At 32.8% G+C, this 72,089-nt stretch overlaps 2 long non-coding RNA genes across 2 annotated transcripts; one reads left to right on the top strand and one right to left on the bottom strand.

Moving 5' to 3' along the window:
• Positions 1-37,300: 37,300 nt before the first annotated feature.
• On the top strand, positions 37,301-41,019 carry LOC145322894 (uncharacterized). Its single transcript, XR_013880833.1, has 4 exons — positions 37,301-37,572; positions 38,294-38,353; positions 39,114-39,200; positions 40,932-41,019. It is a non-coding gene; the product is annotated as an uncharacterized LOC145322894 (long non-coding RNA).
• A 5,643-nt stretch (positions 41,020-46,662) lies between these two features.
• LOC145323414 (uncharacterized) lies at positions 46,663-50,197 on the bottom strand. Its single transcript, XR_013880962.1, has 5 exons — positions 50,144-50,197; positions 48,420-48,479; positions 47,918-48,005; positions 47,244-47,286; positions 46,663-46,849 (listed from the first exon to the last, which is right to left on the bottom strand). It is a non-coding gene; the product is annotated as an uncharacterized LOC145323414 (long non-coding RNA).
• Positions 50,198-72,089: the final 21,892 nt, after the last annotated feature.

The raw sequence follows: 72,089 nt of genomic DNA, 5'->3' as shown, positions 1-72,089 counted from the left end.
AATGCCGCGTTTTTTCGACATTTTTTATACATTGATTGATTGAACGAAGACGATAGAATTTCAACAGAGTATACAACTTAAGAATTCAAAATTTTAAAATCATTATATTAGCCATTTGTATAATGTCTAAGACAGCTCTAAAAAGATGCATTAATTAATATGCAGCAAAAATGGATTTAAGATAATTTGTTTTTCTTCTACAAAGGCCGTACCAAAAAAAGCGAAATAATTAAATAAATAGTTGTATACTCTGTTTAGATTTCGCGAATTAAAAAAACGCGGCATTCATCTTTCAAAAACATATCTCTGATTCTACAGATATGGATACACACAGTTGGGAATTAGTACTCATTTATGTAATTAAAGGTTGGTTGTATGTTGAGTGTTGACTCAAAAACATCCTTAACCCTTACAGATCGGGGGGGGGGGCTCAAAGAGCCCCCCCCTCTAGTTTTTTCAATCTCATTTTTTTTGTAGGTAAGATGGAGAGCTGTAACTTCATGACTTTTTAAGTTTAGTAATTATACGTCGGCAAGAGTTGATTTTATTAGGATATCTGGTCTGTGTCGGTCGTGGTGTCCGGTCAAAGTCGGTTGGGTAGCAAAAAAAATTAGAAAAAATTCTAAATAAATCTTAATTTCTACATTATGACTTTTGTGTATAAGGTAAAAACCTAAAATTTTTTTGGTGAATACTTAGATAGCAATGACCATCTGAGAAAAGTGGTGTTATGACCGTTTGACCGCTCCCTGACCGACTTTATGACCGATTTTTGTCCGGCTTTTACTACAGACATATATCATGAATATCGTGGCTTCTATTACAGCTAGAGACCTATAATTTTTTTTGGTAAATCCTTGAGCAATAATAAACAGATAAAAATATTAATTTGCGCCGCCAACCGCCGTTTTACCGCCGTAACCGCCGAAAATGGCGGTTTCCGTTATTTGCCGTTTTTCGGCGATGATCAGAAAAAGTAATTTTTTGTTATGAAAAATAAAAGTTCGTCCTAAAATTTGGTCATCCTAGCTGCAAAATTGGCCGCTCTACAGCTGTTTTAAAATTTAGCGGCTGGCCGCTAAAAAGCGGCTAAGGAGCGGTCTGACTGCTATGACTAGAAAAAGTAATTTTCTCTTTATCTGTACCAGGAGCCGAGATAGAGGGGGGGGCTCAAAGAGCCCCCCCCCCGATCTATTAAGGTGGGAATTGGGGCCCGATCTGTAAGGGTTAAAAAGGGCCTGAAGTTATAGGTTTTAAGAAAGGGGAGGGAACTTGGACTCTAAATTACACTGGTACCCAAAGTTTTATGAAAAAAATAATATCTTATTTGTTGGCTGAATAGCTTTAAGTACTTTTGATGAATTTAAATTGGTCGGTTACAAATAAGTATTGTCCAAACTTTTCAACCAATTATTTAGATTTAAAGAAGAAGTGATTTTCTTTATCATTATCGAGGAATATATCAATTTATCGCCCATTGTCTTATCCCTTAATATCCCTGCAAGGTTACAATTTTTACATTTGTTTTCAAGACTATTTATCCCTTTCTAAATCGGTAGAGCTCAACATATACATAACATATTTAGAAACAAATTTTATTTTTATTTTATTTTACAGTATAGTCTTGAGTTATAATAGAATTTAAAATTCCTTTTTTTGTTAACAAAGACAATGGTATTCAAAAGAAGCACAGCAATGAAAATGGTTAGAAATTATAAGGAAAGAACAACAAACTGGTATTCAGTAATTCTATTCTTAAGGCATATTTATTCAGTAAATTTTATGCTACAACCAGTACTAGCAGACTGTACGTGGGACATTCAAAAAGTGTGACGTCATAGAATAGGTCTATAATTCATCTCTTTTTGCAGGGGTTTTCTTTCCCGATCCTTCTCTTGTCATTCCACTTTACACGTATTTTTATGACGTCACACTAGAAATTTTCCGCATATCCATTTTTGTATAAAAAAATTTAATGGTTCCTAACTTGCAAGTTAATTAATATTTACAGATGCATTTACAGAGTGATATACAAACAAGAACAAATTATTCATTAAACGCACAATTAATCATTACCTTTAGGCAAAAGTCATGCGATCAAATGGTTAGTTAGCAGTGGGTTTTAAAAGGAAAGGACCTAAAATTATATGTTATCCAAATTTGTTGACAAGCCACAACGACTAAAGTAACGAAGCTACATTATAGCTCAGGTAAATACTGAATCATTACGTCACCAAGTCATCACATAGACTTAAATACAAGGAGGGAGGGGACATTGGGCTGTTTATTACACTAGTCCCCAAAGTATTCTAATAAAGTTTTCTTATTGAATGCATTGGCGTTAGATCCCTGACTTGAATATGATTAGTTTTTGTGGATTCAAAAAATCTATAAAATGAAAACTTCTTCAAACTAATTGATTTCTAACGAAAAATTAAGTAATAATGACTAAGAATGCTGTTAAAGACTTTACTGTTCTTTGTTATTACTTTGTAATTGGAAAATTAAAAAAAAAGTTTGAGTCGTCAAATAGAAGACGAGAAAAATATTGAAATTGATATGTTAACCCTTAACGGTCGGGGGGGGGGGCGTTGAATGCCCCTCCCTCCGGTTTTTTCTATCTCATTTTCTGTGTGTGAAAGATAAAGAGCCCAAACTGCTTGACTTTTTAAGTATGGGTATGACACATAACTGAGAGTTGGAATTTTTTGAATATCTCCATCCTGGCGGGCACAGGATGCCAGCAAACCTGGCAGGGTCATTCAGAGAGAGCAAAAATATTTTTTTTGACTAAAACAAAGCATTTTACCATACCAAAATACTAAAAAATCCTCTAGTAGTACATCCTTATATAAAATACAGGTGTTCAAGTCACTTTCAGGTTCCAGGTATGATCCTGCAGGTCCTGATCCTCCAGGTCTCCATAAATCTTTAAATGGCTCCTGTGGCCGCAATTTTTGACTTAGAGACTTCAAATTTTAAACTTAAGCTTTTCTTACATGTCTACATAACGTAATAAAATTTCATGAAGATCCGCCGCCGTTTTCCCGCCGACCGCCGACTGCGGCGGCTGGCAGCTGCCAAGTACAGCTGCGGCCGCTGAAATTTATATTTTGATATTTCTAATGTAAAATTTACATAAAGATAAACATTTTCTGGAAAAAAATTTTTCTTCTAGCCTCAAAAATAAGAAAAATACAGCCGTTTGAAATTTTTAAGTAAAAAAAGACCTAAAAACAAAGGTTGTTAAATAAAAGGGTGAAGGAAGCGAAAATTGACTTAGACTTATAAAAGGTCGAAAATTCATTATCAAACAGGGGACTTGCACAAAAAAATTTAGCCCTCTAGCTCTAATAGGAACTGAGATAATTAGGGGGGGCGTTGAACGCCCCCCCCCCCCGACCGATTAAGGTGCGGCAAGGGGCCCGACTGTAAAGGGTTAAAGATTGAATTTTGTTGAAGAAAAAATTCCAATAACTCAATACTAGATACTTTACAGATACAGATATCCCATCCTTCAGGTATCGGTAACCGAAGCCGCTTTAACATTGCTGAAAACACATTATTTTAACCCTTACAGCTCGGGCCCCAATTCCCACCTTAACCCTTACAGATCGGGGGGGGGGGGGGGCTCCAAGAGCCCCCCCCTCTAGTTTTTTCAATCTCATTTTTTTTGTAGGTAAGATGGAGTGCTGTGACTTCATGACTTTTTAAGTTTAGTAATTATACGTCGGCAAGAGTTGATTTTATTAGGATATCTGGTCTGTGTCGGTCGTGGTGTCCGGTCAAAGTCGGTTGGGTAGCACCAAAATTAGAAAAAAATTCTAAAAAAAATCTTAATTTCTACATTATGACTTTTGTGTATAAGGAGAAACCTAAAATTTTTTGGTGAATACTTAGATATCAATGACCTGCTGAGAAAAAATGTGTTATGACCGTTTGACCGCTCCCTGACCGACTTTATGACCGATTTTTGTCCGGCTTTTACTACAGACATATATCATGAATATCGTGGCTTCTATTACAGCTAGTGTCCTATAAATTTTTTTGGTAAATCCTTGAGCAACATGAAACAGATAAAAATATTAATCGGCGCCGCCAACCGCCGTTTTACCGCCGTAACCGCCGAAAATGGCGGTTTCCGTTATTTGCCGTTTTTTGGCGATGATCAGAAAAAGTAATTTTTTTGTTATGAAAAATAAAAGTTCGTCCTAAAATTTGGTCATCCTAGCTGCAAAATTGGCCGCTCTACAGCTGTTTTAAAATTTAGCGGCTGGCCGCTAAAAAGCGGCTAAGGAGCGGCCTGGCTGCTATGACTAGAAAAAGTAATTTTCTCTAAAAATACACATGAACCACCATTTTACGTTTTTATCTGTAACAGGAGCCGAGATAGAGGGGGGGGGCTCTTGGAGCCCCCCTCCCGATCTATTAAGGTGGGAATTGGGGCCCGAGCTGTAAGGGTTAATAGATCGGGGGGGGGGGGGGGGGGCTCAAAGAGCCCCCTCTCTATCTCGGCTCCTGTTACAGATAAAGACGTAAAATTTTTTTCTGGTGGTTCATGTGTATTTTTAGAGAAAATTACTTTTTCTAGTCATAGCGGCCAGGACGCTACTTAGCCGCTTTTTAGCGGCCAGCCGCTAAATTTTGTAGAGCGGCCAATTTTGCAGCTAGGATGACCAAATTTTAGGACGAACTTTAATTTTTCATAACAAAAAAATTACTTTTTCTGATCATCGCCGAAAAACGGCAAATAACGATAACCGCCATTTTCGGCGGTTACGGCGGTAAAACGGCGGTTGGCGGCGCCAATTAATATTTTTATCTGTTTGATGTTGCTCAAGGATTTACCAAAAAAATTTATAGGTCTCCAGCTCTAATAGAAGCCACGATATTCATGATATATGTCTGTAGTAAAAGCCGGACAAAAATCGGTCATAAAGTCGGTCAGGGAGCGGTCAAACGTTCATAACACAACTTTTCTCAGAAGGTCATTGATATCTAAGTATTCGCCAAAAAAATTTTAGGTTTCTCCTTATACACAAAAGTCATAATGTAGAAATTAAGATTTATTTAGAATTTTTTTCTAATTTTGGTGCTACCCAACCGACTTTGACCGGACACCACGACCGACAAAGACCAGATATCCTAATAAAATCAACACTTGCCGACGTATAATTACTAAACTTAAAAAGTCATGAAGTCACAGCACTCCATCTTACCTACAAAAAAAATGAGATTGAAAAAACTAGAGGGGGGGCTCTTGGAGCCCCCCCCCCCCCCGATCTGTAAGGGTTAAGCTTTTTTAATCAACAGAATATCGTTATAAGAGAAAGCCTAAAATGTCAAGTGTGACGTCATAAAAATACGTCTAAAAAGGAAGAATGAGAGGAGATGTGGTAAAGGAAAGCCCCAAAAAAGAGATGGATTTTTATCATTTATGACGTCACCTATGACATTTTAAGCTTTCTCACAATTAATAATAAATCTATTTGAAAAATTGCAAGTCTAAAACATATCAGCAAGTCGTCATAAACAACTAAAATTACATTTTGATAGAATTTTAACAATTTGACATTAAAGACACACCTTTTCATTCAAATTCCTAGCTGAAAACGCAGCCAGCAGCCACAGCTACCAGTATATTTACAATTAGAAGCCGTCCAATTTTTTTATAAATTTTCATATGTTCTTTGTCAAATCGCAATCTAGCCGCCTCTGATATTGGCGGCTGCATGCCCAGCTATCTAGAGTCCTAGACATTGTCGAAATCATATTTAAATCAAATATATTTCTCAAAATATTTAAATCACATTTGCCTTGAAACCAAAGTATGTAAATGGAAGTAAAATATAAACACAAAAGTTGTTTGTTTGTCTGAATTTTTAATTGATTCAAAAGATCCCAGTAATTACTAATTTTGTTTCCTAAACAGTTAAGCTTTAGATAGGTCCAGGGAAGGTTTTTCAACTTTAATTTTAGGCAGAATCTATAGTAGTTACTTAGTATCCCAAATTATCAATAATATTTTTTTTTTGGACGTATAATTAATATTATGCGCTTATTTATGCCACTATGACTTTAGAAAAGCCTTAGATAACGATATATAGAAGAATGATAATACCTTACCATAAAAATTTTAGTATTACTAAACAGATTAAATTCTACTCTAGGGAAGCTTAACACATGTATCAGGAAGATTTGTAGTCCATATATTTTTTTTATCTTATGATGGTTTAGCCTATTCTTTTATCCTTCTTTACCCCTTTATATAATGAGCCCCCAGACGCTAAGGGTACAGCCGCTAGTTACTTATAAATTATCAAAAAATGCTTATTTAAAATGAATGATTTCTTTTAACGCAAATTTTATAGGGATAATTGCAATTGTTGATTGTTGAAAGTGCTTCAATTTTCATTGGTAAAAATTAAATTGTTGACTTTCTGACACTTGTTTTGGCGGCAGCGCAGCTTATATTTTACAACAATATTAAGGCTTTAGATTCCCTAATTAATACGGTCGGCTGCGTTTGCTGCTAACGCTTACAAGCCCTATTTCAAATAACCTACCTTGTATAAATAAACTTCGAAAAATTGTGATTTCTTTGTTGGATATTCTATATAAACCTATTGAGGATAGACTAAACTTATCTTCAGATTTGTACAGAAGCTTTATAAAGTGTCTCAAAAAATCAGCTATGTGACGTCATAAATGAGGGATGAGAAGAGAAGTGTGAAAGAAAACTTCTGTTCCCTTATTTTTATGAAGTCACATGGCGTCAAAAAATCAGCCATTTGATGTCATAAATGAGGGATGAGAGGAGAATTGGGAAAGAAAACCCATAAAAAAGAGATGGATAATCCCTCATTTTTATGACGTCACATGGCTGATTTTTTGTGACACTTTGTAAAGCTTCTTTGTATAGCAATGTTTTGTTTGTTATATTTTCTTTATATACCTATTAATACTAAATCAAAAAGACGAAGAAAGTCTCTCAAAATATAAGCATGTGACGTCATAAAAATGTGAAATTATCCATCCCTTTTTTTAGTGGTTTTCTTTCCCACTCCTCCTCTCCTCATCCCTCATTTTTATGACATCAGAATTTTTTTGAGAGACTTTCTTCGTCTTCTTAAATTAACCTTTAGTTTGAATCGATATATATACAAGAGATTTTGCACCCGACAAAAAACTGTTTTAAAAGTAGATAATAAAAGTTAGATTTTTTCTTGGTAGTTATGATAAATATTCCATTTTTTCACATGTTATAATATATTTACCGTCATTTTTAGAATAACATTTTTATGATGGTTTTATTATTAATGTATCAGAAATTATATTTTAAAAAAATGGCAATAATATAACAACTATGACTATTTTTATTTAATGACATATTGTCGATAAAGGCCATTGAAATGTTTAAAATGATACATTAACAAACAAGCATTGCAAGTTTTGGAACTAAATCTTTGCGACCAAACCTTATCTAAAATTCAAGTACGATGATAAATTGAAAATTTAGATCAAATGATTTTATAATAGGGTTTTAGTCTACATATGCCCCACAGAATAATGAAATAGAATTTAAATTGATAGGGATTCAGTATACATATGCCCACAGAATAAAAATATAGAATTCAAATTATTTTATAATTTTAATATATACAACAGAATAATAAGTTAGATTTCATACAAAAAGTTTATTTTGGTTTAAAATAATCTTCAAAAATCACTTGGTCCGTATGTACATCTTAAAAGTGTGTTTGTTAGTCTATGCTTTAGAAAAAAGTGTCTTTCTTTATCAGTATTGGTTATTGATTCATCGGCTTTTTATATGAGGTAAGTTAATTTTTTATGAAGATTTTAGATAATTAAGCATTTATCTAAATAAATTAAACCGATACAATTATACATATAATGATGATTTAATTACAGCAAAAATTATCTTAACGCTATTCTAATTTGTATTTTCTTTGCAATGTATATAACAACAGTGTGGAGCTTGATCTAACTGCCGTGTAATTATATGACTGCTATTTCTTTATGCTAGTGGCGTGCACCATTAGGATGTGAAAAATAGGGGAAAGAAGGCCGCCACAAGTTCAATTCAAAGTGGGGTGTTGGCACTTTCCTACTCCACGGCACTGCTCTTATCTTATCTTTGTTAAGTAATTTCTTACTTACTTCATATGAGACACCGTAAAAGGGCACCAAAAAAATTACGTCATACAATAAAGTTGACCAATGAGAGGCCAGTATGCATCTTTAATTGACCAATAGCAAAATTTATACTGGCCATTTATTGGTTATTTTATCGTATGACGTCATAATTTTGGTGCCACTTACGCTGTTTAATTTCTTATTTTTGTAGAATCCCTAGTAACCAGGGTATGACCGTATTTCTTTCCGTACATATGTTCGTCCGCAAAAAACGTGCAAGTACTTTTGATTTCAATTTCGTTAGTTTTCCTTATTTGTTCTCATAGAATATAAGTTTTAAAATAAACTTTACTTAATTAGTAATTCTCGGTTTCAGTTTTAATGGGCATGTATAATGTATATGAATCTGAGGGTAACTTTACAAAGTGTCAAAAAAATCAGCTATGTGACGTCATAAAAATGAGGGATTAACCATCTCTTTTTTAAGGGTTTTCTTTCCAACTTCTCCTCTAATATTCCTCATTTTTATGACGTCACTTGGCTGTTTTTTGAGAACTTAGTTAGTAGAGTTACAATCTGAGGTCAACAAGCTATAGTATAAATTGGCCTTTTTAATCTACAGCAGTCAAGTCACATCCCCAACTGTATAAAGTTTTCTGGGATTAGAAACCATACCGGGAAATAGAATTGGAATTTTATCAGGAAAAAAGTTTTACTTTGAAGTTGTCTGGACCTCCTGGACAGATTCAATCAACCCTGTCAACTTGGGGGACTAATACTATATCAACAAAACTTATACCAACACGAAACCACGAAACCTACACTTGAATTAAAGCTGTTTCAGGGGGCAACTCTTCGTAAAATTTACGACCTTTTCTCTGCACCCAAAATAATTATTTCGCTAAGAAAGCTCAAAGTGTCATGTGTGACGTCATAAAAATACGCCTATAAAGGAGATATGAGAGGAAAAGTGGGAAAGGAAAAAGAGATGGATTTTTATGACGTTACACATGACACTTTGAGCTTTCTCACATTAACAAACTTAAACGGTAAATTTGAAAATATTTCTATTAATTAATTAATAGTATTTTGTATCCTTAATTTTATCGTTAAAGAAGGTAAAGCTATAAAACCTAGGATTAAAAGTATTGAGAATTTTAGAAATTAAAAAAAATCTTTAATAGTTATTTCTCGTATCGTATTATAAACGGCTTTCCGCGGATATAGAATGTACAATTATAAGATTAAAACTAGTTTTAATCTTATGATTGTACATTTCTATATTCGTAGAAAACTGGATATAATACGATGCTAGACATAGTTTTTTAGTATGGATGAGAACCGGTTCCTAACCACCGGATTCGAATATATACGAGATAAGATTTTAGTAGTAAACGAAAGAGGTCATTGAAAAAGGTAGGGAGGTAGTAATCTGTATATACATCTATACTATACACTGTTATAGAATGTCAATTGTTCTTTCATTTCATTACAATTACTCCGGCGCCTCGGGGCTAAAAAAACTGGTTTTAATCTTATGATTGTACATTTCTATATTCGTAGAAAACTGGATATAATACGATGCTAGACATAGTTTTTTCGTATGGATGAGAACCGGTTCCTATCCACCGGATTCGAATGAATACGAGAAATTATATTAATGTTAACTACTAATACAATGATGTTAGTCCGTCTGTCTATTTATTCTACTGAATCCTATAGATCTATGATTCATTGAAAAATCCTTCGTCTTTCTTTAATAACAGCTGAGAAAATTATGTTTCACACAAAAATTTTTGAACAAGTAGTCAGACAGATATATGGAATTGTAAAGTATTTTTGATTGTAATAAAAAACTACTTTTTCCCACGAATAAAAATCCCCTTCATTCGTGAAGTAAAACCCTTAATAATCAGGGATTCCTAGATAGGTCAACGGACACAAAACAATAGTTGTCTATTTATTCTATGTGTCAAAATATGCTTATGGTTGCTAAAAAATCTTAGAACGTAGCAATGTTTTTAAATAAAATATCCAATTCTATTGTCCCGTCCCTCCCTGGCACGACCCAACCCTTTCTAATCGGTGTCACTTTTAATTAGAACTATCTCCTATGCCTGTATGAAAACAATGTGTGAATACACATTACTGCATACATTGTCCCCTTCCTCCCTGGCAAGACCCAACCCTTTCTAATCGGTGTCACTTTTAATTAGAACTATCTCCTATGCATCTTATCTTTTATGGTCCCCAATCTGGGATACAGGGATATGGCTATAGCTTTGGAAAAAAATTACACTGAATTAATTAGAGTAAAAAACTAGAGGGAGAAAGGGTTAAATAACTGTATCTACCCATCGCAATGATCTTGTGCCCTCGCTCAATTGTGTCAATTAAAATCAACCAATGGTGTCGCTTTTATTAACACAGCCAAGTAGCAGGAAACATTTTAGTAGCAGACGAAAGAGGTCATTGAAAAAGGTGGGGAGGAAGTAATATATACTAAAGATCTGTTCTTAATTAAGATTAAGATCTTATGTAAATTGTTCTTTTTTTTCATTACAGTTAAAAAATAGGGATATTGGGAAGATCAATGGCAGAATAACTAAATTTTTTTGATAATCTTTTCTGTTATTGGCTAAGCAAAGGACTACTTTATTACAATAGTAGATCTTTAGAAACTTAAGATGTTAAATAGATTTTTTTATTCTGGTAGAGTTTTTTTTTGTATAAGTATTTTAGGATAAAATCCTTTCATGAAGGACACATTTCTGAAATGTTGAAAAGGGTGGGAGAGGGATCGTTTCAAGACCATACACTTTATAATCTACTAACGGCTTCGCCCCTAGCCTCTAAATGCTTTGCCCCAAGAGGTAATTTAAAAAAAAATGTAGTGCATGTGATGGATCTTCATCATCTGCATCATCAAAAAAATAAAAAATTGAGGATCTTCATCATTTGCATTGAGGGGAAATTTTTTATTTTTGGGGTTTTGGGGGGTGTCCCACACCCCAAGAAAATAGCCTAAAACCATCACAGGACCAGTAGGTATATTCCCTGAAGAGCAAAATCCGATCGGTTTAGTGGTTACCGAGATCTTAAGAAACAGACGGACGGACGGACGGACAGACAGACAGACATAATTCTAGTTTGTATTATAGATTAACGTAGCGTGAAAATATGGGGTGAAATTTAATTACCTTTCATTTACTAATCCATTTATTCCTGAGACACGTTATCTACCTAATTACTGATTAATACCAATAAACTTTATACATTGGATAAGGAATAAAAATTTTAAGAGATAAGACAATGGAAGATTAGTTGATGTACAATTAAGATATAATAAAAGTGTTCCAATTTTTCAGCCAAATTTACAGTCAAATGTTATTTATCGCATCGCATTATAGACAGCTTTCCACGAATACGATAGAGGATTTTTTGGTATTTCTCAGAACCGGTTATAATCCAGCGGATATTAACAGGTCTTAATAGTTGTTGCTGCGCTGTTTATGCTTTAAATTATCCTTTTTTCTCCTCCAAAGATTTTTTGGTGAGTACTGATTGGATGATAAAATGATAAGACCTACTTTTCAGTTCATTAATTAGATAAAAATTAACACTTTTCGTGCACCCACATAATTCTTTTAAAAAGTAATAGGATGTTTATATATCTCTCCTTTTGGCGGTTTATTTGTTCGTATGAACAACATATGTATCAATTGAAGAAAAATAAGTAAATTTGTGTTGTTTGTTTTATGTAAGTTTCTGCAGATAAGAAAAAACAAAAACACAAAAAATGTATCTACGTTTTGGTTGACAATTTCGCTATTTTTATCTGAACTTTTATTTTCAATAAGTACTTTGCTTAGGTAGTTTAGTTTTCCTCTTTAGAGAGACTTACATAGGTCCTAGGTTAGTTTTAGGCTATTTTAATTTTAGATTCAAGAGTGTTTAAGTATATTTTTTGTCATTTTCCTACCCCTTTAAATACAAACCCCCTAGATGTTAGGGGCGCATACACTAGTCTTTTAAAACGGTATTATTTGATGGAGAATGTTGTTGAATATGTTAAACATTATCTTGCAAGTTGAATTTGGAGCAAACATGAATAATGGATAAGAAAGTATTACAGTTTACTGTCCGATTATATCCGCATAAAAAAAAAACTGTTTCTTAGACATCAACAGTAAAGATATAAATATGCTAAAACTTCATAAATATACAATTTTTCTTTATTAGAGCATATTAGGCCAGATTAACCTTTGAGGGATCAGTGATTCTATGGGTACAAGTTCTCTCCAACGCCACCTTGAACATACTCTGCTTTAAAATTGTAGTGTAACACTCTCAATCTCTCAGAATATTAAGTAAGTACGATTTTTGATTGCACGACCTTTGTCTATAAGTCCTAACTGTGCATGGTAATGAGATGTGCCTGTTTTGGTTCAAGGCATTACCCTACTCTAACGATTTTTGTCATGAACCAATTTTAACGTCTTTAGTTATAACACGGTGTCGGGACGAGTTTCGAACCTAGCACCTTCCCGACAACAAGCGGATGCGCTACGTGTCACGCCACAGTAGCGGGTTAAAGCACATTAGGTATTATACAACCCAATAAAAGATAAAATTTTCAAATGTCAAGGATTTAAAGAGATAAGACAATGAATGATAAATTAATTTTTATCTCCAATATGATTATAAAAACACCATCTCCCCTCTGTAGATAAAATCTATTAGCTACTTAGGTACCCAAAAAATTTTCTGGCGGAAACAATTACACACCGAATATTGGCCGGGCGAACAAAAAAACAAAATTGATTGCACAATAGAACTGTTCAATTTGATTTATTTTTCAGAGCCAATCCTACAGACATTGTATGTACTAAATTGGGATGTTATTCACTTTACAGTGTGTGTTCAATTAAGAACTCACGAACGGCATTTTTCATGTGGCATTGGTTGTGTTACCTGAGAGAAAAATAGCCTATTTTATTCACTAGGATTTACTCAAGTATGTATTTGAGATTTGTGAATTTTCACACCTGTAGCAAAAAAACTTACCTCCAACTTTCAAATATTAAAAAATAACTTTTCTAACGGCACTACACTAGCCCAAAATTCAATGTAAACCCTAAGTGATCACAAAAATTGATTTATTGATTAATAAACAGAAGAGCTTAAAATTTGTACTGGATATTTCTAAAGAGCATCAGCTAAATAGAAAAGTGCTTTTAGCTAAATTGCATCTAGTCATGTGTTTTTAAGATGGATAGATAGATATATAGTGTAAAAATGCCATTAAGAAAATGCATGTTTTTTTTCTTCAATTCTACCATCACTCTCTCTCTCTTCTTTATATCTACTATCAGGAATAAAGTCATTCAATGTTGGGGAAAAAATTTGAATTAAGAAGATGTGTTCATTGATAGGTTAACTAGCGGCTATGAGTTTTAATGGTTCCAGGACAAATTCAGAAGTGGACAAACACAGGAGTGTTAAAAAATTAGTTTAATTAAGTATTTCCATACAGATTAGGTTAGGTTAAGATATGAATGTGCAAATAAGACCCCCCCGCAGGGGTTAGTCATTAAAGGTTCAATTTCAGCAACACTTTTTATAAACTAGTGGCTACACCATTAGATGATTCTAGAGGCATTTGAGGGAAGGGGGGGGGGGTGAAAATGGACTAGCCCATCAACCTTACATTTTAATTTCAAAAGAAAAATTAAAATTGGGGAAATTTTTTCCAGGGTCGATTTCCCCATAATAGTTATAAACTTTCCCTGGACCTATGTGAAGCTTCACTGCAAAGAAGAACCATATATTGGTCTAGCTATAAGCGGGTACACAGGCGGACAAACACCCTGTTACTTTTAGATTAGGATTGGCCTACCTTTCCATTCTTGATATGAAACTTAACATAAAGTTTGTGTGAATGCATTGTATCTGAACAGTTTTCTCTTAAAGTGAATAAAGTTAAAAAATAGAGGGGGAAAGAGTTAAACAAATGAATGCCCTATGATCAAATATACTAATACTAAATACTAAAATATTTATTACATGAGATCAAATTGACAATATGTTTACAAATAAAATATTTTATTAATTATTACTATTGTTGTATATTGTAAATCATGATGATTATGGTCGGGTTCATAAAAGGTATAATCCATGTGATCCAGATTCCAAGAAGGCATGTAAGCTATCCACTGTTACAAGGAAAGCTTGCCTGTAAAGCTGGTTCCGGAATGGAGTAATTAATATTAATAGTAAAATGGTGATGTTGTTGTCAGGAGTGGTGGCTCGGTGGTGGCCCAAGCAGGACAAGGTGGGTTGGTTCAGGTATAGAAGTATTAAACTATAGTAGTCACGTATGATGTCAATATTAATATTAATACAAAAAAAGTATAATGTTCAAACAATATACAGGGTGGGGCAAATAAGACCGGACAAATTCTAACTTCTAAACAAATGAACATAAAATCGTCAATTTTAAAGATTTTATTGAATTTTAAAAACTAGCAAGCAAAATAGGTATATGAATATTAGATTATTCAATAAAATCGCCGCCAGCCTTAATTACTGCCTCTACCCGCCTCCTCAACCGCCGGCAGGTCCAGGTCAAAATGTACCTGTCCAAGCTGGTGTATTTCTCCTTGATAGTGGCAATGAGGGAGGTCTTTGTGGTATGGGCACGTTTATTGGTGCATGCTTCAAAGTAGCCCTAGGCCAAAAAGTCCATTGAATTAAGATCGGGCTGCTGGGAGGCCACATTTCCTTAGGAACGTGAGTAACCGCAGGATCCAAATTCGCCCAACTTTCAAGCTACCCTTATACACGGAGGCTCTTATTTGGACCACAGTTGAGCTAGAACGACGTTCTTTACCTTTTTAGAAATTGCATGAAGTTTAAGCTAGGGTTGTCAGCGCAACCTATAGTCTAAAATGAGTTTTAAAGTTCAATATGGGTTCCTAAAGTCAAGAACAGAGAAATTTTTACGGTTTTTGATGTTTTTACATCTCAAAATCTGCCCCGTTTCACTTTGCTGGAGTACTACGGCCAAGACATTTCAGATAGAGAGCTCTAGTCTTTTATAGTGTCTTACTTGTGTATCTAAAAGTATCCCCAGCAATTTGCATAACTCTACCTCACCTACAGATGGGCTGAGGTCATATTTAGTAGGCCCTAGTCGAGAATCCAGATTAAACCACCGGCGCATTTAGAATCTGCCTTGTTGAACATATACGCGGCTAGCTCGATGTACACGTCCATCTACGTCCAAAGATTTTTTTGCTAAAAGGTCATTTACCTAAGCTTTTTATAGTGTGGTCAAACGTCCTGATTGGTCAAGTAGTTTTGGCGCTATGGCCGTTTAAAGTTTGTCCGGTCTTATTTGCCCCACCCTGTATACAATAGATACTACAATAAAAATAGTGATACTTACATAACATGTAAAGAATGAAAAATTATGAACAAGTATGCTTTAGTCTGTTAACAATAACTTCAAAACAATGCAGTTAAAAATGCATTATTGTTTCTTGTGTTTAAAAAATATTTGTTACAGTGTATGTACATTTGTTTAGGTCTTGTTCAGGTTTTGTTCAAGTGAACCCTTTAAAGCCGAAAATTATGATTCTTAAAATAAACTTATTTTTTTTTATTATAGTTTTATAAAACTTTTTCAATTTTGCTTAGAATAGATTTGTAATATTTTTCTGATTCTAAAGGTATATATGAACCCATATTTTTTTATGTCTGTTTGAAAAAATATTAAGGTTTAAAGTTTTTATTAAACCGAGGTTAAAAAAATAGATCTTTTCAATAATTACTCAACAGAATTTTAAAAGTAAGGTGTCAAATTAAAGATCTTACTATTTTTGTTCATACTGGCCATTTTCTTCTTTTATTTTGTAGCGTTTTAGTACCTTAAAACCGACTTAATTATTTTAAAAAAAAACTTAAATTACTTAAAAAATAAGAGGTCTACAAAAAAAACCGATTGCATATCTGAATTCTATGAAAAATTTTACATCTACTACTTACTAAAAGCACCGGCTAGCTATCTTAAATAAAAAGCAAAAAAGTTAATGCACCTTCTTTGAACCAAACCATTAATCTTAGTTAACAGAAGGGGTAATATTGTTTATCGTCATTATGAATGTGCATAAATTTATAATCCATTATCTTATCCCGTAAGTTCCCTAATTTGTTTTCTCTAAAAAAATTATAAAGTTTTGAAGATTATTGAGTGGAAAATAAAATGACACTAAAAAGGGGAATTTGTAAGACAAAGTGATCAATAAAAAAATGAAAAATGGCAAAATTCTTCATTTTCATTAAAAGATCTAAAAGAATTAAGCCATCCGTGATAAGCCTGTGAAGCAACATGGTGAGCTCAATCGGTTCAGTGGTTAGCGAGGGAGGGGATATTGGACTGTGAACTATACTGGTACTCAAAGTTTTGTTAAATTTTTGGTACTTTTATTATATCTTGACTAAATAGTACCCCTTTCAACGTACCTTTTACACTTTTTGGGGATCATTTGAACTTGTAAAGTAGCTTCCTTACTTAAAAGTAAAAAAACTAAAGGATTTGATTTTCTTTATATAAAAATATGTAGCTTGAAAAGAAAATCAAGGAAGAAGTTTTTGATTACTTATTGGAAATACTAAACTTTTATAATAATTCTGTAGATAGATTTTTAGTAGCGCAGCTACTTTTATTACTCCGTCCGTTTGTATTACTTAAGAAGTTAACTGAAAGCGCTGGAAAGGTTTATTAAAATCCGGGAAAAGGGAATGTGATTCTGTCAAACAATACCAAGTGAAAATTTCCTCTCAACCCCCTTCCCTTTTTCCTCCACTTTTCTTTCAGTTACACCAAAAAACATGTTTTATTCCAACAAAATATTTGATTTTCGGTCATTTCAACTGGAATAAAATGGCTACATAGGAGCCCCTGATAAAAATACGTCTAAAATGAGGGACGAGAGGAGTAGTGGGAAAGGAAACCCCTAAAAAAGGGATGGATTTAGATGCATATTTATGACGTCACACATGACACCTCCAGCGCTTCGTTAAGTGTCTGTTTGTGCTTGTTTGTTTATTGAAATCACATAATTAAAACATGTGTTGTTCTATTTTTCTTACATTATGTTTTGTTTTGCCGCGAAACTTATGAACCTAATTGTTCTCGTTTATTTTAACATTCTTATAAAGAAATGATTTTACCTTTTCATTCTGCAAATTGTTCTCTTAACCTGACTTGAATTTCCAATCCAGGATGGAGATATGGCTTCTGAAGAAAATATATTCTGTCCCCAACATTCAAGCCTAGATGACAATTAAATATTAGGGTATAGTACCTTTCGTGGCAACGCTCCTTAAGGGACGATTCTTCATTTTTTAACAGAAGCTTTTCTCTATTTCTATCCCCTGCGGATGACAATGCCTAGATGACAATTAAATATTGGGGTATAGTCAGGGGTGTCCAAGCTTTTTATTTTTGGGGGGGGTAAAATTTTTTTAAGGGGGGGGTAAATCGTTTTTGGGGGGGGTAAAATGGCGCGCGAAGCGCGTCACAAATTTTTTTTACCCCTCCGAAAATTTTACCCCGGGGGTAAAATTTGCTACGGCACCCCCAGGGTAGGGGTAAATTTTAAATGGGGGGAGTAAAATGAAAAAAATATTGGGGAGGGGGGGGGGGGTAATCGCCCCATTACCCCCCCCTTGGACGCCTATGGGTATAGTACCTTTTGTGGCAACGCTCCTTAAGGGACGATTCTTCATTTTTTAACAGAAGCTTTTCTCTATTTCTATCCCCTGCGGATATTTTTCAAAACTCTATGTTTTTGTATTCTATGAAAACAAAATTGATGTACATAACCAATGATGATACACAATATTACCCCTTCGATAGTTTACAATTAGTGGTTGAACTTAATGAACCAACCAATCGAAATTCAATAAGAGCCACCAAAATATGTTAAACCAACGAATAAGTAAACGGTATATAAAACTAGTGTGTACTAGTGTAATAAACAGCCCAAAGTCCCCTACTTTCCTGTATATATTTACTTATATAAACATTTTTCTATTTACAAATCTCTATCTCTGCAAATACAAAACTTTTATTCTATAAATTTTTCGCTTTTGTGCAAAATATCTAATTTGCTATTCTCATGTTTTTATCTTTCTTTTCGTTTTTTAGGCATAAAAAAAAAGAAAACGATTATTTAATCCAATTTTTATCAATCAATGTTTTAAAAACATATAGACCATTTGAGTAAGTTTGTTTTCAAAGTATACTATATTGTCACAAGAATCTTAAATACAGGATGCTAAGATCGGATATACTTGTTTATAGACATTTTCGCCCATAATATATTGTCTATTCGTCCTAGTAATCAGTATTCCATAAATCAGACGAATGGGATGATTTTATCATAAAAACATTGCTTTTAAAAAAACTAAAGGCATCATATCTCAAATAGACATACGGACTTTAAATATAAAATCGATAGAACAAGTATATCATCCCTAAATTATGAGAATCCTTTACGGACTGACGTAAGGACCCATACTAATTATAGAAAAGCTTCACTTTAAACAAAAAATTAAATCAATCATTATTTATTGTGTGTTATAGAGAGAAGATAATAAAAAAATTTGTTTTCCATCTTATTTTGTAAGTTAGAGGTGTAAATGTTTGTTTGTATGGATTTTATGGGCTTTTATTGCCAGTTTTTCTTTACTTTCTTTTTACAAAATTACACAAGTAGAAATTCTTTATACATATTTTATCATTTTTATTTATCTCAACTGAATAGAGGAATTGTTTAACCCAGTACTATTTAAGGAGTTTATAAAATTTCGTATTTTAAGTGGTGGGACTTGAAGCTTTTTATAGTGCCTATAAAAATGACATCATACTGCCATGCCTTTGGTGAAATAAAATGTATACTAAATATCATTAGAATCTTTTAAAATGTTGATCGACATTTAAAGGGACAGAGCAAATTTTGAAAAAGTTTTATCATAATGTTTTTTCTCGTATTCATTCGAATCCGGTGGATAGGAACCGGTTCACATCCATACGAAAAAACTATGTCTAGCATCGTATTATATCCAGCTTTCTACGAATATAAAAATGTACAATCATAAGATTAAAACCAGTTTTTTTAGCCCGTGCCTACGGCACCTAGGGGCTAAAAACTGGTTTTAATCTTATAATTGTACATTCTTTATCCGCGGAAAGCCGTTTATAATGCGATGCAGAAATTGAACAGAAAAGGTTATAGGGGGGGAATGAATAATAGTATGTAATAAATGGTTTGAATGTTCAATGGGATGGAACAAATTTTGAACAACTTGAAGAATCTAAATTGAAAGGAATGTAAAGAAAGTTTGGGTAGCTTGTGGGTGCTTATAGCTTATGTTAGACAGGTTTTTAAATTCATTTTCTTATTGCTTGTCTTTTAAATAGGTTGATCTATCTTTGTAGCTAGATATACCTATAATTTTGTGTGTTTGGATGTTTGGTGACTGAAATAACCTTAACTTTACTAATGAGGAAAAGGTCCTCTTAGACTTAAAGAGATCGTCCTAGGAATGTTTATTTTAACTGAACATGCTACCCGAGGTTATAAGGTTAGGTAATATCCAACAGACAACTACACCTTTCATGAGACGACCTTTGCTTTGAAGTCCTAGCTGAGTGAAGTATGGCGTTGTGCCTGTTTATGGGCCAATTAATAACTATTTGAACGTCTCTAGTATGACACGGTGTGGCCATACTCGAATCTGACAACTCCAAAATAGCAATAGAGCAAATAATTAACAAACCAAGTGAGGACCATAGACAAAGAGTACTCTACATTTTTAAACATTAGATGTTAAAGCAGACTAAGATGAAATATTTTTTAAAAAATGAAATATATTGCTTGTTGGTTATTTCATTAGCCATTTTCTTTAAAACCAGTGAATAACTAATTCATATAATTCAGCAAGAAAATATATTTATTAAAAACTGTTCTGTAGGTGACAGGAAATGGACAAGTTTTAATTGCCTTCAGAATATTGGAATATACACACAGAATCTAAACTATCTAAACTGTACTCCACGATATAGGGGATAACTTTAAAATTGCTTATAATATTTTGTGCTACAGCCTACAAAATACCTGAAATGTGTTGCTTCGGTATATCCTATTATATAAAATAGAAGATAAAGTTCTGAAGTTTTTGAGTTTTCCTTTAAAGATACTTCAAAAAGTTCACAGAGTGGATTTAGGCTATTTCATTTTTAGATTTAACCCCTGTGATGGTTTTAGGTTTTTTTTTATGCCCCAGTACCCCTTGAAAACAAAGCCAACTGATGAAGCAGCAAGTTGTAATTAAACTATCTTACCCACGATCGTGGCACAACACGTAACGCATCCCTTTGTTGCTGGGGAGGTAATAGGTTCGAATCTCAGGACGACACCGTGTCATAACTAAAGACGTTAAAAATGTTTCCTACTGCTGCTATGTCAGGTGTGCAACATAAATAGAAAGAGAAGGCGGAATGCCTTGGCTCATAAACCTACTTTTATTGTTTCTTCTAATGAAAGAAATTTTTGCTTAATTATTAGCAAGTTTTTTTAAAGCAATTTTTGAGTTTTTATTATTTATGATGTCCCCAGCAGCCAAGCAATACATTGGCATCAAGTGGTATTCCCTATTTTATCAGGGATACAGGGATAGAACAATGGAAGCATTATATGAAAAGTATTCTTTATTTTATGTAGGAATGGACAAAAGAATTCTCTATATATACACCTTATAGAATAGAAACCTGTATTGCCTTTAACTTTTATGCATGTTAGTCTATCTGCTATGAACTTTCATGATCGTCTGTTCTTTTTATCTTCTTTTGCTAAAGCTTTTTTCACAAGAAAAATGTATTTACTGTTTGTTTGATATAAATTGGATCAATAAGCTCATAGGCATATTTTGGTGTGTACCTGTACTTAATTATCTTTAAAATTACCAAAAAATAGTTTCTGATTTAAAGTTTTTAGAGGCTGGTAGCGATGCCACTAATTTCAATCATAGAATGACAATTATACATACAATATTTGTCTATCAAAATTGGTGTTAATGCCTTTCCACGTATTTCACATCCGAAGGGGAAGTTTGCACAGTTGTAATAAAGGATCTAAATGAACAAGACAATGGCCATTAAATGGATGTACTTCCCAATTTTGAAAACCAAAATTACCTCTTCAGTTTAATACAATTGAAACAGTCTGGACACTCAACTTACTGAACCAATCAAATTTAAGAAAATTCCCCAAAGTTATTAAGCCAACAAATAAAAATATTATTATGAAACTTTGTGGACTAGTGTAATACACAGCCAAATGTCTCATCCCTCTCTGATTTGATAATGTAATAAATTTGCGGAATGGAATGACCATCACCAAAATTATGTAAGTAAAGCTATTCAAATCAATATACACACAATTTTGAGGGGGTAATTCAAACTTAAGTTTCTGTGTAATGTGTATTTAGGTGTATGTGTGTGTGTGCGTTTGTATGTGTGTGTGTGAGTGTGAGATGTGTATGACCTATAAATGGTGATATAAGAGGGTGAATATTATTAATATTATTTGGAGCGAAGCTACCTTATTGGGGACAGATGTTATTCTGTTGGTCTATCACAATCTTACATTGTTTTATATATATCTATATCCCAGAGGCCTCTAGATGCAATAAAGGTGGTAGGGGAGTTGAATCCCCACCCCCAATTTCAATTAAAAAAAAAATAAAAAGATAAAGGGTAATTTATCTTGGGGGAGTGTTGGTTCTCTCTCCAAAAATAGTTATAAATTTCCCTTAGACCAATCAGAAGCTACATTGTAGAGAAGAACCATATCGATCTAATGGTTAGACAGATATCCCCTTATTCTTATTAAACGATGTATAATTAAATCAAACTGCTTATTTTAGATGTAATCTATTTTATGTAGGTTATTGTGAAAATTCTTATTATTTATGTCTTTCATACTTTACACTCTTCAAAAAGTTTTGCTAAATATGAACATAGGCATCCTTGTTGATATTAAATTAATCACAAGAGTATGTATTGGCTTGATTGGAGCAAAACTTTTCTTTAAATTGAGTCAACTACGCGTTATATAAGAGATATATCTATTGCTGATTGTTTGTGATATTAATAGAAGTATAGGGGGAATGTCGAGTCCAATAATCAGGGGCTACCATTCAAGATATTGTAATCAAGTGGTTGTTTGGTCAAAGCTCAAATTGTATCAAAAATGATCCATGTGACATAATAAAATGAGGGAGATTAGAGGAGAAGTGAGAAAGAAAACCCCTAAAAAAAAGAGATGAATAATCCCTCATTTTTATTACGTCACAAGGATCATTTTTGACATAATTTGGGCTTTGTCGTTGTTTGTTAATACACCTTACCTTGCGTTTCTGGACAAACAATGAGAAATTGCTATCCTTAAAGATATCCAAAACTGTTATATAAGGATAAAACGTTACAATGCCTTGCGCGCAGTGGTAAAAATTGATAAATCATTAAATGACCAACAATTTGATTGCATAAACTTTGTCTTAAAACCTTAACTGAGAATGTTTATAAGATATGTGTGTCTAACGGCAAAGGCTCTAATTTTATTCTGATTACTTTATAAAAAAAAACTTTTTCAACTTGAATATTATATTCAGGGATTTAAATAGATAATGGCCAATGATTTTATAAACATACCTTTTTAAGAGAAACAAAATTACCCCTTCTTTAGATTTAAATTATTCGTTAAAAGTTCGGTCACTACTAGTTTACAACCAACCGATCCAAATTCAATAAAAACACCCAAAGATTTTGAGCCAACGAAAAAGATAACTTTGTTTTAAAACTTTGGGTACCAATGCAATTTAGAGTCCAATGTCCCCTCCCTCCCATTTATTGCTATGGAAAGAAAACTGCAAAGATAATAGAAAATGGATAGCAAGGATAGGACAATGGACGCAAAATTCATCCAGTACCCAATTCAAATGAATATAATAATGAAATACTAGTTTAAAACATTGAGGGGATATATAAAGTGCAATTCTATTTTAGCGCCATTGTCGTTACCCTCCCTGAAAATGCATAATTTTACATTTATCTTGAGCACAAATCATTTTTATGACACTTTTTAGGGAAGATTACCTGTAAAAACTGTAAAATTATATTCACATTAAATTACAGCAGGGGCTCTAAGGCGAATACAGTTTAGTTTTTCATATCGGTTCAGGGCAGGTTTTAGACTATTAACCCCATTCCTTTTAACACAGTTTGGGGTATAGTCACTAATATTTTTTTTATATTCAGAAATTTTTCTCTTCCTATTAGATTACAAGTAAAATACTATAAGTTTCTTCAGGAAACTTTTATATCCCATTATATAAAGTAGTTAGCTTTTTTGTCTGTAGCGAAGGATCTTGCTTATTGCTAAACAATATGGTCTTCCTTTACAGTGAAGCTACTTATAGGTATCGTGATTGTAATAGGCTATTTTATTTTATTTTTATAGTTTATGTAGGTTTGGTTTTAGGCTATTTTTCTGCCCTTCAATACCCTTTCGATTATCGAATATAGAGCCCTAGATGCTAAGGCGCAGTTTGTATGAAATAAAACATCGGATTAGACGCTTAAATATAACAAAATCTCCTCATAAACCACTTTCTAAAAGTCGTAATTTTATACCATGTCACTTTTTAATATATTTCAACTTTAAGTTAATAAAAGGATGATTTTTAAATGGATTGAAAAGGCAGAAAATAGTCGCCCTCAAATTTTACCTTTATAAATGAAAGCATATTTTTTTTTTGGGGGGGGGGGAAGTTATTCTTCTACAATGATTTCTACTTGAGGAGGGGATGGTGTAGGTACCTTACCTGGACCAGAAAAAACCGATACCTATAGTAAGCTCACCTGTAGAAAGCTAAATAATACAGACAGACACACATCCTAAAATTTTCTATTTAAAGATTGCACATAACAGTTTACTATCTATGTAAAAACTTGCTGTGCTGCTTAAAAACATAGTTGTCTTTGTTTCTAAATATTCAATGAAATCTTTTCATTGAAATGAAATGAAATAAATAGATTTGAATATTAACACTTGCGTATTCATAAAATGACATCAATATTAATTGAATTTTTAGGGGAAGGAATATTTCATCGGAAGAACTCCCCCAACTACCAAATAGTTATACACTTTTCCAGGACACATGAGAAGCTACACTATAAAGAAGAACCATATCGGTTCATACTGTTACTTTTATAAAAGAATTACAGCATAATAAAAAATACATTTTACTCAATTGTAATTATTTAAGTTTGAGCCAAAAAAATAATTGTTCTCTAGATGAAATATCCTTCTCTTATTAATATCAAGTGTTTTTTTAAACATAAAAAAACTAATTAATATTCATAAGCTTTATTATATCAAAAAAATGTGTAATCATTAAGTATTGAGAAGCGCAGATTCTCAATATACATTATCATTCTATCAAAGACTGAATGTTTAAACAGAGCCGTAATTTGTTGTGGCTTGTTAAGAAAATTGCAGCTTTAAAACCCCACAGTGTCTACACAGTTTTCAGTCTTTGTTTACACAAATTACAATAAACACACACACACACACACGCCACGCACACTTTGCTGGAATAACTTTTTTATTGCTGCGATACTTATTAGTAAAGTGGCCATGTTTTTAAAAACTTTTTTGATTCAAAATTTTTTTATTCCGAAATCCATTAAAAATTTAACATTTTTACAAAAACAAAATTAGCAAGATTTATAAAATTTGTTCAGATTTAATTCCACCTAATCTATTAGTCAGATTTGTAGTTTTAACATGGATAAAGAAATACATAAACTCATCTCTCATATATAAATTCTACAATTTTTTTACTTTTAATTATATCCTAATAGAACGAAAATAAGAATTTTAATTTGAAATCAGAGCTGGATCTTTAAATCATTTTAATAGAGGGCCAGATCGGGGTGAGCCAACTATCCACCAATGAGAGCACAGCATTTTATGAAATGCCGCGCTGTGATTGGCTGAAATTCGGCTCACCCCGATCTGGCTCACCACTAAAATGATTTAAAGATCCAGCTCAGAATCTTAAAATATCTAAAATTTTCTTTTAACTTTGACTAGCGGCTTTGCTTCAACCTCTAGGTGGTTCTTTTTAATAGAAGTAAAAAAAGATGAAATAGCTTCCTTGAAAGTGTAAACTCAGTTAATTACGTAGTTTGTGAGACATTAAATAAACAATATAAAACTTAACAACTTTTAACCGTAGATATCTTGATACGAAGTAATTGTAAAGATTCACTTTAAAAGTATTCTATAAATCATCTAACGAGATCTTTGAGTACAGAGTCCCAAATTGAGATATAGACATGCATCATACTTCTTTTATTTAAGGATCCCTTGCAGCCTGAATAAAAATGATGCTCCCTGATCTGTGTAAATGATCCAACACTTCCAAATTCAAATATGTTTTTTGTATTACCGTCAAATTAAATAACAACAGCGAAGCTACTCTACTTGTACACCTTTCAGACATTTGGTCCTGTGAAATGAAACTAGCGGATACGCCGTTTCTTGACAAGGGGGGGGGGGAGAGAGAGTTTAAGATTTATTTTTTTTTATTGGGAGGGGGGGGGGGGTAGTGGCGTTGAGATATATCTCTAATGGGATACCTATAAACAGCTTAGCTGTATAAGAACCTTATCGGTTCAGCGATTAGCAAAATCCTTTGCAGTCTGCTATGATGCACTCAAAGACAAACAGAAATCCTGATACTTTTGTTGGAATTTTTGTTGTTTTATGTGAGTGACAATTCCTAATGAGCCCAATTTGACTGTTTTATCTCTGTTTCAACCCCCATCTAATCTCCCCTCTTCATTTTGCTAATTTTCATATATTCCCTTTTTTAGAATTTATATCAAATTTCTTTTGGTATAACTTTTTTTTGCCTATTGACAATAAAGAAGAAAAATCTAGAAAATTTTCTTTTGATGGAAAACTTGCAAAACGCAATTTTTGGCCAAATAATTTTGTTTCTTTGATTATAGAGATAATAAGACATCCAGAAACGTTTTGTATGCAACTTTAATCATAGGAACGACTCAAAAGAAATTGGGTGGTACAAAAAAAGGGTTAAGTTTGTCGAATTTGACATCGTATATTTTGGATAGTTACCTAAGATTTAAGATTATGTCACATTGTTACGGGATTTTTCCTACAATAATCATATTATAACACACTTATCTTCCTAATCATAGATAGCTTTCATTGACATAACAACGCTAAACATAGAATAGGTATGCTTTTAGCACTCTACTATTGTCAAATTTGTTAAAGATATTCTGAGAAAAGTTTTAAAGCATTTCCCAGGGAGGGAAAGGACATTAGCGGATATTTCAATTTTCTACCATTTCTTCTAACATATATGACGTATGAGGGGATGTACAGACAGACCGGAATACGAGTATAGAGTAGCTTCGATACAATTATATATCAATAATATAACAAAGGTATTTCTAAAAAATACAATATTTATTAAGCAATTAAACTGGTTAGAATAGGCAGATTAATGGGATTATTATTATAGGATATATTTAATATGATATCAATTAAAGGCTTGGACGTCTCGTTTTCTGTATAGGACAGAAAACCACGTGCACGGGAATATGGGACTAAGACTGTCGACAACCTAGCATATAGGTATACAGTCTACCAAGTGCAAGCTAATGGAGAGATGTTCTCACAAGGCCTGCATAAAATCAACTAGCCCTCAACACAGCAGGATGGAGTAAAGTGGCGGTTACAAGTGGAGGTCTGACTCAGCCAGAGAAGTATAGGAATGTGGACAGGGATGGAGATACATAAACTTGGATGGTGAATACCACACTCGCCCCCTTCTGAGGGAATATGAAATATTCCCTCACAGTTGACCTGCACGCCTGCTTCTGCGGGTTGCTGTTGTACTCGCAGGTTCTTCGATTGCGGCCATAGCCCTCTTTACGATATCAACAGGATTGGGTTCTGAGGAAGTAGGATCTTCTGGAGCTGCTGGAAGCTCTGGAGCAACAGCATTCTGGAGGGCCAACACGCCCTCACAGGGAGCCGTGGCCACTGGATCTTCAGAGGCAGCGCCAGCCTGCGGATTAACAGGCAGATCAATTCCAGATGGAAAGAGCTCACTGATTTGAGCATCGAGCTCTGTGTCACTGTTTTCCTCTGCAGGATCCAGGACCTCGGGATTGCCTTCTCTATCGGTGGGCCTGTACTCATCAGAGCACTCAGAACCGCCATAGTGGGAAACCAGCTCAACTCCATCATCATCTGGCCGGGATACGTCCTCAGCGGGAAGGGATGCCTCTATGGTCGCCACATTCTGCCCAGGTACATTCATAATATTACAACGAGTATTAATATATTTAATTACCCTGTCAGAGTTTTGGTCCAACAATCGACTAGTGGCCTCAATAACCGTGGTCATTCGTGATTTTAACTCAACGGTCGAGTCCTCAGAGACAGTGCGAATTTTTTCGCGCAAAGTTTTGCGGTTCCGCAGTAATTCTGCGGAAATTTCAATAAGGCGCTTGCCATGTTGTATATATGCTTTCTCAACGAATGAAGCATTGCTAGCAATTTTAGATTCCAGGCTTCTCTGGAAGGGGAGAAGAGCTTCCTCCATTGCTTCTTTTACAGTGGAGGATAGGACTTTTTTCCATTCCTCAGCAGTCACCCAAAAAGCCTTAGGCTCAGTTTTGCTTTCTGCTAATGTCTCTTTCTTTTTAGGGGGTAATGGAGGCGGTTGAGTTTCCACCTTAGCCTTCTTGGCTGCTGGGCCGCCGCTGCCTGTTGGTGTTGGCGGACGTTTTTCTACCGCTTTTGGGGCTGATTTTATGGCGACTACCTCCAGTTCAGGTGAGGCACTACGTTTTGGTGGCGATTCCACCCGATTTTTTTGCGGTTCCCCTCCCCTATTTTGTTCCATTAGAGGCCTGGCCCTAGGCCTGGCTTTATCGGGATATTCGTTGGCCTCTAAATTTTTGGCCTGCCGCAATTTTTCTTGCAATTCAAGGAGTTCCTTTGGAACATCTTTTCTCGCGGTGCGGTAAACGTGGATCGATCTTGAGACGCATTGAAGTTCACTGAGGTTTTCAGGGTTGCGTGGCGGTTTTACTCGCGGCTGATACCTGTTCTCGTCAGGTTCATAGTAGGCTTCCTCAGGGCTGCCCTGGGGATAGCCATGATTGCTGTCGTAATAATAGTCCTCTTCATTGTAGAAGGGTGCCTCTTCATATTCTCGACGGTATGAAGAGTGACCGGCCCCATGGGAGTGGTGGAAACCCCTTGAAAAATTCCGCCTGGGATATCCTAAAATAAAAATAATAAACTTAAAATTAAGGGTCATTAATTCCTTATACCGAATAAGGAAATATTTTTACAAAGACGACCTTTAGGGACGACAATTTTATAGGTATATATGTCTGTTTACAGGTCGTCCGTTTTTTGGAGATTAGTTTTCCCCATTATTTGTAAAATCCCGCAATTCGTGTGTTTCACTCGTACCTCCTTCTTTGTACGCGTGAATTTTGGTGCAGGCTAATATATAAATGATAAAAGCGACGCATAATAACGACCCTATTCCTGTAAGGATGGCTGCTACTACAAGCACTATATGATACCAAGTACTGGATAGAAAATCAACCACCTTATGATACGTTTGAATAAACCAGGAGTCAGTTATTTTTACTTCAAAATTATTGGAGTCTGCGGCAAGTTGGCTGAGGTATAATTCCTCGGCACTTTCTGAGAAATTAGTTTTTTCTAGGCTTTGCCAAGAATGATAAAGAAATAGGCTAATCGGTTTATCCATAAGATATTGGTTTACATTTAATATTTGCATACCCTGCCCTTGATTCCCAAGGAATTTTCCTTGGTGCAAATGTAAGAAAATTGGATTTTCGGAGCATTTAGTCGGAGTTAAGTGGGTGGTGTTAACCAATCTGCGTGAAAATGGTGATATTCCCATAGTCTTATTATTGATTGAAACCGAGAAATGATCCACAAAACAGGGTAAATTTTCTCCCAAAGAAACATTGATTTTAAGACTATCGCACTGTATTACTAAATCCAGTTCACCGAGCGCCCTAACTAGTTTTTTACGATGAGTCTGAATACTACTTTTAGACAGAAAATGGTTCTGTAAGCAGCGAGTTTCGGGGACAATTAATTTACTATATTGTTGGTAGGAATAGAAAATCTCTAGTGGTAACATGTCATCCTTTTCCTTAGCGTTTAAAAGTGGGAAATATGGTTTTACAGAGTTTGTGAACCATACCATTAAGTTATCAATATTAGTTTTGTAATAAGATAATTCGGGAATTAGTTTTTCAAAATGTTTTTTATCTTTAAGTTCTAGCGCTAGCGTAATTTGGGGATCAATCACTAGATATTTTTGGGCACCCTGTTCTCCTTCAAATGTAAACAATGAAATATTAAAGATGTCTACCGTTCGCCAAGGAGAAGTGAATTTTTGTGCATTATCAGATTTATCATCTGAGATAATTCTATCGTAGCCTATTCTAAGATTGTGATCTAAACAATTGTTTCCCACCCAGTGACTGCCCAGGTAACAGCCCGCTTTTGTTTGTAATAATTCAACAGGCTCAGCCTGGACCCCTATTTGTTTTTCCTCAAATGTCCCAGGGATAAAAATGCCGTTAATGGTTACGCCGTTTCCCTCGCAGGCGGGGTCGATGCCGTTAAGGAGGTCGTTGGGGTAAGTAAGCGTCCCGTTTACCAGGAAACGCGTGTATGACATCTGGTGTTCATACACTGAGACTGATTTTCCTTCAAAGTTAAATATTTTAGTTTTGGACATGGTGTAACAGTCTTCATAAGTTACGAGGCTCGGTATCTCCACGAGTGCTGGAGCAGCGAGGTGGATGTGGCTATATCTGCCACAATACCAGTAATGAGTACTGGTTCGGAGGTGGCAACGAATTCCAGGTATAATTTTTCTTTCAACCTTTTGAAGTAGGTGAAATTGTTTTTGTTCAATATTGGTAATATTAAGAAACGCAGCGCATTCAGAGATTTTCAAACGCAGATTTTCGTTTGCTACACATTGAGTCGCATCTATTTGTATTATTTCGGACGCATTTGATTTTGCCAAAATAATAAAAAGCCCCAAGAATCCCAAAATAAATTTACCTCGAGCTCCTGGTGCCTTTGCCAAATGATGCTGCATTTTATTTTTATGCTTCTTGTTTTTCTCTGAAATATGTTAATTAGTCAGTTTTAACATATATTTTTTGTTTATTTTCGTTATTATACATACGTAGATTAAGCTATATACATTTGCCACCTTGGTTTTATATAATTATACATTTTATATACATTTTATTTCTTCCTTTTAATTGGGTTATGCAGTCCGATTTGGACATGTATGCGATTATCCCCCCCTTGTGACCTAGTTTTTCTTTCTTCTTCTAATATATACTTGGGTACTATGCTTTGTTTGTTAACATTAATAACCTTTTCAGGGCTGGATTGTTTGGGTCTTTGTGCGAAGAAAGAAGCCTCGGACGGGACGGTTTCTTCCAAGAAACTATTTTCGACGTGGATGTTAGGACCGGATGACCGATCTGCGCCAGGGGGTTCTTGGTCTTTGGGCTGTGGCTCAAATGGTGAGTTTTTTTCCATTATATCCCCTCCCCCATCACAATCCACCTCCCCCTGGGGTAAGTCCTGACTAGTTTCAGGGTTTTCTTCTATAAAATCGTCACCATCGTTATCTAGGTAGGTAAAATCGTCATTTTCCATACCTTTATTATCGTTTATTTCGGTTTGCCCGGTATTATCTATGGTCAAGGTTATTTCCTCAGACACAGTGGTCCTCAAGGCAAAAGAAGTTTGACAAAACCTACCATAAAAACGGACTATATGGCCATCAAATATACACATTGGAGGGCCAGGAACTGATTTTCTTAAAATCATAGCTGTTCCTTCTTGGGGTTTATTACATTTTAAAGTTAACAGACCAAATTCCCTAAAAAATCAAGGTTGTTTGTCGCGATTTTGTTGCTTTGGATTCAAACCTTTATAACTTTGGCTGTATGAAAGACTCATGTAAGCTAAACCTACCATTGGAAAGCCTATTGAATGACAATTTCAGACATAGCTTTAATTTTTTTGTAGCTTTCTTACTTTTTGCTCTACAAGGAAAATTGTAACCAAAGGGAGAAAATTTATTGATAAATCTATTCTCAGAAAGGCTTTCACTAGGGTATTTTGATGTAAATTTTTCAGGATTTTTCTTATGTTCAGTGATTCTTTTGATGACAAATGCAAAAAATACACTTCCATACATTTAATTTGGTATATTTGCATTTTTTCTACCTTGTGCCAAAATTTTTTTTATAAAATTATAAGTTGGTGTATATTTTTTTGTCCAAAATTGTACATAAATTTCAGGAATAAATATTAAGAACCATCATTTGCTACATTTTACATGTGAAGTTTTAAATTTCCTATATTTATGGTTGTGTAGGAGCCTCAAAAATGCTAAACCTACCATTGTAAAGCTTGTTGAACACTCTATCCAAATAAATCTACAACTTTAAAAAAAAAATTGACTTAAAAGACTTGCACAGGATTTATGTTAGGTGTAATAAATTTTACCAAAAATGTTTTCTTTCCTACAAAATTTGGAGTAGAAGGGAGGTTACAAAGCAGTAATAGTTATCACATGTCCTGTATCAACACCAATCTATGGAGGGGGTGTGCCCCCCCCCCAAAAAAAAAAAAATTGTGCAGGGCTTAGGTGCCCCCCCCTTTCCCCCCCTAAAAAGGGAGGGGGGTAACATTTTGATAGTTGAAAATAATGCAAAATTTAAAAATTTAAAAAAATATTTTTTTCAAAACTCAACAAGATATAACATACCCCCCCCCCCCTGGCCCCCCTCCCCTATCCCATATCTATGGGGAATAATTCACAGTTGGGGGAGAGGGGGGGGGGTGTAAAAAGTGCATGAAAAGTGCTGAAATTTATTTTATTTTCCTAAAATATATTTACCCCAGGGGTAACACTTTTATGGGGTGGGGGGGGGTATTATCTGCTATATATCTTTTTTAGAAAATTAGGGGTGGGGGTGATTTCAACCCCTCCCCCCACCTCCATAGACATCTCTGGGAATTTTTTTCATCTTTTTTAACTCTTCCCCTTCTAAATTCTGGTAACTTCCCCCAGTTCAGGGGGTTTGGGTGGGGCTAACAATCCTTCCATAGAAAAAAACCTGATCACGTTCAATCTGCACAAAGTAAAGACCAATTTAACTTTGGGCTCGGGAACGGAGTAGAGGTTGGAAACAACAATATGATGTTTGGCTGGGAAACCGCTAAAGGACTAGTCAGGCAGATGATTCTGAATTCCCGCAGACCGGCAAAAATTTGCACCTGGAATGTTTGGACAATGTTTCAGTCAGGCCAGAAAGAAAACATTTGCTGAGAAATGCTTAAAGCCAGGGTTGATATCCTGGCTATCACCGAATCAAGGTGGACAAATAATGGAGAGTTTAAACATCATTCTGGCTTGAAAATACTTTACTCAGGCCATATGAATGAGAATCTAGGACATAAGCAAGGGTTGGCCATGATCAGTTGCCATCCCCATGGTCCAAGAATCATGGAGGCTTACTTCAAATCCTCAGATATAAACATCAATCTGAGAATTATAGTAGCATATGCTCTTACAGAACAAGCAGATACAGAGGTCAAAAACGAATTTTATGACCAGCTTGACTCTGTATTTAAAGGGAGTGTGAACGTAAAAATTTCTCATCTGATTATCAAATCTTAACATTTGCTAAGCACATTTCACTACACTGATCAACCAAAATGTCCTATTCACAAAAATATCCAGAAATAATGCCTTGGTTTTATGGTATTTTGAGAGGGAAAAAGGAAAAAACAGGGAAAATCTGAACGTTTTTGTTTCTTATAATGTTTGTAGGGATATTTAACTTGTCATATATAGTTGAAACAATTTACTTACTGTTAAGGATTTATTTTATGCTATAAAATTGCCAATTCGTTTTTTTATAACGTAGTAATTAGGTAATAAAGACATATTTTAAATTCGTATTATTATTGACAAAAAAAATACCTCACTGTCTACAAAGGGTTGAATCTCATAGGTTATGTAAAATAATAATATCCTTTTTTATTGTGTTGAACAATAGATAACCCACTTTGGAGAATTAGTTTACACTTTTATCAGACTGTTTATAAAGAAATATTGCGTCTTTATTATTTACAAATTTGTAATTAAAGGTGGGCGAGAGATGGGCCATCTAAAGTTAATAGGATACTAAAAAAAAACAGTTTCTAGCTTTGCTATTGTATTTGGTTTTCAATAAAAAATATTGCTTATTTTATCAATTTCTAAGTAACTATACATTGGTTTAAAGCAAGGATTATGTTAAAAGTTAGCTTAACCGTTAGGAAAAATCAAGAACTATGTGAAAAAGTTTAATTTTAGCTATAATGGGAGAAAAAAAGAATTTAATGCACATTTTATATAATACGTAAAATTTCTTCCTTTCCCTGTACCTTATAATAATCGTCGGAAAAAGCCGTTTTTTAAGCAAACAAAAGAGCGTTTTGCTCTATCTGTGAGATATTATGAATGAGATAATGTTAAGATTTGATATTAAGATGAGAAAAATTTACGTTTACAGTCCCTTTAAGTGAACTGAAAGATTTAAAAATTCCATCTTTCAGCATTGCCTCAAAACGTGCCCAAACAAAGGAAGATGGGAGAACCATTGTGCATGGCCTATGTTCTGCCGAGAACTAAAAGGCAATGATGATGACTCTTCATGCACTTTTTACACCCCCCCCCCTCTCCCCCAACTGTGAATTATTCGCCATAGATATGGGATAGGGGAGGGGGGATAGGGGAGGGGGGCCAGGGGGGGGTTATGTTATATCTTGTTGAGTTTTGAAAAAAATATTTTTTTAAATTTTTAAATTTTGCATTATTTTCAACTATCAAAATGTTACCCCCCTCCCTTTTTAGGGGGGGAAAGGGGGGGCACCTAAGCCCTGCACCATTTTTTTTGGGGGGGGAGGCACACCCCCTCCATAGATTGGTGTTGAAACAGGACATGTGATAACTATTACTGCTTTGTAACCTCCCTTCTACTCCAAATTTTGTAGGAAAGAAAACATTTTTGGTGAAATTTATTGCACCTAACATAAATCCTGTGCAAGCCTTTTAAGTCAATTTTTTTTTTAAAGTTGTAGATTTATTTGGATAGAGTGTTCAACAAGCTTTACAATGGTAGGTTTAACATTTTTGAGGCTCCTACACAACCATAAAGATAGGAAATTTAAAACTACACATGTAAAATGTAGCAATTGATGGTTCTTAATATTTATTCCTGAAATTTATGTACAATTTTGGACAAAAAAATATACACCAACTTATAATTTTATAAAAAAATTTTGGCACAAGGTAGAAAAAATGCAAATATACCAAATTAAATGTATGAAAGTGTATTTTTTGCATTTGTCATCAAAAGAATCACTGAACATAAGAAAAATCCTGAAAAATTTACATCAAAATACCCTAGTGAAAGCCTTTCTGAGAATAGATTTATCAATAAATTTTCTCCCTTTGGTTACAATTTTCCTTGTAGAGCAAAAAGTAAGAAAGCTACAAAAAAATTAAAGCTATGTCTGAAATTGTCATTCAATAGGCTTTCCAATGGTAGGTTTAGCTTTCATGAGTCTTTCATACAGCCAAAGTTATAAAGGTTTGAATCCAAAGCAACAAAATCGTGACAAACAACCTTGATTTTTTAGGGAATTTGGTCTGTTAACTTTAAAATGGAATAAACCCCAAGAAGGAACAGCTATGATTTTAAGAAAATCAGTTCCTGGCCCTCCAATGTGTATATTTGATGGCCATATAGTCCGTTTTTATGGTAGGTTTTGTCAAACTTCTTTTGCCTTGAGGACCACTGTGCAGACGGGACAATTTCCTCAATTGGAAAGACGTTAAAGGAAAGTGTTTCCCCCAATAATTCTACTTTAGAATCTATTTTTCGTATTTTATCTCTACTAACAACTTGGTTAGTTTTTATTGGATTTGATCCAAAGGGACTGAGTTCAAAAAGGGCCTCTGAGAATTTTTTTGTTACAATAAAAGGACCCCCATAGAAAGATTGCAATTTTTTACTGACCTCTATCTTGACTAGGTTAAAAAAAGCAAAGCATACGTCGTTAACGAAAAGGGGAGATGAAGCCTTTCTAGATTTATTTTGAAACTCTAAATAGATTTTAGATTTTTTGGAAACCTGTGCAATAATTTCTTCCAAATTTTTTAGGTAGTTTAAGTAAGACCTGCAATCAATGTCTTGCCTTTTCTGCAGGATTGGAGAAAAGAAATCGAGATTGAGAGTTGGTTGTCTGCCGAACATAAGGTAATATGGCGTATACCCCGTTCTTCTAGACGTACTAGAGTTAATTACAAAAGTGGTCAAAGCTAATTTTCTTGCCCAGTCTTTACTTTCGAATCGGTCATCAGATCTTAGACCTGCATAAATGCTTTGATTATGCCTTTCACATGGGTTACTATTAGGGTTTCTTGGGGGAATAAGTTTAGTTTCGATACCTAGTTCATCCATAACTTTTTTGAAAACTTCCCCAGTAAAATTTGTTCCCCTGTCACTCCTCAATGACCGAAATAAGCCGTAGGTGGGTACCACCTGTTCAAGGATGACCTTCACCGTGCTTTCCACGGTGGCGTCCTTGATGGGGTGGGCGATTATGTACCTAGAGAATAGGTCAACTAGGATAAATATGTAGCGGACATGTTGTCCTTGGAAATAGTTAGGGGTTAAAGGACCAATAAGGTCTACTGATACCTGGCCAAAAATCTCGTGACTAATGGCTGAATGGGTGATAGGTTGTTTATGTTTAGGTACCTGTCCTATTTTTCTTAGGCAGGTGATACAATTTTTGATGCGTGATTCAACAAACTTATTAATTCCTATAAGGAAGAATCTTTCATTTATCTTGCGTATTGTTTCGTTAACCCCCTTGTGACCTATAATATTATTATGTGCTAATTCAAAAACTTTATTATATAATCCAATGGGTACGACGGGTCTTTCAATGAATGTTCCATTGCTAAGAGGTTGTCTAAATATTAGAAGTCCTTCCATAACGTATAAATGTTCTATTAATTTAAAAAGGACCTCTTTCCGGCCGGTTAGTTCAGCTTTTTCAAAACTCGACAACTTCTTTTTTTCGAATATCCACCTACGAATGTCAGATAATACTTGATCTTTTTGTGTTTCAGATTGCCAAACATTGTGCACACCGACTTCCGAAGCCGCATGTAACTCAAAAATCTGGTCTTGGTAGGGGCAATCCTGTTCGTAAGGATCCAAGGTAAATGAGCTAGTACATTTTTCACAATCGGTTTCCTTATGTTCTTTGCATAAAAATTGCCCTCTAGATAGATTGTCGGCATTGCAATGGTCCCTACCCTTCCTATGAATTACTGTAAAGTCAAAACTTTGGATAAAGAAAATCCATCTCAGAGTTACACCATTTATTGTTCCTTTTTGCCATTTTTTGTAATGAACTAAGGAAATCGAATCTGTACGTACAATAAAGTTTCTAAATCTTAAATAATGAAGAAAGGTTTTAAGAACAAATACTAGACATGCTAATATTATTTATAACTTGGATAATTTTTCTCTGCCCCGTTACATTTTTTGGAACATATTCCAATAATTCTTTCTTCCCCCCCTTGGTTTTGGCTGAGAATTCCAGCGAAATAACTTGTAGAAAAATCTACATCTACTATAAAGGGGTTAGGATTATCCCACTGGGGATAGCCCTTACTTATAGAATTTGAGAACATATTTATGAAATTTTCCCAATCTTTTGATAGGGAATCGGTCCATTCGATAACTTTATCGTTTCTGTGTTCATCTAGGGTACAAGAATTTTTTGCATAGGAGGGGAAATAGGCCCTATAATAATTGGAGAAGCCCAGGAAACGCTGGAGTTCCTTGCCTGTCCTGGGCCTGCTCCAATTTTTAATTTGTTCTAAATATTCGGGGTTCATTTTAAGTCCTTGGGAACTGACTATATGACCTAAATATGTACATTCGGATGTGAAAAATTTACATTTGGCTAGATTTAACTTAAGTTTTGCTATTTTTAGGACTCCGAAGAGTTTTCTGAGATGCTTCAGATGTTCCTCAACATTCTTTGAGAATATAATAAGATCATCAAGGTAAGAAATTATAAATTCGTATAAGCCAGGGATAAGGGTTAGGACTCTGTCCATCAAATGGCAGAAAACACTTGGCGCGTTACACAGTCCGAACGGCAGTTTCTTGAAAAGATACTGCCTGTTAAGGGCTGTGAACGCTGTCAAGTGTTTACTTTCCTCCGAAATGGCTAGCGCATGGAATGCGCTAGTCAAGTCGAGGGTGGTAAATACATTGCCAGTGCCTAATTTTTCTAAATTACTAGAAATCAAGGGAAGGGGCCAATTAATTTTTCGTGTTACACTATTAAGCGCACGAAAATCGATAACGAACCTAAGTTTGCCTTCCCCCCCAGCCGTTGGTTTTTTCTTTACCGCAAAGATTGGGGAGGACCACTCGCTGTAGCCCTCCTCAATGACGCCCCCCCTTAGCCAGTTTTCAATTTGTTCTTTTAATTTGGCTTCGTATAATGGGTTTAATTGAATGTTTCTAGCCTTAATAGGTTTAGCCCCGGGGATCAAGTCTATTTTATACTGTAAGAGATCGCAGTTACCGATATCGGCATCGTCAACCGAAAATATATCGAAATGATCAAGGCATAATTTTACTACCTTTTCCTTCATCCCTGGGTTATTTTTGATAAGATCACTATTTTCTAAGTCTAATTTTTCTTTAATGAATTTAATTCTTTTAAGAAGTGTAGTTCCTGATAATTCATTTATTTGATTAATATTTTTATTGCAGGAATTTGGGGAATCTGATTCAAATTCAAAGCAATATCCAACTTTAACGTTATTCAATAAGGTAATATTTTTTCCTGCTAAATTGACAAAATTTACCCAACATTCTCCCTTCTCATTTACATTATAAATACCCTCCATAAGCATCAAGCCGTTATGGCTTGTCATTTTAGAATTATTTGGGGATATATACAGCTTCCTATTTTTTTGATGGATAGGTATTGTTATCACCGTTGTATTCCCCCCCGGCAAGAATGTTGTTTTCTTTGCTAATTTTACGCATGTTTTATTTTGTCTTAATGTCCCAGTCCCCCCCTGGTTACTCCAATTTATTCCTGGGATAAGGGAGTTTTGTTCCGTATGAACATTATTTGTAGGAATCAAGGGTATATTTTTACTTTCTTCAACTATATTAATTGTCGAATTTTCTATTGGGATTTGCTCGCCAGTGGGGAGCTCGAAGGACAACTTATCTAGTAACAAATTAATTCGATTAACTTTGAGAAATTCATATCCTAGATTTATAATTTTAGACGTCGTTTCAGGGATGTAAAACGTTTCTTCGAATATTTTATCTGACCCATCAAAGCTGAATTTTAAACTTACGTGTCCTATGATATTTACCGGTTTTAAATCTACAGACAGAGCGCTAAGATTGGCAGGGGTGAATGTGATTTTATTATCATCTAAGATTTCTTTAGAAATAAGGGACCTAAAGTTGTTTCCTGTATCCACTAAAGCGTGTTGCAGGAATTCCCCCCCCACGGGATTAAGAACTTTTAGTTTTGCACAGATAGGCATTATAAAATAAATTATATTTTTAGTCGAAGCCTAAGATGCATATTTTCCAAGATCCCCACCTCAGCGGTTAGACGATGGTAATCCTCACACAGAGATTTCCTGTGTTCCAGGTATAGTTGTCTGTCGAATCTTTTTAAATAATGAAATGTTTTAACAATATGGTTAATTGTTAAAATAATTTTATATAACTTTCTGGGTTTCATTAAGTTTTTATTAAGCGCTTTTCAGCTCCAGAAATTTCTTAATAAGCATGAGAATGTTGATAGTTCTAAAGAGACTACTAAACTTTAATACGGGTCCTTATTTATATACTTGGATATATGATAAAAACCTATCGGAATAAAATTGAACTAAAAAGTTTTCGAAAAATTGAAAGGCTACAAAGTAGCTTAAAAATAAGTGTTCAGCTTGCAACTAACAAGACATTAAAAACAGACTGACTTATTTTTTGACTTATATCTGTATTTATACAGAATATAGTTTCACTAGTTAGTATTTGATTCACAATATCAAATAATATAAAGTTAGCGCTGAATTACAGCTCAAAAAATATTAGATATGACTAATATAATAAAGAGGGTCAATGATGACTGATTTATTATTCCGATATTGTTAGTATTTATACTTAATTTTTCCACCTATGGGGTAGAACAAGTTTATATATTTACTAAAGTATAATTAATGCTGAAGTCAGCTTCAAAAATAAGAAGTGGTTTGTAGTAACTGCTTTGATAGTAACTGGCCTTGATTAATAATATGCATTCACTTTTATATAGACCTTTTATTCCGCTGGTAATCCTAGCGGAAGCTAATAGAACTAAATTTATTTTATTCTGCTAGTAATCCTAGCGGAAAATAATTTAATCAAAATGTTTTAAGATTTTATTGATCACGTTTTAAGTGATTAAAGTTTTTAATTTTTAACTGCTGCTTGATTGCAGCTCAAAAAATCAGAGAGCAAATGATAACAACAAAGAACAACTGAATTAGATTTGGAAATTTGCTCGTATTTATACAGATTTTCCAGTAGACCCCCCCCTTCTTATTATTTACTTATATGGACCGCGGTAGCATTCTAGGCGACATCTTTCGGATACATAATAAATTAAATATAGTTCTATTATTGTCACTGTACAAAATGCAATAATATTTATCCATATGAATAAGTTATTATACATAATTGCTGAAATATTTCAGCTACAAAAATCAGAGGCTAAGAGTGTGCAACTCTCAGATAAAATTGATACTGAGGTTTTAACTCAAAAATCATTGTTTATATACAGATAATTCCCTAGCGGTTAAAAATTGAACTAGAATGTTTTAGATTCTTATATATATATACACTCAAAATATACTATATTTACATTTTAGATAGATCATGCGATATTAAAAATAAATACTACTAAATAGAAAATAGGTATTCACTTGTTGGCTTTTTTATAAAGACTATTAGGTTTTAAAAAATGGAAATATTAAGTGCATGTGAAATGCTCCTCAGGTTACCTCCCTATTTCCCCCAATTTCCTGTATCAGCTACATTTGGATAGGGAAAGGAGGGGAAGGAGTTTATTTTGTGTTGCTTAGTCAGACTTAATAATAACAATTTGTTTTATTTTTTCGCGCCAAAGCATTGCTTGGCAAGGGATATTTGATATTAAGGAATTTGCAAGTTTAGCTTGACATGGGATATTTTGTTTATCTTTCATATCAAAATATGAAATTCATTCAGCAAATTTTTATTTTCTGGGATAGGGACAATTAATATCGCATATATCCACTTATTTTCTACATCTAATGGACGTGATTTTTAACAATCGCTTGTACATATTTATCTATTTCAGATTCCTCGCTGGCTTCCTGATCCATTTGGTTGATAGTTTTACGTGCATACTGCTCAGGTATTTTATTACTATTACCTGGAGCTTTTCTAGGTGGTGTGAATTTACTCCGGGTTTTACCAAAGCGGGACTCAGGATGTGGGGGCTCCCCAGCTTTCTTTTTGTTGCAATTCTGCACTACATGGCCAGGGATATTACAATGCCAGCATTTAATATTTTTACTCCTCCCATTAAAGGCTCCTATAACGCCCTCGATTTGATCCCAAGCAATAGGATCATCCTCATGATCTACCCAAGAGGGAACCTCGTCAGGTTCTTCGGTTAAGTTTTCCTTATACATTGCCGTGTTAGTGGGGGTATTATCTTCGATAATGCTGATTATGGGTTGTTTTTTCGTTTCCGCAGAATTTTTAGGTAGGAACATTTCCATGGCTTGGGAATAGCAAGCCGAAAGGTTTTCCTTGCTAATATGGCCAGACCCATCCCAATTAACGTATCTTTGTCCGAGGTTAATAAGTTTATTTAAGTAAGCGTTGTAATCGTCCAAAAATTGCATACTCTCAACGTAGTTGGCCATGTCCATGGCAAGGTTGGTATACAGCAGATTTTTGCTAACGTTAAGATAGAATTCTTTCCATTTCTTTTTAGGTATGAGGCCAGGATTCATGAGTTTGAACACCCTAAGTTTGTTTTCAAAATAGGTGTCAAGGGGTTGATTAGTCTCCTGTTTTAGGTTGTAGAAGTATTGCGAGGCTACTTCTGGATCCGAGAAAGGAGTGACCAGCCTCCTAATCATCAGGTAATAACTTAAGGCAGATAAGGCCTGATTTCTTTCAGGCGTAATTAGGTCTCCTAATCGTTCCCCTCTCGAGTCATAAATTCGCTGGTATAAAATATCCTTAAAAAGGATTGGGTCACAGATTCTGTATGTCTTTGCAACCCTCCACAAATTAGAAAAGAAATTATCAAAGTCGGCCCTGCCGTCCCACCTAGGGGCATCCCTCGCAAAATCGGAATCCCATTTTTGTCCTTTAATAAAGCATTCTTTAATAAAATCATCGTCGGCGGCGCTAGTTGTTGCCGTCGCGGATGTGCCTGTGTTTGGTGTGTTTCTTGTAGAGGGTCTTGTTGCTACATTGGGTGCAGACCGTGTAGGTCTACGGAGAGGCTCTAACGACTTAATCCTATCAGGGATAAAGGGAAACCTTTCTAATAAGGTTTTTTCATATTCCGTTAGAGAAGTTTCTCTTACATTCATCCAATTGTCATTATCCGCCGGACCTATAAAGCCTACAATTGAATAGGCCATACAACCTGGGGCTGTAATTCTATCCTTGGCGACCCATTCGATCACGTTTATCTTTTGCTGGACCGATAGCCGGTCATAAAAAGTGGCATTAATTGAATCATCACCTATGGTGTTAAAATGAGTCGTGTTAAGACTTTCGTTTAACGTTTTTTCCGCAAACAATGGGCCAAGATTTCCGTCCGCTGGGAGTTTTGATACTCTACGTTTTAGATCTAAGATGTCGGTGTCGGCTAATAATCTGCGATGTGATTCCGTGTCCTTAAACCCTGCCCATTTTGTTTCTATTTCGAGCTTCATAATCTCGGATTCTTGTTTTATTATATCTCTATAATGTGACGAGTATTCGTTTAACTTAACATTTAACGCTTCCGTTATGAGTTCTTTGATTTTTTCAGGGGAAAGCGGGTCAGACTGCTGCTGCGAGGTACCAGGGACGGCCGTAGCCGGCGGAGGCGGCGGATTTTTGGTTTTATCATTATCCCCTTTCTTGGCATTATCGGTCATGGTGCTGGAGTGTAGTGTTCGTTAACACTGCTTTGTCTACCACGAACTTTTTTAAGAACTTGGAAATATCCCTTTCTTCCTGTTTTAGGGAGAAAATATGGAAATGTGTGAAATTAAATACTAGTGTGAAAATAAAAGGCGGGTTCCTTTTTATCTTTATTTGGCAGTTTGCCACGAAATAATTATTAGAAATATTCTGTAACAAATTGTTACTATAAACTGTTTCCGTGAATAAACTTAGTTATCAGGAAAATATTAATTTCACTTTGCAATCGAAGCTACTTTACAATTTAATTTTGTCTGTACGTTAATAATTATCTATACCTTCCCCCCTCAAAAATTGAGTGGTAGACAAGACTGCGCCAAAATGACGTATGAGGGGATGTACAGACAGACCGGAATACGAGTATAGAGTAGCTTCGATACAATTATATATCAATAATATAACAAAGGTATTTCTAAAAAATACAATATTTATTAAGCAATTAAACTGGTTAGAATAGGCAGATTAATGGGATTATTATTATAGGATATATTTAATATGATATCAATTAAAGGCTTGGACGTCTCGTTTTCTGTATAGGACAGAAAACCACGTGCACGGGAATATGGGACTAAGACTGTCGACAACCTAGCATATAGGTATACAGTCTACCAAGTGCAAGCTAATGGAGAGATGTTCTCACAAGGCCTGCATAAAATCAACTAGCCCTCAACACAGCAGGATGGAGTAAAGTGGCGGTTACAAGTGGAGGTCTGACTCAGCCAGAGAAGTATAGGAATGTGGACAGGGATGGAGATACATAAACTTGGATGGTGAATACCACATATACTTAGCAGCTGTCAAAGTCAGCATACCACCCAAGTATTGGGGGGAAGATTATTTTGTCGTCCACTGCCCAATCCCTGTATTTGCTTAGCCTTAATTCCCACAAAGGTTTGTTGCGAAATTTTAGAATTTAGTGATGCACTTCCACACAGGGAAATAGGGACAAGACAATGGAGGGAAAAACTATTTTGCTATCAGATCCAAAACTTCAAAATTCTACTTAATCCTATAATATAAAGTATTAAGGTTTTTTTTGTCTGAAGCTAAAGATCTCGAAAGACACTGGTCTCAATTTGATGTAGTTTGCTGTATAGCTTCATAAATTTCTTTTTGGTCTATTTTCTTAACTTCCCCCACCCTCCCCTAGAGGCTAGGTGCGTACCCGCTAGTATGATATTATATGATAGGATTTGTTTACTAGAGTAATCTTTTTTTTTCTAATAGTTTAATTTACTACTAAACTTTATTTTTTGGATGCATTGCTTCTCTTTCTGTTATCCCAGTTTTTTTAATCAGTCCTCCACATTTTTTCCTCAAAGGATTTAGTCAAAGTCTTGGAGCTTGTATTTAGTAGCACAGCTTCTGTAAAACTAGTAACTGTGATTATGAAATAATCACTATTGAATATGGAATGCACATTACTTATAGTTTTTTTGTACATATTAAAGAAATCCTACGTAACTAAAAAATATACACTAACAGCTAACTCACGCTTCGTTTTTTATTAAATGAATAAGTTGGGGTACAATGTTTGGCACTTTCGATATAAGTAAATGATAATAAAAAACCCATAGAATGCGATAATAACTTCAGAAAAATCGAAGAAAATAGTTTTCATACTTAATTAACGTTTTTAAGTTTTTCTTCAAAAAGTTTAGATAAGATGCCTTTAAAAGTCGTCTATGATTTTGTCAGGGATAAAAATGTAACTTTAAAATAAGAATTACAACATATTTTTTCAATTAGTACAACGTAAAATTTTGAACATTTTATTGATCAGTATATTTTTTAAAATGTGAAGTAGAAACCTGAATATTTTATCATGAAAATTGTGTTATGATTTGATTGTCTGCTAGATTACAAGAAAAAAGATACTGACAGTACTTGTTGGTTCTTTTAATAAAATTAGGTAGATTACTTTCAGAACCCCTCTTTTTGCAACGTTATTTCAATAGAACAGAGCCGTAGTCTTAGTGTTCTCAATATCTAGACAGCCAACCATTGTTTTAGAATTGTTCAATTTTTTTAACTTATGATAAAAACAGAATTAATGGTATTTTTGTAAATATTATACCTCCAAGAAATGGCTATACTTCCCAATCATATGTTGTGTGATATTTAAGAGGAATTATTTTGATATAATGTCATTAAAATATTCGTTGAAAAAAGTGCTATTCTAGCTTATACTTCACATTTTAATGTGTATGATAATTCAAATAAAAGATAATGAAGATTTATATTATATTTAATTCTTAAAATTATAAAGAAAAACCTGGAAACAGTAAAAAACTGACTTTATTTTATTGACGTAGGGAAAATTTTGTCAAATATTTGAATAAAAAAACAATATTAAACAAAATAAATTATTTTTGATATAGTCACAAAAAGGCTTAATGAGTTTAGGAAATATTTCATTCACTAATCATGTCATTTAAACTCTATTTCACAGAATACAGTGTAAAAAGATGTTCTCGTTTTAATTTTAAGTAATTTCAAATGCATTTTAATACCTTTTAATGATTTATTTTTTGAAACATCTTTTTATAAAATGTTATTGATTTTTGAAGTTATATGTTAGAATGTTTTTAAATTTTGTTAACATTTTGTTTTAAATGTAGAAAATTGGTAATTCTAAACATTCAAAAAATGATTTTATTAAATTTTCATCACTTAAATTGCATGTTTGATGAAATTTTCAACTGATAATTCAAGAAAAATCGTTTAAGTTTTATTATATTTTACTTTGAATTGTTAAAAAAATATATTATTGTCAAAAAAGGAGAAGTTATGTTTTCCTCAAAAAAAGACCTAAAACATGAAAATTAACACGTGTAATGAGAATTTTTTTCTTTCAGGTTTAATTTTAAGTAATTATTGATATTTTTTGTAAAAAGGATTTTATATAAAAAGTTTTAAAACTCGAGTTATGTAGTGGTTCTAAAAAAGGTTGCGAATTTATGCAATTTTCTTGCAAAAAAAATTTTCTAGGATTTTAAAAATAGCAAAGGGTGTTATTAGACGTACTTACAGATACAATTGCTAAGTCATTTTGGCCAAACACTAAAATAAAGTTTTGACATCTGAGGGTCCAACCGTGAACTGTCTACAAGTATCGAAAATATTGTTTCCCTAAATTATAAACATATTTGTCCTTATTTTCTACGTATTTTTCTGTTAGTAAACTGAATTAATTAATAAATATACATAACCTTGCATTCCAAATTACTGCATTTTCTAAGAAATAAAATAAAAAGTCAAAATAAAATGCACATGTTTGAGCATTTGACACAGACATAGTGGCTTATGTACTTATGGAGTACCATTTTTATAGAAACAAGGATGACAACATTCATATAAGCGAAGCACTGAAACGGTAGGACAAACGGACATGAACACTTGTATAGTGTCAGAATTGAATAATCAGAATATAAAAGTATAAGAGTCGAAGCAAAATTGTAAGTAAATTTGTTGAAAAATTGCTTGATACAAGATAATGGTTATGGACATACTTACATTTTTAGAACTTGATTATAGAGTTGCTTCGCTTATAACATTGTATTTTGTTGTCCCAGGAATCAATATACAAAAATCAGATCAAACGGATAATTAGATCACATAAAAATTTGTTGTTTAAAAAGTAGAAAAATCACCATGTTTAAAATGGACGTACGGACATTCTGCTAATGATTATAGAGTTGCTACACTTTCTAAATCGTACCTAACTATTACAAGAATCACCATGCAAAGTTAGAAATCGATAGGACAATTCTAACATGTCTAAATTAACGAAAAAAAGCTATATGTATGGGACGGATAGACGTACCGACCCTAATTATAGAAAAGCTTTGCTTTGAAAAAAAAACAACAACAAATTAATATGCCGGCAATTGATTTATTAAAGATACCATAAACATAATTAACAAAGATGATGATAATTGAGTATTTACTGAACTTTGATACATTTTAATGCAAATTTAAACCGCCAGGTGGACATCATAGAGTCTTTTTTGTCCCTGTAGATTAAGGATCTTTAGGGATACCTGCGGTTTCTAACTGGACCTAAGAATAAATAAGAGTTTTAATAATTGTTTTAAATAATTTTTAATTTAATGAACAGGCATAATTTTGATAATAAGTCTATGCAGATTTTTTTTATATTTCTTCAAGTTGTCTCGGAAAATCAGAAAAAAAACAATTTATTTACTTTTTTTGTGATTTCTCTTGGGGGGGGTGGTGGTACCCTACCTCAAAATAGTTATAAACCTTCCCGGAACCTATGAGAAGCTACCCTGTTAAGGAGAAACCGATCGGTTCAGCGGTTGGTGAGATCCTTCGGTAAACAGAAAAAGATAGACAGACATCCTATTACTTTATTATAAGGATAAAGAACATGCGCTAGCAAAGATAGAGACAGAGGGTGTTCAATATACAATTTTAAGAAAAAAAATATTACACTATGCTGTGGACAGATTAAAGTTTCCGGTACACCTTTGCATCTGAAATACATTTTAGGATTTATCCCTATTTTGTTGGGCTAAAGGAGCCACCCATCCCCGCCATCTAACAAAAGTTTTATTCTACAATGCAATTCAGTACATGTTTTTTTAGTATGCCTTGTAACAGGTTTTATTATGGAAATTATTCATATTAAAAGCCATACGAAAAGTTATATTCCAACATTTTGTGTTATGTTATGATAAAGAAAGAAAAAAATTGATTTGGTAATAGATTATTATTAACTAGCGGCTACGCCCCTAGAGGCCTCTAGTGGCACTTTAAATGTTTTTTTATATTTAAAATATGGCTATTTTTCGTTTGACGTTCATTTTTCGTTGAACTCTCTTTCTAAAATCGAGAAATTAAAAAAAAATTTATTTCTCTAGGGAGGGTGCTGGTACCCTCCCCCAAATTGGTTATAAACCTTCCCGGGACATATGAGAATCTACCCTGTTAAGGAGAACCCGATCGGTTCAGCGGTTAGCGAGATCCTTTGGTACAAACATACAAACACACAGACAAACACAATTTACTATTGGTCAATTAAAAGGTATACAGGCCTATCATTGGTCATTTGTATAGTATGACTTAATTTTTTATTGAACACTATATACGACTCGTAAAGATTACCTGGAAAATAATCTGGATCAGCAATGTAGTCATCAGATGCAGCTGTGGTTGCTGGTCCTTCAGTAGTGGTGGGTGCCTCAGCAAGGTTCTGCACAAAATAAGATATTTATTATAACTTAATCTATCAAGGCATTAAATGACTACAAATAAACATTTCATTGCAAAAAAATATTTATTTAGCTTCGTAGATTTTTTTCTTCAAACATTGTAATTTATATGATACATATGATTTTCATTTAATTCATATTTTTGAGGCGTGGGAATTTTTTTTTGAGCATGAGAACCATTTATTTTGAATTAAATGACACATATAACTTTCATTAAATTTAATTCCTTTTGAACCATGGGAAACTTATTTTACTGTTGGAAAAAACAAGAGAAAAGATATGTTTTAGTATAAAGAAATGTTCTATCGGTTTCAAACCTTTCTTCAAACAAAAGGTAGATAGGAGTAGGACAGACAAACACATTGGAAAGAAGCTCTGCTAACAAAAAAGTTTACCTCATAGACTTCCATGACAGTAGCTTGGTTGCACTCAAAGCTAGATCCAACCAGACACAGCTAAATATTTTAGTTAATTACTCACAAAATACACCTACGTTTTGTCAAAAATACACCTATGTCAAATGTACGGTTACTTATAAATTGTTAAAAATACAATGGTATATTGTCAAAAATACACCTGTGTATTTTCAAAAATACAACTGTGTATTATCAAAAATACACCTATATACAGGGTGCACCACATAAATCCGGACTTTTTCTTATTTTTAAACAAATAAACATAAAATCGTCAATTTTAAAGATTTTATTGAATTTTAAAAACTGGGAAGGAACCTAGGTATATGACTATTAGATTATTTAATAAAATCGCCGCCAGCCTCAATCACCGCCTCTACCCGCCCCCTGAACCGCCCGCCGACCCTGGTCACAATGTCCCTGTTCAAGCAGGCGAAGTTCTCCATGATAGGAACAATGAGAGAGGTCTTTTTTATATGGGCGCGTCTATTGGTTCATGCTTTAATGGCGCTACAGGCCAAAAAGTCCATTGGATTAACATTAGGGCTGCTGGGAAGCCACATCTCCTTAAGGAGTGAGTAAGAGCAGGATCCAAATTAAGCCATCTTTAAAGCTACCCTTTGACACGGCGGCTCTCATTTGGGCCACAGTTAAGCTAGAACAACGTTTTATACCTTTTTAAAAATGGCATGAAGATTAAGATAGGGTTATCAGCGCAATGCATAGTATAAAACGAGTTTCAAGGTTCCATATGGGCCCCTGAAGTCAAGAACCGAGAAATTTTCAAGATTTTTGACGGTTTTTGACATCTTAAAATCTACCACGATCCACTTTGTCGGAGTACTACAACCAAGTCAGCTGGGATAGAGAGCTCTAGTCTTTTCTAGTGTTTTCACTAGGTATCTGATAGTATCTCCAGCAAGTTTCATTAGTCCATCTCACCTACAGATGGGCTGAGGTCAAATTTAGTAGGCCCAAGTCATAAATCCACGGTAATTTATCTGCGCAATTCGAATCTGCCTTGTTGAACATGCGCGGCCAGCTCGGCGCACACGTCCTCCATCGTCAAAAGATTTTCATGGGCAAAAATGTCATTACCTAAGCTTTTTATAGTGGGGTCAAACGTCCTGATTGGTCAAGTAGTTTTGGCGCTATGGCCGTTTTAAAAAAGTCAGGATTTATGTGGCGCACCCTGTATTGTCGAAAGTACACCTGTGTATTGTCAAAAATACAACTATATATTACACCTGTGTATTATCAAAAATACACCTATATATTGTCAAAAATACACCCATGTAATGTCAAAAAGACACCACACTACTGTCAAAAACCCACCAAAGTATTAAAAAAATACATACAGATTTGTCAAAAACATACCAAAATATTCACAAAAAAATACCCATGTATTGTTAAAAACACACCCACGAATTGTCAAAAGCATACTAATTGTATTTATACTAGTTGTAGAAATGGCAACACCCATTATCCTATACTATAAAGATTTTTCTGACTTAAGCTAAAAATCTCGGAAACTTGTTAATGTCTTTGTGTAGTTTTAGGCTATTTTCCTGACCCCCTTTTGCTCATCCCTAGAGGCTATCTTTGGTAAATAGCCTATTTACACAAAGATTGACAAAAACAATTTTACGTGTCCCTAGAGGCCTCTAGGGTCGTAGCCGCTAGTTAAAAATAAAGAAAAAACTTACGAGAAGAAGAATCTTGAGCAACATAGTGACAGTCATGAAGTAACTCGTGGCATTTATTTAACTATCAAGTATTTATACTTTTTTACAGATGTTAAGTTTAACACACAGAAAGGGATATTTCATCTATAGAAATATATTTTGTCTTTACCTTTTCTACCATTGATTTAATATAATTAACAATTAGGAAAACAGAAAAAAATGAAGATTTGTCTAATTTTAATAGTATTGAAGTTTAGGGAAAAATTGTTTTGTACATGAAATGTTCCTTCCTATAAAATATCTTTCTTTTTTCGTATGGATAGCATAGGTGTTGCGGTAGGGGGGGGAGGGGGGGGGGGTAGGTGTCAACAGACCAAGTATTGAAAAATTGGATAGTACTTCCAATTTTTCACCTCCACAAGAATTAACATTCTTCTGCTGAATTCCTGTGCACGCAACTGATCGATAGAAAGATATTTTTAGATATTTACTGGGTTAAAACTTTAATGATCCGTAAGTCGTAAATGACTTTTTAAAAGTCAGTAAGTCTTAAAATTTTAGGTGATAAACTAAAAGCTTATTTAATTGGGTATAATTTTTTAAAATTAATTTGAAATTAGCTTTTCTTTTATAAAAGTGTGTTCTTGTTAATTTGTTTTTAATTATCAATTTTCAAGTGTTAAAACATAAAGAAATCAATTGAATATAAAAATATTACATTGAAGTGTGTATATAAAAAAAACATAAAATATGTTAATTGATAAAAAAATTAAAACAGGGATATATTACTAATAGAATTTTTTTAACTCTTAACAAATAGGGCTCTAAAAAAAAATTTTTTTCGCAAACATTATAATGCGTGATGTCTGCTAGATGCACAGAATTGATTCTCAAGTCTGATTTCTTAATGCCTTGGTAATATATGATCTGTGTGGCACCAGGTGTACAGGGATAGGATAATGCTAGATGCACAGAATTGATTCTCTAGTCTGATGTCTTAATGCCTTGATAATATATGATCTGTGTGGCACCAGGTGTACAGGAATAGGATAATGCTAGATGCACAGAATTGATTCTCTAGTCTGATGTCTTAATGCCTTGATAATATATGATCTGTGTGGCACCAGGGATGCAGGTACAGGACAATGCTAGATGCACAGAATTGATTCTGTAGTCTGATTTCATAATGCCTTGATAATATATGATCTGTGTGGCACCAGGGATACAGGGATAGGACAATGCTAGATGCACAGAATTGATTCTCCAGTCTTAATATATGATCTGGGAGACACTAGGGATAGGACAATTGAAAATTCATTGTTTTTTCATTGAAATTTTGAGTTTGGTACATTAAGATTATCTAAAATAATATTGAGGTAAAGACTAATTTAATTGCAATTGTCCTCTCCTTTGCTGGTTTTATAAATCCACAGTTAAAGAAATAATTTAATATCGTAAATGGCTGATTAAAGAGTAACCAAGGGACAAAACCTCCTTCAACAATAAATATGGGAGGGGGGGGGGGAGGGGGAGGTGGTGTTACTCAACACCTTCCATTTTAGGGCATGAAACTTGAAGTTATTGTTGAATCTTCTATGAATGAAAATACAAAGATCGAGTAAATTATAAAAGGTAAATTAATTCTAACTATGGTATTAAAATGGGTAAAGACTTCCAAATGGGATCTATAAATAACCCCTTTAACCCTGTATTAACTGCAAAGGACATCCACAGGCCCATAAATCCAGGATTAGTGGGGGGAAAAGAAGAAAATTTATGTAAGATTCTGCCCGCACTCAGACAGAAAGTTTTAATGCAATATCCTTCATTTTTGTGAAATATGGTTTTTTTTTTAAATAGATAGATTTAAATGAGAAAAAAAACTTAATAGCGAAGCAACTATAAAACAAAGCCATCTCTGTGACGTCTGTATGTTTTTACAAAAGGATGTTACGAGAAAGCTTAAAGTGTCATGTGTGACGTTATAAAAATATGTCTGTAAAGGAGGGATGAGAGGGGAAGTGGGAAAGGACAACACTAAAAAAGAAATGGATTTTTATGACGTCACACATGATACTTTAAGCTTTCTCGTAAGTTACATATTCATAATATTTTTTTCATAAAAACGTAATTTGCAATGGTTAATTACGACATATGATGTTTAATACCAAAGGTTATATTTATCTTTTATAACGTTTACAGGGTATCATTCCTCCGGTACTTATATACCTATTTGTTCTTGTATAGGATACAAGCGGCTACGCCCCTAGAGGCCTCTAGGGACACGTAAAATTGTTTCTTTAAATCTATTTAAAAATCAGCTATTTACCAAAAATATTTTTTCGCTGCTAGATGGTGTTAGTTATGTTTTTAGCTAATAGCAAAAATGTCCGCAGGGCGTTTTTTTTTTTTTTGTTGATTTTTCTGTTGAGGGTGGTGGTACCCTTCCCAAAAATAGTTACAAACCTTCCCGGGACCTATGCAAAGCTGCCCTGTTTAGGAGAACCCGATCCGTTCAGCGGTGAGCAAGATCCTTTGGTACAGACAAACACACATTCTGTTACTCTATTATAAGGATAATTTACATTTTAACATTTGAAATAAATCATCGATTACACTTAATTTAAAAATTTCTGTTTGAAATTGAGGCAGAAAATATGTGAAACTGATTTTTACGGGAGAAAATAATATTTTCTTACAAGAGAAAATATTGAGGTGTGTTAACATCAGGGCACGGCACCCGCGACTAAGCCACAAATTTAAACCCTTTTGGATTCTTTAACTATTTTTTTGAAGAAAGATATTGTCATATTTTGGTCAATAGTTAACAGTTGGTTTTAAAGATGGTATAAGGTCGATTTTTTGCGGCTGACGCGTGGCTGCCGGGCCCTGGGTATCACGGAAGTAAAAACCTGCGACTGTTTCCTTGGCTAATTAACAGGCGTAAATCTTTATCAGCTCTCAGACAAAGGTTGCACAATAAAAGAATTGGTTATCTGATATTTGGGGTATAATTAATTTCTTTCATGGCAATGCCTCTTAAGGAGCGATTCTTCGTATTTTCATAGTAGCTTTTCTCCTATTTCTAGCTCCTGCGGGGGGCTCTAACCGTGCTCGGCAATCACCTAACTCATCAGAACCTAACCTTACCTAAAATAACCTATTAAAAGCCATTTTAAAGTACGAAGAATCGCACCTTAAGGAACGTTGCCACGAAAGGGAATATTCCCGAAATTTGTGTGGAAATAATCAAACACCAAGTATAAAATGCAATTTACTGTGGGAAAACTCCATATTTAAATTGTTAAACCATATTTTAACCATTTTTAAAACATTTGAGAAAGATTTAAAGGTTAAATAAGGTCACATACGTTCGATAGCAGCTTTATGAAGAAAATAATTCTGACTTGGACAATTGTTTAAGTATCGATTCTATATTCTGAAGTAGTAAGATGTATTTCTTTTTGTAAGTATGTATGTTCATTGAGTTCTTGTAAACGGCTTCATTCGCCGATAGCAGCCACAGAATCATTGAAAATCTTCTTCAATATTTTCAATTAAAAAAAAATAATTGAAATTTAAAATTGCAAAAAACATTTTATTTTTCACCAGTCATGAGCTAAATACACATTACACATAAATAAAAGAGAAAGAATGAAAAAAAAAACATCAAAAATGTTTTCTTACATTTTTGATGATCAAAGAAAAATATAATATGTTTTGAGTAAAAGTAGCAAGGTTTAGCAGCCGCACCCTCGTCAAATTCATTCTAATTCAAAAAGAGTCCGAATGTTCAGTGCATTTTTATACAATCCTTATTCGCAGCTGTTCCAACTAAAGCAAGAAGCACAAGAAATAGTCATTTGTGAATAAATAAAGGGAGGGATGAGAGGAGAATTTGGAAAGGAAACCCCTAAAAGCGCTTCCTAAAGTAACGAGTTAAAAAAGCCATTCTACAACCATTAAATATCGCGCAGCGTTAACATCCGTAACGAGTTTTACTGTAAATGGTGCTGCTGCTGAACCCTGAAGAGTAGAATAAAAGAGAATACGTAACATTATATATTATCTTCTAAGAGAAAAAAATTATGTTTCAAATATTCCTTAAAAAAATTACCACTTTTCCAAATTATCTTAATACAAAGTAGAACGATGTCTGTCTTTTTGTGTGTGTGTTTGTTTGTCTGTTTGTTTGTAGCGAAGGATCTCGCTAATCGCTGAACCGAACGGGTTCCCCTTTCCAGGGTAGCTTCTCATAGGTCCCGTGAAGGTTTATAACTATTTTCTTGGGGTTGGGTCTCGCTAACCGCTAAACCAATCGGATTCTCCTTAACAGGGTAACTTCTCCTAAGTCCCGGGAAGTTTTATAACTATTTTGGGGGAGGGTACGACCACACTCCTCAGATAAATCGATAAAAATAAAAAAAATTAACGCCGCCCTGCGGATAAATTTGCATAAGCTAGAAAAATAACTAACCGGCCCCATCTATCCGAAAAAAAAAATTTCAACATAGATTTTACAATTATACGTGTCCCTAGAAGCCGCTAGTATTGAGATAAGGCAAAAGATATGCTCATAAGTAGCGCAGCAATAACAAGCAAACACAAATATTTAAGATATTTAATAATTAGAATTGCAAAAAATTCTCTTTTTATGTACAAATGATAATCTAGCGTCAAAAAGTAACACTGTCAACTTATCTTTTTTTTAAAGACATGTTCAAATAGTCCTAAATGTGTTTGGAAATGAGTTGTTGTATCTTAGCTTTCATTTTTGTGAAGATTCCCTATACTAATGATCTCCATGAAAATAGAAAAAAAATAATTTAGCTAGGGGGGTGGGGGTCATTATGCTCCACATATAAAGTTATATTATTATATTTTATTCCATGAAATTATCTTATTTTGTGTAAAGTATGAAACCATGTTTAGACTTTCTTGGTATTCAGTAATTTTCAAAACGAATATTTTCTACATTTAAGGTCTTTTTTCTGTACATTCGTGATGGATTGCTCTGATTAATATTTGAATGTCATAGTCGATTACAATCTTTCAATAATAAAAATTCCTGTAAGTTATTATAGTAAACTAAATCTTCAATCAATAACCATTACCTATAGGTCTATATTTTAGATTTGTTGAATAATTATGGATTATAGGACGATTAGGTACAATTTTTAAAATAGGAAACCTATATACATTTGTGTTGGATATGAAAGAAAATTAACACGAATATTTCTGTAAGTCATGTATATTTAATCTATAAACCGTGTCTAAAAGTTCATTGTTGCTTTTTAGTATCTTATACAATTTTAACATGATAGAATTGTCTACATATTTTTTGAATGAATGGAGATTATTAGACAATTAGGCTCAAAGTAAAATTTATTTTCGTTACATTTATGGATGTTGTCATCCTTGTTTCTTATGTAACCTATATGTTGGTTATGTATCAAATAATCTTTATTCACCTATATAAGAAAATATGTTATGAATAGCATATAAAATTGTATATATTATATAATATATCTGTTCCAGATAGTTATGGAATAATTGTTACTTGTGCCAAATATCTGCCTGATAAAGATTCTACATTCAACACACACACCTCACTTGAAGAAAAAAAAGGTTTTTGAGGGAAAAAATGCAAAACTTTTCGTATAGTTTGTAATCATTTCTGAAGGGCAAGGAATTGTATAAACAATTATTGGTCTGATATATTATATTTGGTTTTATTACACTTTATCCAATCTAAGATATTTGAGCTTTATTATGTATTTTTCTCTTTATTGGCTTCTATTGATAATATTTAAGTTTTTACTGAACACCATATTCTAAATTTTGGATCGTGTAAAGAAAACGAAGTTGTTCCTTAAAAGGGCAGAAATTGCCTTTCTGAGGTGAATTCTCAAAAAAGTTTTTTGGCTCAATGCCTCACTAAAATTTTGAGGCAAATTATCCCCTCTAAGTTTGTAGCGAGCGTCACTAGTGAGGCAAAGAATTTTTAGTGAGGCAAAAGTTCTTTAAGGACTCACCTTTGTTCTTTTTATTAAACAATACATATTTTCTCATAATTTTTGTAGTACTGTTCAAAATACCTATCTTGCTAAGTCCATGTGTGATATTCTGAAAAAAGCAAAAAATATTTAGACAAATATATATGTAATCATAGTTCAAATATCTTTACATTAAATTTTTATAAAAAAAATACTGTTTAGTTTTCTAAGAAAACATAAAAACATTTGAAAATCCCCCGTTTAAAAATATACAAAAAGATTTGAAGAAATAGTAAATAAAGAAACGTGTGCATTTTAATGGAAAATGTAACTGTGGTTTTTAAAAAGTGTTCTTTTATTACTACCAAAAACTATGAAATAAAAAATATAAAAAAATTGGGTTTAGTCCCTTTCGTGCAACGCCCCTTAAGGAGCTTTTCTCCTATTTCTAGCCCCTACGAGTGGCTCTAAACCCTACGTGGCCAATTGCCTAACCCTGCGGGGAAATCACCTAACCCAATATAACATAATTGTAAATTATAATGGTCCCAAAAGTTTACATGTTATTTCATTCGCTGGATTAAAAACGTTGAAAAAATTTATTAGATCCTGATTGATTTTTATAAAATAGAATTATTCAAACTTTGCCACCAATAATCATAATCTACAACAGAAGAGGCAATTTTGTTTATCATAATCAATAAATCGTCACCTGTCTTATCTCTCTTTATCGTTAATTGGTAATATTCTCTTAGAAATATATTTTTTCAATTTTGAAAATTTGAGTACCCCCTCCCCTCTCGGCTGCCTAGCCTAAAACCTAACCTAACCTAAAATAGTTATTATGTCAGGGAGGGGGGGAGTTACTCTAAGAGGAGAACGCCCGTTAATTTAATGATATGCTAGCTAGTACATATTCATTTTAGGTTACTTTAAATAAACAACAAAATATGAAGAATAAAATACTGAACAAAACGTTTACATTGAATTCATTTCCGTTTATGTTTATATGCATCCTCACCAGGGATAGGAAAATGGATAAAAATTATTCTTCCCACAATTTTGTGAAAGTGTAATTCACCTTTTGGGTAAATTGCAGCGTTGCGGAGCCGTTTGATTTTGGTTCGTCTCCGGCTCCGCGGAGCCGTCTCTAATGATTGCGGCTCCGGCTCCGACCTAAAATCAAGAAAATCTCGACATATTTTTTCCCCACGTGTATTTTTGACTTTTGAAGATTTTAAAAGTTCAATTTTTGATAAAAATGGACTTTAAAAAACTTAAAAAGGGCAAATGCACATGACAAAACAGAGTTATCAAATCATAATTTATAAAAATTTCTTTATTTATCTAGTCCGGAGCCGTTTTTTAACGAAAATTATGGCTCCGGCTCCAGCAAAATATGGCGGCTCCACGGCTCCCGGCTCCGCAACACTGGTAAATTGTATATATATTTTGGGTAAAAAAGATATAAATTAATGTTTATTAGCATAGCCTCACCCTTCCTCTGGCAACAAGAGTAAAGGAGGTGTATATTAAATTAGCTAGCTAACCTCTAATGTCATATAAAATGTTTACAATTTACTCTCAGTATAAACAGAATTGACTAAATTCAGGAGAGAGAAAAAGAATTAGAAAAATTATAATACTCCTAAAACCTTTCAGATTTCCCCTGTTAAAAATTATTAGTTGCATTTAAAAAATTATGTATTATGGAAAGATTTATTAATATAACACAATTCAAACATGATTATTTTGGATTGACTAAAGACGGTTTTAAAAACTATCTTTCTTCCTTAACAACTAATAAGTCTCTAGTCTAAGAGGGAGGAGGGTTTAAAGGGCTGTAAAATAGCCTAAAAACAACTCAAATACGATAAAATTCCGTAAAAACATCCCATGAGCTAAAATTGGAAACTCAATAGGTTTAGTAGTTTTTGAATCTTAAACTTCTAATAAAAAACTTTAAATAGTATTATTATATAAAATTTCTACAATTTAATGTATTTTTATGCATATACGAATGGATAGAAGATTGAAAGATGAACAAAACACATTTAAAATTCAATTTAAAGAAATTTTTATGGGGAACTTGACTTTCGGTGTTTACAGGGGAAAAAGCGAGAGTTAAATATGTTAGAAAAAAAGATAACTAACCATTAAAAAATTCCAAAAAATAAATATAGATAAACTCTTCAGCTTATATGACAAATGTATAAAACCTAAATAATGAAAATTAATCTAAATATTTATTGATTGAGCATGTGTATTTGAGTAAATATATTGAATTCCTAAATGAACATATCAAGCTTCATTAGAAAGTACAAATTGATAATTATAAGAGGGATTTAATTATATTTGATATAAAGATAATTAAGGACACTTTGATCTTAACAAAGCAGTCGATATAATATGATGATTCTTTTTTATCTAACTAATAACAACTGTGCAACATTTCCTTTCATTAATTGCCATTTAGTAGGCAAAAACTTTTGAAATTGTGTGAAGCTTTTCATAGTGCCTATAAAAAATTGCGTCATAGTGGCCTACCATTTGTTAATTAAAATGTATACTGGCCTGCCATTTAAAACTTAATCTGTAGATTGGCCTATCATTGGCCATTTGTATTGTATGACGTCACTATTTAATAGGCACTATAAAGAGATTTTAATTGTGAGTCACCAAATGGTTATTAGTTTAATTGGATAACCAGCAATCCTACTAATAAAGTAGTAAGAATTTTTTGTTTGTCCGATAAGATCTCGCTAACACCTGTACCGATTAAGTTCTCCATTTTGGCTATTTATTTCTAAATTAAAGTCTGGTAGTATGTTCATTTATTCTCCTTAATCCCACTTAGAATATGGAGCCCTTAGATGATAGGGGAGAAGACGCTAGTTATAAATATTGTATCAATTTTAAACTTCCTTCAACCCTGAAATATTTAAATATATGTTATATATATAAAATCATACATACGCGCTAAAGATTATCGATTATTCATAATTTTGTACGTTTAATATATGCATAATGTTTTATATTAGCAAAATATACAGAATAGCTAACGAATAAGTAGTGTGATTCACTGCTTAAAAAAGCCACTGAAGAAGTTTGCAGTGCCTAGAAAAAAATGACGTCAAACAATACAAATGACAAATGAGAGCCAGTAAACATTTTACAATTGGTCAATATAAATCATTACTAGCCTATTATTGGTCATTTGCATTGTATGACGTCATTTTCATATTCACTACAAGCTGCTTAAGTGTTTTTTAAAACAGTGAAAAAAATGGAATGTGCTTTTGTAAAAAAATTAGTATAATACGCATTTCAAATTTAACAAATTTGCGTAAGTATATGCACACCATTCATAATTCATATTTTCAATTTTACAAATTCAATTCTAGTATCAATGGTGTTCATATAATAATTATAAAAAGAATTACATCACGAAAACCGTGGCTACAAAACTAGAACAAAGTTCTTGTGGTCCTTTATTTTATGATAATCAAGAAATCCATGAATTTATCTAAGTACTCATTTGACCAACGCATTCTAGATATGTAATTCATTTGAATAATCACTGTTTTTTTTTCTTTTTCTATCGTTCTTATGTATAGATATATAATAGTTATTATTCAATAGATATACCCATCAATTAATCTATTTATTTATCTATTAATCTTTTTTTATTTATTGAACTAATGCATATATTGCTTCTAATTATTTATTGTTTCATCAAATAGGTATATTTATCCAACTATTTATCAATTTTTAAAAATAATTCGCTTATCCATTCATCCATCAATTTTAAAAGATGAGTTTTATTCTAACTATTATTTTCATATATTCATTAATTTATCTAAGTATCTATCTAACCAACAAGCATATAGTGTATGTAATTAATTAAAATAATCCCTAAAGTTCATGGTGTTGCGTATAAAACTTTGCATGCAAAAATTATGCCAATATTCTGCACAACTGTTCCGACCCCATTTTCTATCCTGCCCATTAATATCAAATGGTTCCAGGACAAAAGCAGGAGTCCAAAACGTCGGAGTGAACAAACGCAGGAGTGTTAAAATATCAATTTAATTAATTATTTCTATATAGCTTAGGATAGATTAAGATATGAATGTACAAATAAGCCCCCCGTAGGGGTTAGGCATTTGAGAATCTTATAAGATGGTATAAAGTAGGGTAGGTTAGATTAAGTGTTCATTCCTGCGTTTGTCCACTCCGACGTTTGGGACTTCTGCATTTGTCCTAGGACCTTTCAAATCAGAGGCGTACGCAGTGCTTTACCAGAGAAAAAATGGGTGGGCGGAGGGGTCAAAGTCTTAAAATGGTGAACAAAAGTTCTTCTATAAATATGTTTTAAAGGTTGTTGACATCCCCTTTTGCCCTCCACTTAATAAATAATAATAATCCACAGCCCATAATATTATTTTGATAGTTTAGGTGAAGTAAGGAGGGTTGAAGATTTGATATGAAAAGAACCAGTTTATCTAATAATCAATGTTTTGTGCTGACTTCATATAAAGTAGTAAGATATTTTTGTCCTTTGCTTAAAATCTCAATAACTAATTAACTACTCAACAGATTGGGTTCTCCATATTAGAGAGCCCTCATGCATATCTCCTGTGATGGTTTTAAAATCTATTTTGTAGCCCCTCTCTATACTATAGAAAATAAAACCCTTAGAGACTAGGGGCATATCCGCTAGTAAAAATGTTAAATAATGTTTAATGCGTTATTATAAGAAGAAATTAACGCTCCTCTCATAATTGATTGTGATACTATATAATACAACTAAAAATATAAAGGTTATTAGAGGGTCGAATTTGATATGATATAGAAATTGCACTAAAATATGTTATGCAAAATTTTAAAATTTGCATCTAGAATAATTATAAAAGCCAAGGCTCTTACAACAAGAGGGTATAAATATAACAAAATGTACTGTTAATTAAGTACTCGGATGTGTGTTGATGTGTGTAAGTATAGCTAGAAAAAAATAACTAAAATAATAAAAAGATGGTTATGTCTAAGAGTAGCAAAATTATTTTAAATTTCAAGCTATATAAACATACGGGCCAAAAATTGAGAGAGAAAAAAATGAATGTTTTTCTCTTCTTTAACTTTGTAGTGGGACAAAGTGTCTCAAATATTAGTCATGTGACGTCATAAATATGAGAGATTTTCCATCTTTTTTAAGGAGCATCTGAAAGGTCATCATCCTCAAAATCAAGATTTTAAAATGAATTTTTTAACACATAAAAAAAACATTTTTGTATACTTTTCAGGGTAATTTTTATCTTTAACATGTATTTAGGTTCATCCATAAGACTGGGGGTCAGCAGCTGTCCTCTAAAGTGATAGGGATCAAATTTTTTTTTCTTCAAACATTTCTTATTTAGAAAAATCATTAATTTCTACCTTATACTATATTTCATAATAAATCCCTTACAAAATTATTATTTTATCAGAATCAATCTTTAAAAGAAGAGAAAAGTGCCCAAAAACCTTTTTTTTATTGCTTTGTTTTGGATTTGCATATTATTTTTGTTCACGAGTATTTCCCCCAAATGCTGTTTTTGAGATCTTGTGCTTTATTGGTGCTGATTAATAAAAAAATAACATTGGAATTTTGTGACCAAAATTGGCATCTACATTTCATATTTATTGTAAAATCATCCTAAATGAATAATAAAGCTGCTATTTTGAAAATTCAGAATTGCATATTATGATTGTTCGGGGTTTATAAACGATTATACATTATACTTTCAAAATTTTAATTTTTCAAATTTTGATTTTTTTTTGAAGTTTGAAGATTTTTTAGGTAGTAGCAAATATTGAGTTAGGATGAGGGTGCTAGGTACACAATCGGAAACTCAAATACAGATGATCTGAATGATATATAGGGATTAATAAGAGGTGCTCAAAAAGAGTTTTTTTTGACCAACTTAAAAAATTCTTATGAAAATACGAATTGTTGTAACGATTCATATCGTCATCCATACCAGTTGAATATAATTTTCCAAATAATAAAATGTCCTTGCCAATGCAAAATCTAGAATCATCCAAAGAAGTATTTTTTACACGGTGTTATTAATACATCCAAACAAACTTAAATTTTCTTCATGTTTTTGAATCACCTTAAAGTTAGGGTGGTGAGTTTTTATGGTCGTTTTTTGATTTAAGGGAATTTGCAACAAAATCTCAACAACTGTCTCTTGTGTGTATTAGGAATAAAATTTATTATAAAAAGAAATAATAATTTGTAGCAGATCTCCTCCATGACTCATTATCGCGTCACCAGTATACAGGGGAACTGTACGTTTCATTGAACTTTTATTGTGAAGATTCCTCTTACAAATGTGCATCCAGTTTATAACCTTCTTTGTCCGTCGGTTAGTCAGACTTAAAAAAATACGAATTTAACAAATATATCTGATTTTTTTCTACCATTGTACATAATTATACTTGCGACAAAGGCCAAATTGTGTCAAAATGTGACGTCATAAAAATGGGGGAGATGAGAGGAGAAGTGGGAAAGAAACCCCCTAAAAAGGATGGATAATCCCTCATTTTTATGACGTCACATTGATAATTTTTGACACAATTTGGTCTTTGTCATACTTGCTGAACTATTAGTTTTATTCAATACAGTTTTCAATTTACAACTGTAGACTTTAATAGAATACAACTAATTTAAATATTCATATTTTGGACAAATAAATAAAGGATTTTATTGCGTCTGTAATTGTATTATTTTCTCTATAGAAAATTTACTGTATAATAGATACGAAACAGGACAAAGCCCAAATTGTGTTAAAATTGTGTCAAAAATGATCCATGTGACGTAATAAAAATAAGGGATTATCCATCTCTTTTGATGTAGGGATTTTCTTTCCCACTTCTCCTCTCACCTCCCTCATTTTATTACATCAAATGGATCATTTTTGACGCAATTTTAACACAATTTGGGCTTTGTCCGAAACAGAAATTTTTTTATTGGACTTTGGGTAACAGTATAATTTACAGATCAATGTCCCCTCCCTCACTGATAGTAGATAGGTGACATGGTAAGAAAAGCTAACGCCATAGAATAGTTATTGCAGACAGATTTCCGCAGTGAGTAAAATAAAACCATATGATGAATCTCAGTTTTATTGGTTTCGAGTGGTCAATTCCCAAGCTAAAAAAACTGGTATCTATTTTCTCGTATTCATTCGAATCCGGTGGATAGGAACTGGTTCTCATCCATACGAAAAAACTATGTCTAGCATTGTATTACATCCAGCTTTCTACGAATATAAAAATGTACAATCATAATTTGAAAACCAGTTTTTTAGCCGGTGCCTTCGGCACCTCGGGGATAAAAAAAAACTAGTTTTAATCTTATAATTGTACATTCTATATCCGCGGAAAGCCGTTTATAATACGATGCGAGAAATAACTATTATGATTTTTATACTATTATTCGATACGACAAGATACATGATTTTCAGTATAACTCAGAACTGGTTCTAATCCAGCGGATATTAGTCGGATTCGAAGTAAACTGTAATAGTTATTTATCGCGTATTAGTATTAAAGACAGCTTTCCGCGGATATGAAATGAGTTATTTAAGCAAACAAAATTTAGCATAAATGGATATTTAAATCCCAAGGTATTTAATGATCGAGCGTTAGCTCATCATTTAATACCGAGGGATTTAAATATCCATTTATGCTAAATTTTGTTTGCTTAAATAACATTCTATTGCAACAAAAAGGTGATGTTAGCAAATAATTTCTTGAATAAAATCATAAAACGTTTTTTCATTTAATTTTCATTTTTTTCACTGTTGTGTTTTTATTTGACATTAAAAATAAAAATCATAAAAAATCTTCCAAATCAAAGAGAAAAAATCTTTGAATTATTGGTCAATTTAAGTTCAAAGATTTTTTTATTGTAAAAAGTTAATTTTTTAAAAATATTTTAGAAAAAAAATCTTCTAACAAAAAAAAATTATCATAATCCAAGATGGCGTCAATACATGAAAATAATATTTTCAAAACAAAAAATTAAAACTTGAATATCTTTTTTCACAGATTGAATTTCAAAAATCGGTCTGACAGTTTTTCCAAAGTCAGTATTATCTATCGAATGAAAAAGGTTTGAAACTGATAGAACATTTCTTTATACTAAAACATATTTTTTCTCACGTTTTTTCCCACACTTCCAAAAAATGAAATTCAATAAAAATTAAATGGTTCTCACGTTAAAAAAATTTTCTCACGGGTCCTAAAAATAAAATTAAATGAAAAACATATGTACCATTTAAATGAAAATTAAATGGTTCCCACATTCTAAAAATTTTCCCACGCTTGACATTCTTGAAAAAACCTAATTAATTGAATATTTAAACAAACTGAATATCGCGTTTTTTGCAATGGAATGAGTTATTTAAGCAAACAAAATTTAGCATAAATGGATATTTAAATCCCAAGGTATTAAATGATCAAGCGTTAGCTCATCATTTAATACCGAGGGATTTAAATATCCATTTATGCTAAATTTTGTTTGCTTAAATAACATTCTATTGCAACAAAAAGGTGATGTTAGCAAATAATTTCTTGAATAAAATCATAAAACCTTTTTTCATTTAATTTTCATTTTTTTCACTGTTGTGTTTTTATTTGACATTAAAAATAAAAATCATAAAAAATCTTCCAAATCAAAGAGAAAAAATCTTTGAATTATTGGTCAATTTAAGTTCAAAGATTTTTTTATTGTAAAAAGTTAATTTTTTTAAAACATTTTAGAAAAAAAATCTTCTAACAAAAAAAAATTAACATAATCCAAGATGGCGTCAATACATGTAAAATAATATTTTCAAAACAAAAAATTTAAACTTGAATATCTTCTTTCACAGATTGAATTTCAAAAATCGGTCTGACAGTTTTTCTAAAGTCAGTATGATCTATCGAATGAAAAAGGTTTGAAACTGATAGAACATTTCTTTATACTAAAACATATTTTTTCTCCCATTTTTTCCCACACTTCCAAAAAATGAAATTCAATGAAAATTAAATGGTTCTCACGCTAAAAAAATTTTCTCACGGGTCCAAAAAATGAATTTAAATGAAAATCATATGTACAATTTAAATCAAATTAAATGGTTCCCACACTCGAAAAATTTTCCCACGCTTGACATTCTTGAAAAATGCCAAATAAATGGATATTTTAACAAACCCAATATCGCGTTTTTTGCAATGGAATGAATAATTAAAAGATTAAAACCGGTTTTGTTAGCTGTGAGGGGCCTAGGGCCGTGGCTAACAAAACTGGTATTACTCTAAGGGTTTTCATTGTGGTATTCTTGTAAAATTGTCTGTAATACTATACATGATTTTTCAATATGGCTCAAAAAAAGTTAACCAAATAAAAGAAATAGATTCTGAGGGAAAAAATGTAAAAGATTAATTACACTTTATAAGATTAAAATTTTTAATTAGATATATTGTTTTTATATCAGTGCAGTTACTCTGAATTTACATTTTGTATGAAATAAAGTATTCAAATGTACGTGTGTCTGAACCTGTATACTAGCAGTTACGTCCCTAGCATAACTAAATCAGCTCTGTAGTTATTGAAATCTTAAGCTTAGGACAAAAAAATCTTACTATGTACTTTATATATTAAAGTAATATATATAGAGTGATAAATAGCTATGAAACCATTTTCCCTTATCAAAGACCCCTGGCGCTGCAGAAGGTTGTTTATCAATAGAAATTTTGCTTTCTCACTTAGCTGCCAGAAAGCTCATAAGCTGTCATTGAAATAAGATTTGAAGGAACTTTACTAATTAATCAAAACCACCGTATATTTTGGTATAAGGATTTGGGGGACCTTTATTATTAATTAAAGTCATGTGACCTAATGTACAAGAGTTAAACAATTAAATCAAAAGATTTTAGTGTAAAACTATTTGTAAATAAGAGTATAAGGATAAGATATTGTTATCAACGACAAAAAATAAATGTTTTGCCTAGTTTTTGTAAAAGATTAGAGCATATTTATCATTTAAAATCAATGCTATCTTTTCAAAAGTGTTTCCATTAATTTGATTGTGCTTTGTAAGCAAAACCTGTATTTTATTATTTGTACTGTGTAATTTTATTTGAATATTTAATTCAAAGATAGCAATTTTTTTTAAAAATAACCTAAGATGAATGTCGGAATTTTCTTATTAAACATAATAATGTATATATAATTAGAATAGTAAGACCTTGAAAATGAGCAAAAAATTATTATATAATAATTATCAGTAAATCTAACAGAATTTAAACGTAATTATTAAAAAGCTAGCTTCAAAAAATAATAATACATTTTTATTCAAATACTATAGTACATTCTGACAAGGATGATGATATCAAGTTTAGCAACATTTAACAAATATGTCTTTAAAAAATCAATTGATTTATTGCATGAAATATTGAAAATGTATATAGCAATTTACAGATTTTTATGATTTTCAGGAATTTAAAATAATTACATTCATTTGGTAACTGTAAAAGCAGAGTATAGCATGTATAGTGTTCATAAATGAGCTACAATTTGAAATAATTTACATTTATTTATTAGGATGTAAAATCCTTTTATAAAAGGCAAATACAGATTGATTTTAATTACAAGTTTATTGAAAAAAAATTCGGACTGACTGATGGATAGACAAAGTGAATCATAGAGTAGCTTCGCTACTAAATATGATATATACAAGGACATGCGCACTGGTTCAGTTCACATTGCTAGGGACAGTTAAACTATTTAGGAAAGTTGTAAAGAAGAAAGTTATCTATCTAGTACTAAGATAAAGATTTAAAAGCCTCCTAAAAAAATAAATATATTTTTAAAAACAAATTAAATCTATAGTGCTGTTAACATGAACTTTAATATTGTTATTATAAAAAATGGAAATAATCTCTACTTTCCGAAATAATTGTACTCAAGACAGCTTGTAATGAAATTATTATCCAGATTTTTACGATTTTATAATTTTTTGACAACGCCAAAATTTTTTTTTATACTTTATTAATTTTAAGATATATGCATTATCTATAAAGGACAAACACAAATACATAATAAATTTTATAGTTAGGATATTGTTTCTAAAAATGAAAAACCCTGTATAAAACTCAGCCATTTTAGAGTCTAAGCTGTCAAATTTCTTGAGCAATGGGATTGTGTTGGTAGGTCTTTGCGATAGTTCTATATAGTCATGTACCCTTGCTCCCTCTATTCTCTAACTTTATTCTTTATATAAAAGAATATCTAGGTATATTAATTAATAAGACAATAGCCAATAAATTGATGTACAACCACATTTACTACAAACAAAATTAACCAATTTAAAGATGTGTGGAAGGTGTGGATTAATCTATTGTCCATTGTCAAATCCCTGTTTGTATCTTAACTGATATCTTGTCCGTATATTAAAATTCTAATCCGTTACCATAACGAATTATAAATATGATATCAGTGTATGCGTGTCCCTTCTTTTAAGTAGCACATCTACTATATAACTTGGATGTATACGTACGTTCGTCTGTTCATTTATCTATAAAAAAAGATTTAATACTATAGTAAATTCAGGAAATAAAAGATGATAAATTGATGACACCACCAATTAAAATAAACAGAATTACCCCTTGTGTAAATTAAAAGCTTTGTTGGAAAAAATTTGAACCCACCAATCAATATTTACTTTAAGTCCCCAAAGTTTTGAAGGCCAACAAATTAGAGAACGTGTTTATAGACTTTGGGTATCAATATAACTTACTAAAGTATTGCAATCTTTTTTGTTCGTGCATTTTGAGAGATTTTTTTATACAATATCGATATATATGTTGTATACGTTTAAAATATACAAATTTTCTATACTAAAAATACCTTTTTTTCGCCTGTTTAAAAAAATTTGTTTTTTCTTTAAACTTTTTCGCTTTGTTTCCTATGTTGTTAACATTTACAACGAATAAAAAATTTTGTCTTCGTTTGAAATGTCCCCATCCATGGATCAAAAAGTTTTTTAATCTTAAAATTAAATAGGATAATCTCATTAAACTTATTAACTTTAAATTTTTATCAGAAGGGGAATATTATCTTTTTTGTGTTGTTTTTTGTTTTGTTTTTCTAGCCTGTACTAGATCAATATTTGTATTGAGCATTCATACGAGCGGTTGAGCTAATTGATGTCACGTGGCTGACAAAGCAGCAATATTAATTATTATACCTTTACTGTATCCCTGCTCTGCAAACATAAATCCCCCAAAATCTTGATAGTGTTGACATAAATTTTGATAGAAACTTTTCGAAATCAAAGCTTTTCTTTAAATGTGGTACGACCGTCCGTCTTTACGTCCGACCGCAACTTACTATAATGAACCTAGTAATAGTGTCTAACTTTTTATCTTTGTGACGTAACAAAAATCCATCTCTTTTTTAAGGGTTTTCTTTCCCACCTCCCCTCTCATCCTTCGATTTTTGTTACGTCACAAAGATAAAAAGTTAGACACTATTACTAGGTTCACTATAATAAATCCTGAATCAGTTAGGTACGATTTAGAAAGCGTAGCAACTATATATTCGTTTCCAGAAAGTCCTTATAAAACATGCTGATTTTTAACTTTTTGGCAGCAATTTTTGTAGAATATTATTCAATGATTCATATAATAACAAGGTATAATATTATAATCAAGTCCTAAAAATGAAAGTATGTCTTAAAAAGTATCTTTAAGCATTTTGCAACTTAATATATAATTTTTTTTTAAAGTTTTAATCTGCTTGTTGGATTTTTGAGCTTCATTTTTATGGATGATGTTATCCTTGTTTTATAATTCATCTCAAATGTGCATTTTTGAAGGTAACAAGGAAAATCATGTGAATAAGAAGCACAGCAATATCAATCTTACAAAAAAAAATAGAAAAAGAACAGTAAAGTATGATACAGTATCTTTATTACAAATATTGGATTATAAACTAATAATTTTTTTCTCGATTTTTTATACTGAAACAATAATTTGTCTATATGTGTGTGTGTGTGTGGCCAATAAGATCTCGTAAACGACTATCGACTGAACTTAAAGTGCAACTCTTCTGATAAATGACGGACAGGCAGAAAGTAAGGAAAAAGGGGGCACTTAGGGAGCTACTACGCATCTAAAAGTGAATTCTTGATTTATCTTTAAAACCAGATTAAAAAATCAAAATTGTTCTTATGACAATTTAATATTTGTTATCAACTTAGCTACTAAATACATTGGGCGTTAAACAATCGCCAGTCCCATAAAGTCAATTCACATTGACAAAAAGTTTAAACATGGTTTATCAAACTCTTCTTTCTATAGCTTGTTATTGCTGCGCTACTTATATATATAATTGGCCGATTTACTTAATAATGTCCCAAAAACTGTTTCTTGTTTTATAATCTACTAGCGGCTACGCCCCCTAGAAGTCTCTAGTGGCACTTTAAATGTTTTTTTTAATAATACTATACCATAGAATAAGGAGGAATAGAAGTGAAAACCCTAAAAATTTCTGGGAAATTTGAAGGAATCTTTGACTTGCGCAGTAATGACAATTAGGCTAAAGTACAAATCACACTGACTAGTTGGACAAAATTAGAAAAATTTAATTTGTATCAAAATTTAATATATGCTATTAAAATTATTTTGATCTCCAAGATTTATAATCATGTATTTTGTTGTAACATGCATGACTTTAGAACATTCTACAATAACTCTAAGGAATCAGAAGGTATTTAATAACCCATAAATATCTGAATGAGACTATCGCCTCTGATACACACCTCTTATTAAAGTGAAGACAGCAAGAGCTGCTTGGTCGTTTCAGACAAAGATGAAATATCACTTAACATTATGTTGTTTTAATTTTAGTAAGTTTGATTGACCACATTTGTAATTTTCAAGGGTCAGTTAAATGGGTACAGCCCCTTCCTCCTTCCTCCCCCCTCCACCCTACCACAAGTTAATGTATGGATGTAGTTGCTATCATGTATAAATCAGCTGTTTAAAAACATACATAAGAGCGCAACCTAGTTTTATAATATAAATACTGAGACCAATATTTTTTGTAAATTTTCATACATAATTATATTTTTTAAGGCTTAAAATGCACATCAAATTCATTTTTAATCCATTGTGAATAGGGAAGAGAAAGGTGGATTCTTGGCTACAAGGCTTTTAGTAAATTATTGCAAAAGGAATTTATTTTGAATATTTTTTCTGAATAATTACTGAAATCATGTTATTTACTAACAGCCTTATAGCCATTTTTGTCTTTCAAATGTTCCAATTTTGTTTCAGGCTAGCCAGGCAGAATCTTCTACCTGGATTCTATTCTATACTTTATCTTCTTTGATTCTTGCTTTTCATTTCTTCACTTAGCTCCACGTGGACATGATGATCATCATCCTTGTTATTTATATAAAAAAAGGTTTACGAAACTGTTTCTAAATATGCCTATTATTATTCTTGATAGTTATTGCTGCGCTACTTATGGACATAATAATCCACGATATTTATAAAATGTCCACCTAGTTGTGTTGAAATATTTTTCCACAAAATTCAATCGGAAATTAAAGTTGTCAGAAAATGTAACCAACCCAAATGCTGGTTTTTAGAGTCCTGTATTTTCTCAAAATAACCCCATGAGACTTTTTTTATGTTAGAGCTTAAACATTATTATCCGATATCTACATTCCCTTCTATTCTTACAATTAATTTACATCCTAAAATAAAAAGTGGTAAAGTTTTTTTTTGTTTTTCAATTAAGATCTTAATAACTATTTAATTCGTTGTGTTTTCTTTTTTACGGATGCTTCACATAGCTCACAGGATGGTTGTAGGCTATTTTATTTTTAAAATCTTGGGATGTCTCCGTCCGGAATACTTTGGGCGAAGCAGCCAGAACTTTAATTAGTTATGTTCTTTTACTAGTTAGTTAAGATTTGGGTTGAAACGAAACTTAAACCTGCAACTTACCCAACAACTAGCGAACTCATTTAGGACCCACGGGTTAAGATCACTTGTTGGAATTGATCAGAGATTTTAAGGCATAAAAGATAAATTGACTTTTGTACAACCAAGCTACCTTGTAGTTTGGAAATTAAATTTGTTAACAACGCAATAACAATTCAATAAAAGTTTTATAAATGAGATAACGTGAACATAAAACTTTGGATATTATTTGTATTCCACTGTCCCCTCTCTCATTATTGTGATTCAATTCTGTGCTGGAAAAAAAATCTTTTGTCGCATATTTGATTCAGAATGTCTTTGAAACGAACTTATGTAAGAAATTATTACATGGTGTTTCTTTAAATTAGCAAATTGAAAAGTTTTCCAAATAGAAAAAAACGTTTTTTTAACCTTCATTTCACCAATACTGACAAAGGAAATTCTAAAAGCAGGTTTTCTTTAATTTTACAAGCGAACAGGTTTTTAAATTTTGTTTTGTAGTTATCTATTACCTTTTTTATTTACAGCAATAAAAACTGTCTCGTATACTGTAAGAAATATTGTTGAAATCAAGGATGGCCAAGGGGTAAAGGGATGTTAACTCCCCCGCCTCTTCTTCCAAACAAATTTTTGGCAAACAAATAGGCATACAAACGACAGACTATAACATAAAGAAATGAAAAAAATATTAATATAATCCGTTGTCCTATTCCTGTATTCTTGAAAGGAAATGCAAATAATTGTCTATTACTCATACATTTTTATAGTGGACATTAAACTCCACCCAACCTATTTACAAAGTACCTGGATGTGTAAGTGTGTGTTTAATATTGTTCTGGAACCACTGGATCAATTGGTCTATAGTTTTATACGAATTTTTGTTTTATTCTTGGCAAGTTTAAGACTATTTAAAAAAAAAGAATCAACTCTCCTCAAAATTTTTATTT

The sequence above is a fragment of the Acartia tonsa genome, chromosome 6 (genome assembly GCF_053477335.1).
Source record: "Acartia tonsa isolate MP-2025a chromosome 6, ASM5347733v1, whole genome shotgun sequence".
In the NCBI taxonomy this organism is placed as follows: domain Eukaryota; kingdom Metazoa; phylum Arthropoda; class Copepoda; order Calanoida; family Acartiidae; genus Acartia; species Acartia tonsa.
This window is presented reverse-complemented; position numbering and strand designations above follow the sequence as displayed.